We start from the raw sequence: 69260 nt of genomic DNA, 5'->3' as shown, positions 1-69260 counted from the left end.
AGACTGGGGAGGAGGGGGTTCTGGGGAGAGACGCTGACTGTGGACTCAGCTGTACTCATCATGGCAGAGTTGTGTGACCTTCGAGGATGTGTTCGTGTACTTCTCTCGGGAGGAGTGGGAGCTCCTTGAGGAGGCACAGAGATTCCTGTACCGTGATGTGATGCTGGAGAACTTTGCACTTGTGGCTACACTAGGTAAGTCTGTGTTTTAGTTATCTAATGCTACATGGCAAATTATCCCAAAGCTTAGTAACTTCAAACAATAAAAATTAATTATCTCTCCAGTTTCAGTGCATTGGGAATCTGGTTAGAGCGTTTTTTGTTGTTTATTATTTTGAGGTTTTTGTTGTTGTTGTTGTTGTTGTTGTTGTTTTTCAGACAGAGTCTCACTCTGTCACCCAGGCTACAGTGCAGTGTTGTGATCATGGTTCATTGCAGCCTCAAATTCTTGGGCTCAAGTGATCCCCCCAACTCAGCCTCCTGAGTAGCTGGGACTATAGGTGCATGCCACCACGCCTGGCTATTTTACTTTTTGTAGAGATAAGGTCTTGCTACGTTGCCCAGGCTGGTCTAGAGCTCCTGACCTCAAGCGATCCTTCCTCCTTGGCCTCCCAAAGTGCTGGGATTACAGGCTTGAGCCAGTGTGCCCAGCCTGATCACACCTTCTTATGCAGATGCTTTTGGCTGTCATGAAGTTTTAATCAAGCTCTCAGCCAGTGCTGTGGTCTTACCTGAGAAGAATCCACTTACAAGCTCACTCACGTTGCTTTTTGCAAGATTTAGTTTCTTGCGGCTTGTTGGACTGTGAGCATTGTTCCTTGCTGGCTGTTGGTCAAAGTCCTCCCTCAGCTGGCCTTTCTGTAGTGTACCTTATAACATGGAAGCTAACTTCTCTTTGAGCAAGTGACCAAAAGAATGTTCAAGATGGAAGCCCAGGATTGTAACCTAATCTTGAAAGTGTCATTTGATTTTTTTTTTTTTTTTTTTTTTTTTTTTTTTGAGACGGAGTCTCGCTCTGTCCCCCAGGCTGGAGTGCAGTGGCGCGATCTCGGCTCACTGCAAGCTCCGCCTCCCGGGTTCACGCCATTCTCCTGCCTCAGCTTCCCCAGTAGCTGGGACTACAGGCGCCCGCCAACACGCCCGGCTAAGTTTTTGTATTTTTAGTAGAGACGGGATTTCACCGTGTTAGCCAGGATGGTATCGATCTCCTGACCTCGTGATCTGCCCGCCTTGGCCTCCCAAAGTGCTGGGATTACAGGCGTGAGCCACCACGCCCGGCCTTGTGTCATTTGATTATTTTTGCCATATTCTATTCCTTGGAAATAAGTAAGTCCATCCAGCTTACAATCAAGTGAGGAGGCTTACACAGGGGCAAGAGTACCAAGAGGTAGGGATCACTGGGACCATGTCAGAGGCTGTGTTCCACAGGCCTTTACACCCACTCCGGTGTCCTTGGTGGAGTTTGAGTCTTCCTCTCTTCCCCATGGGCCACTCTTTCTGTCCATCCAGATCCATGACTCTTCTCCTTTCCTTCTTTGTTTCCCAGAGTAGGTGCTGCGGGTTCTAGGGCTGGCCGTGTTCAGTGTTTCTGCCTTCACTGGGTAATCTGAACATCTGTTGCCCTAGAGCTTTGCAGGAAAAGGTTAGGATTCAGGGGTTTTTCAGTCTGCTAAGCAGATTCTACACAGCTCAGGTGCTCACTGCCTGAGTCGGTGTCATGATCTTTACACCTCTTTGTCCTAGGTTCTGCCCTCATCCTCTGGCTGACATTTCCTGGGGCCTGACTGTGCCAAGAATTTCAGGAGCTGACACAATCACTTCTTGTGTTGATTACAGGGCTGTCCTGGTACATCCACCTTGGAGAGTATTTTTTCTAAACATTCTATTTTCTCTGTGGAGTGGGTCTACCTGTGCCACTCACCTGCCCTTTGTTTGCGTTACAGCTTTCATTTTCCCAGTCCCGTGCAGTTGCGTAGTTGGAGGGGGCCGATAGCCTTGGGTGCCTGACAGGGCAGACATCACTGCAGCCACAGTAAAGGAGACCTACAGAGGGCATGGCCCTGCTGAATGGGAGCTGGAAGAGGGTGTCTGTTATGGTTGGATTCAAATCGAATCTTCAGCTTGTTTTGTGTTTGTCAGTGCTTTGTTGCCAAGGCCCATAGTGATTCTTCACATCTACTTTTCTTTCCTCGTTCTTGGCACTTTTCCCATTTGTCATTACTCACCTGTCTTCCATCTTTTGGGTGTTTTCCCACTTTTCTGGCCTCCATGTTTCACTTGCTATCTTCAACACTAGCTTACTTTAATGTGTCATGAGTTGTGCACATTAAATAGTCCGTGAGAACGAGCTACTTATTTGGAGTCATATTTTCACGGGCACAGACATACCCATCTGCACAGAGCTCACCTGACAGCAGCCGCCAAGGCCCTGCTGAAACTCTCTTGCAGAGGAATCAGGTAGAGGCTTCACCTCTACTCCCTATCCTGTATGCCATTGTTTTTAGGTCTTTACCTCATAGTTAGGGTTCCTCCATTCTGTGAGGCCCTATACTGACAACCAGCCCTTCTTCACACTGATCCTGGCCCTGCTGTCCTGCCAACAAGCCAGTGGACTCGTATTGGTGTTAGACACACATTTGTGATGGGGTTGCTGCCTCCCACCAAAGTCAGCATGCACTTCACCAGCACTTTTTTGCTTTCAGGTTTTTGGTGTGAAGCAGAAAATGAGGCACCTTCTGAGCAGAGCGTTTCTGTAGAAGGAGTGTCACAGGTCAGGACTACTGAGCCAGGTCTCTTCCAGAAAGCACACCCGTGTGAGATGTGTGACCCACTCTTGAAAGACATTTTGCACCTGGCCGAACACCAGGGATCACACCTTACACAGAAACTGTGCACACGTGGGCTGTGTAGGAGAAGATTCTCATTCAGTGCAAACTTTTACCAGCACCAGAAGCAACATAATGGAGAGAATTGCTTCAGAGGGGATGATGGAGGGGCCTCATTTGTGAAGAGCTGTACAGTCCGCATGTTAGGGAGATCCTTTATGTGCAGGGAGGAAGGGATGGACTTACCAGATGGCTCTGGCCTTTTCCAGGACCAGACCACTTACAATAGGGTGAGTCCATGCAGAAGGACTGAATGCGTGGAGTCTTTCCCACACAGCTCCAGTCTCAGGCAACACCAAGGAGACTATGATGGACAGATGCTTTTCAGTTGCGGTGATGAAGGGAATGCCTTCCTGGACACCTTTACTCTTCTTGACAGCCAGATAACTCATGCTGAGGTGAGACCCTTTAGATGCCTACCATGTGGAAATGTGTTCAAGGAGAAATCAGCTCTTATTAATCACAGAAAAATCCACAGTGGAGAAACATCTCATGTGTGTAAGGAGTGTGGAAAAGCCTTCATTCACTTGCACCACCTAAAAATGCACCAGAAATTTCACACTGGAAAAAGACATTATACATGCAGCGAATGTGGGAAGGCCTTCAGCCGCAAGGACACACTTGTTCAGCACCAGAGAGTTCACACTGGAGAAAGATCTTATGACTGCAGTGAATGTGGAAAAGCCTACAGCAGAAGCTCCCACCTTGTTCAGCACCAGAGAATTCACACAGGAGAAAGGCCTTATAAGTGCAATGAATGTGGGAAAGCCTTTAGCCGTAAAGACACACTTGTTCAGCACCAGAGATTTCATACTGGAGAAAGGCCTTATGAGTGCAGTGAATGTGGAAAATTCTTTAGCCAAAGCTCCCACCTTATTGAGCATTGGAGAATTCATACCGGGGCAAGGCCTTATGAATGCATAGAATGTGGAAAATTCTTTAGCCATAACTCTAGCCTCATTAAACATCGGAGAGTCCACACAGGAGCAAGGTCCTACGTATGCAGCAAATGTGGGAAGGCCTTTGGCTGCAAAGACACACTTGTTCAGCACCAGATAATTCACACTGGAGCAAGACCTTATGAGTGCAGTGAATGTGGAAAGGCCTTCAGCCGTAAAGACACACTTGTGCAACACCAAAAAATCCACACTGGAGAAAGGCCTTATGAGTGTGGTGAATGTGGCAAATTCTTTAGCCATAGCTCCAACCTTATTGTACACCAGAGAATTCACACTGGAGCAAAGCCTTATGAGTGCAATGAATGTGGGAAATGCTTTAGCCACAACTCCAGCCTCATTCTGCACCAGAGAGTTCACACAGGAGCAAGGCCTTATGTGTGCAGTGAATGTGGGAAGGCTTACATTAGTAGCTCCCACCTTGTTCAACACAAGAAAGTTCACACTGGAGCAAGACCTTATGAGTGCAGTGAATGTGGGAAATTCTTTAGCCGCAACTCTGGCCTCATTCTGCACCAGAGGGTTCACACTGGAGAAAAGCCTTACGTATGCAATGAATGTGGGAAAGCCTACAGCAGAAGCTCCCATCTTGTTCGTCACCAGAAAGCTCACACTGGAGAAAGAGCTCATGAGTGCAACAGTTTTGGTGACCCTTTAGCTGCATCTCTTAAACTTGTTTAACACCAGAAAATTCACACAAGAGAAAGGCCTTATGAATGCAGAAAATATGTCATCTTGTTCATCCTCATAGGACTCACACCAGAGCAATGCTCTGTGAGTACCCTTTGTGAGAGAACCATCAGCTAGCAGATGAGCACTGTATATTCATTCCACCCTGGGGAGATTCCTGATAAGCACCACATACGTGGGAGGCTTTCATGAGGCATGTTGCACTTTGTAACTGTCTAGAGCTCTTGATGGAATTATATCACTGCCAGTGCCTGTGGCGGAAGCCATCTTATTGCTACCAGCTGTGTGTGTCAATCACTCCATTTTGCTCAGGGAAGGCAGACTTCTGTGCTTTCTTTCCTGTTCCCTACAGGTAATCATGAATATTTTCAAGGACTTCCCCCACCCCACTTCACCCCCTACCACTGAGAGTCCTCATCTTTTCCCTCATGATTAGGTTCTGAGCAAACATGAGCTAGCTCTCGCCAAAAGGACCTGAGCTAGGGTCTGCTGGGATTTCCTGACACGATTTTCCATCTTCATGGACAATGTTAACTGTAAACGTGATAGCTGTGACTTACTTGTCTTACTGCCAAATCGCCCAAATTTGGAACTGCTTGTCCCATGCTGCTCTGGTTTATACAGTGATAAAGGCCTATTGTGGCAGCCTTTACTCTTGGGGATTTTGTTACTGTGTAGAGTGGATTGAGAAAAGAATTGGGTTCTGTCATGAAGGGAGTAGCACCTTTTGTGGGCACCTCTTTTATGTGCCTCAGAGGGGACCAAAGGATGGCAGAAAACAGTTCTCAGTCTAGTTCGACCTAATTTACACCATTGCCCTAGGCTTGCTAGGAAAGACTGAAAAAATTTTTGTGCCTAACTTTGTGGCCTGGCTGCCAGGATTTCCTGTGAGCCCAGTGAGGAGGGCATAGTTAGTGTGAAAATCTCCTGTGCTTCTGGAAGCAACGTAAGTTGGGTCCCGTAACTGTCACGTACTCCCCAGCACTGTTGAGGGATTGCTGTCTTCTGTACCTGTACAGGATCAAGTCCCTGATATCCAGAATCCCACAGGCAAGTAACATTGACTGTAAGACCTGTATAGGGCAATGTGAAAATCATGATTGCTACAGAAACACTGAGATAATGGAGTGGGGATGACTGTGGCAAACAAAAGGAGATTCGAACATTCTAGAGGGGCATCCACAAATCTCGGTGCAGTTATGGTGGTGTGGGATGGGAGTGCATAGAAATTCTCAGGACCTTCAGACATCTGTATCTCCTGTGGCCAAGGCCACTGTCAGAGGAAATAATCTAAATGTTTGTGGATTCCTGTGTCTCCCTGGGCAGTTGACCTGCACAGACAGGAACCTCAGCAGTGACAGAAGAGAGATCCAGGGATGGGTCTTCTCTGACCCAGCCAGCATTCCTAGTGACTGAGGTCGATGTGGACATCATTGCTTACCAATTTTTACCAACATTGAGGCAGGGCTCACTCTCCTAAATTGTAGGGAGAGGAATATGGTAGAGCCAAAATAGTTGACAGATCTAACTTTCCTAGTGGAACAGTATATATAGGTTTTAATGAGGAACATTTATTTAACAGCTTTATGGAGGTATGATTAACATGCAATAAACTGGAAATATGTAAAGTGTAAAATGTGCTATGTTTCAGCATGTGTGTACACCTATGAAACCACCACAGTCAAGATATCCAACACAACAAAAGATTGTCCCTTTATAATCCTCAATCTTTCCTCATCTTGTTTTCCACAATTCACAAGCAACAGCAAGCATTTTCTATAATTTTATAAATGAAACCATATGGTGTGTACTTTTTAGGGGGTGGGGCTCTGGCTTTTTCAGTAAACATAACTATTTTAAGGTTAATCCATTATCTTGTTGCATGAGTCAATTGTTTGCTCATTTGTATTGCTGAGTAGTATTTCATTGTATACCACAATTTTTCTTTGTCAACTTAATTGTTATGGATGTTTGGGTAACTTTCAGTTTTTGGCTATTACAAATAAACCTCTTAACATTTGTGTGCAAATTATGGCTGAATGATATTCTATTCTATAAATATACCTCAGTTTCTTTATCCATTTACTTATTGAAGGATGGTTGCTTTCAAGTTTTAGCAGTTATGAATAAACCTAGTACATATTTGTATAGTTTTTCTGTGGAGATATTTTCAACTCATTTGGATACGTGCCAAGGAGTGCAATTTTCTCTGTCATGTAGTATGTTTAGTCTTGTAAGAAACTGCCAAGCTGTCTTCCAAAGCGGCTGTACCATTTATTTTATTTTATTTTATTTATATATATTTTTTGAGACAGAGTCTCGCTCTGTCGCCCAGGCTGGAGTGCAGTGGCATGATCTTGGTTCACTGCAACCTCCACCTATTTTAGTAGACACGGGTTTTTACCATGTTGGCCAGGCTGGTCTCAAACTCCTGACCTCAAGTGATCACTCTCCTCGGCCTCCCAAAGTGCTGGGATAACGGGGGTGAGCCACTGCAACGGGCCGTGGCTGTACCATTTTTGCATCCAACTAACAATGAATGAACATTCCTCTTGCATCTCATCCTAATCAGCATTTGGCATTTTCAGTATTTTGGATTTTAAAATGCCATTCAAATAGGTGTGTAGTGGTATGCCATTGTTGCTTTAATTTGCAATTCCCTAATGACACACAATGAGTATCTTTTTTAAAGGCAGGGTTGTTTTGTTTTGTTTTGTTTTGTTTTGAAATGGAGTCTTGCTCTGCCACCCAGGCTGGAGTACAGTGGCATGATCTCAGCTCACTGCAACCTCCACCTCCCAGGTTCAAGCAATTCTCCCACCTTAGCCTCCCAAGTAGCTGGGACTACAGGCACCCGCCACCATGCCTGGCTAATTTTTGTATTTGTAGTGGAAATGGGGTTTCACCATGTTGGCCAGGCTAGTTTCAAACCCCTGACCTCAGGTGATCTGTCTGCCTTGGCCTCCCAAGGTGCTGGGATTACAGGTGTGAGTCACCACGCCCAGCCTGGCTGGGGTTTTGTTTTTATATGAGTTTCACACACACCTGAGTAAGTGGCTGCAGACAGAGAAGTTAACAACTTTGGCTGTTAGCTTGAACCTGTGATTTATGAATACCAAAAAGACAAATACAGAATCTAAGGAAACACATAACAGTCCTGTATACACCCACCAGCTGGCAGCCCTATTCCCGGTGTGTCCCATGTACCTACCATTGACCTGAAACCCAGTTCATATGTGCTCACTGAACATTTTGTAGAGCAGTAAATACACATCATCACACAGATTCCCTACTCATTTATATTTTTATTTTTTGAGACGGAGCCTTGCACTGTCACCCAGGCTGGAGTGCAGTGGCGCAATCTCTGCTCACTGCAACTTCCGCCTCCTGGGTTCAAGCGATTCTCCTGCCTGAGCCTCCTGAGTAGCTGGGATTACAGGCACCCGCCACCACGCCCAGCTAATTTTTGTATTTTTAGTAGAGACAGGGTTTCACTATGTTGTCCAGGCTGGTCTTGAACTCCTGACCTCGTGATCTGCCCACCTCAGCCTCCCAAATTGCTGGGATTACAGGGGTGAGCCACCTCATCCGGCCTTCCTTTTATTTTTTGACAAGTGTTTCCATTTGTTATCTCTATTTATCCCTCCAAACAGTTAATAAGCGATGTTTTCAAGTATGAAAAAAGAAATACATATAGGAGACAGAAGCATAATGTGTCCAAGGTTCCAGCACAGCCAGTCTCAACTTCATTCTTTGACTTCTCAGACTCTTGCTAAAACTCTACTGTAACCTTGCTTTTTTCCCTCTTCACATGTCACAGATAGATTTCTGTAGGACTGGCCGGGCGCGGTGGCTCAAGCCTGTAATCCCAGCACTTTGGGAGGCCGAGGCGGGTGGATCACAAGGTCAGGAGATCGAGACCATCCTGGCTAACACGGTGAAACCCCGTCTCTACTAAAAAATACAAAAAAATTAGCCGGGCGTGTTGGCGGGCGCCTGTGGTCCCAGCTACTCGGGAGGCTGAGGCAGGAGAATGGCGTGAACCCAGGAGGTGGAGGTTGCGGTGAGCCGAGATCGCGCCACCGCACTCCAGCCTGGGGGACAGAGAAAGACTCCGTCTCAAAAAAAAAAAAAAAGATTTCTGTAGGACTATTTCTGCCACTATTTTTGAAATAACATAATCATTGTTAGTCCAAACTGCACCATCCTGTAAGCCCCCTGCCATTTCACAGACCTTGGTCAGAGTGAAGCATTCCACGGAGGGAGGGCCTTGAGAAACATCCTCCCCAGCTGCCTGACTTTCTTATCACATCCTGCTGGGAAAAGGTCCAAGGGAGAGCACTATCACATCCTGCCAGAAAAAAGGCCAAACTGCCTCAGGAACATCTTATGCACATCCTCTGGCCGGGTGCAGTGGTTCACGCCTGTAATCTCAGCAATTTGGGAGGCCGAGGCGGGCGGATCACCTGAGGTCAGGAGTTCCAGACTGGCCTGACCAACATGGTGGAACCCTGTCGCTACTAAAAATACAAAAAAATTAGCCGGGCGTGGTGGCACGCGCCTGTAAAGCCAGCTACTCGGGAGGGTGAAGCAGAAGAATCTCTTGAACTCCGGGAGGCGGAGGTTGCAGTGGGCCGAGATCACGCCATTGCACTCAAGCCTGGGCGACAAGAGCGAGACTCCTCAAAAAACAAACAAAAAACAAAAAAAACCCACCATCCTCCTGGGCAGCAAGCCATACCCTCCCGCCGCGCCCCCTCCTCCCTACCCCTGACCCCTCTCACCCAGGCCTATAATTGCCCCAGCCTGTAAGCAGTGGTGGGTTCTGGCACTAAGCTAGTTCTCCCCATCACAGGTCTTGTGCTGGACATAAAACCTGCATTGCTGTAGAGCTGCCAACTCTCTGCCTTTCTTTAATCCTCGCCTTCCCTTCAAAACCTAACAATTATTATTAATAGATTTCTGTAATTTTCACAAGTATTTTCACAGATAATTCCAACTCCCTGTAAAATGATAACTCACTTCTCAGGAAGGAGATAAGATCATGAAAGTTCACAGTTTTTATTGGGGATAATACGTTCCCTATGTACATACACTCCAACTATGGAATGGCACAAAATGTCCTGTCAGGAAATGGCATGTATCAGTCACTCTCATTTTCAGATAGGATTGAGACTTTTAAAATAAATGTAAAATATTTCAGACATGAAGTAATAAGTATTATTAGAATAAAAGCATTGCACTCTTGGTAGGAACACAATCACTGACTCTACAGACAGTAACGATGTTTTCTCTTGGATCCAGAGGCACAGCGTCACCCTTTCAATCTACGTCGATACCTCCTGTCATCTTTTGTGCAAATTCCCAGCCATGTAGTCTTTCTTTGTTCTCTTGGACCAACCATATTGAAGCTTAATAAATAGAAGTCAAAGCTTAACTGTATGTGTATTTGAAAAGCAACATATGACTGAGAGGCATCAGTAGAGACAGAGTGTCTTTATGGTATGGTGTGTCCCTTTGGAGGTGTAGCCGTTGTGAACTTGCTGTGCTTCACAATCCGATATCATAGGTCCCTCACATTTCTGTGAGTATCCTAGATCTTACTTCAAGAAAATCTGGTTATGTGGCCTTTAAGAGCAACCCAAGCCCCGTCCTGTCCGTGGAGTCCGGCCCTCCGTTTACCAGCTTCCCTGACGGTGCCACTGAGCCTCTATCCGCCATATAAGGACTGACCAACGCTCTAAGGCAAGTCCAGAAGCGGTGTCGAAACTTCATAACCCAGAAGACACTGCGGTTCTCGGCAGCGCGACTGACCCAATGGAGGTGCAGGAAGGAACGTTTGCGTGCGTGCGTGCGTGCGTGCGTGCGCCCGCATCGTAGGAGGGCGGGACTTCCGGCGTCCTCCTGCGGTGGTTGATTTGGTTTTCTCTGGTGTTTTAACTAGTTCCGGCCTTTGGCGCTGTATGACGTCACCGAAGTGACGGAGCGGAAAAGCGCGAGAAGCGGCTTGGTTCCTTCTGCGCAGAGGCGGTAGTGACACAGGCACAACTGACTGTGGCAGAAGCTCAGCTGACAAGGACTGGGGACAGCGGTGTCCTTGTCTTGCCTTTGTCGCCCCCGCCCCCTCTTCCCTGGCTAGACCTGCGGAGTGCCCGCCGAAGAACCTGAGGTGGGTGCCCCATCCCAGGAACCCCCCCAACCTCCGCCCGACCCCGCCTTCCAGTGCTGAAGCCCTCGAAGAGAGGGGCGTTCCTGTGTGGGGTCCCCGTATCAGCTGGTTTGATGCAGCCTCAGAGCTCCCTTCATGGACCTCAGGTTCAGAGCATGGAGGCGCTGCCGACTGGGCCGCGTCGGGGAGCCCGGAGTGTGGGTTGTTTCTGCGGGAAAGAGAGAGTTTTGTGAATTCTCTCTTGGAATGGCAACCTGAGCAGCCGGTATAACCATGGAAGGTTGTCAAGGGAAGACCAGTGGGAGGGGCAGGTCCAGAGTTAGAACGAGCAGGATGGGGAATTGACACAGAGAGACCCAGAAGAGGCCACTGCAGTGGATCCCAGAGGCTGGCTGCACCAGAGCCGTGGTAGAAGAGGGGCAATGTGATGGGATTCTGGATAGATCTGGAAGATAGAGCCAACAGGTTTTCCTGCCGTGTCAGGTATGTCTGTGAACAAAAATAGGGAGTGAAGGGCCGTTTTTTTTTCTATTTTGCCTGAACATCTGAAAGAATGAAGTTGGGGAAGTCAGCAGCATGAGAAGTAGGTTTCATGGAGAAGATCATGGGTTGGAGTTTGGCCAGTGTGATTCTCAGGCGTCTCAAGTTGAAAATGTCGCATGGGTAGGGGGCCAGAAAGGTCTGGAGTCTACAGGAGAGAGCTGGTGTAGATTCTTCAAAAGAATAGAGGGTGGCCGGGCGCGGTGGCTCACGCCGGTAATCCCAGCACTTTGGGAGGCCGAGGCGAGCGGATCACAAGGTCAGGCGTTCAAGACCAGCCTGACCAACATGGTGAAACCCCGTCTTTACTAAAAATACAAAAATTAGCCGGGGGTGGTGGCGCGCGCCCGTAATCCCAGCTACTCGGGAGGCTGAGGCAGGAGAATTGCTTGAACCCGGGAGGTGGAGATTGCAGTGAGCCAAGGTCGGGCCACTGCACTCCAGCCTGGGCGACAGCGAGATTCCGTGTCAAAAAAAGGTGCGGAGCGTGGGTCTCTTCCGCGGAAACTGACACTGCGTTTCCGTTGTCGGCCTCCCGCTGCAGGAGCCATATATTGAAGACCATGTCTGGAAGCTTCTACTTTGTAATTGTTGGTCACCATGATAATCCAGTTTTTGAAATGGAGTTTTTGCCAGCTGGGAAGGCAGAATCCAAAGACGACCATCGTCATCTGAACCAGTTCATAGCTCATGCTGCTCTCGACCTCGTAGATGAGAACATGTGGCTGTCGAACAACATGTACTTGAAAACTGTGGACAAGTTCAACGAGTGGTTTGTGTCAGCATTTGTCACTGCGGGGCATATGAGGTTTATTATGCTTCATGACATAAGACAAGAAGATGGAATAAAGAACTTCTTTACTGATGTTTATGATTTGTATATAAAGTTTTCAATGAATCCATTTTATGAACCCAATTCTCCTATTCGATCAAGTGCATTTGACAGAAAAGTTCAGTTTCTTGGGAAGAAACACCTTTTAAGCTGAATGGAGAAAATTCCAAAATAAATGATGTCACCACAATGGTGTATATTCAGGAATGTGTACATTGTAAATTCCTTGATTAAATAGCCTGGAACTCTTTTGTGTATTCTCAGCTTATCTAAACAATGAAATTCCTTTTATATTAAAAAATAGTACATTCTATCTCATGTCACATATCAGTAGATCAATTGGTATTTCCTTGTAAACAGTGTTATTTATAAAGAGCTCGTTATCAATAATAATGATTTTTTTTTTTTGAGACGGAGTTTTGCTCTTGTTGCCTAGGCTGGAGTGCAGTGGCACAATCTCGTCTCACTGCACCCTCTGCCTCCCAGGTTCAAGCAATTCTTCTGCCTCAGCCTCCCGAGTAGCTGGGATTACAGGCTCCCAACACCATGCCTGCCTAATTTTTTTTTGTATTTTTAGTAGAGATGGGGTTTCACCATGTTGGTCAGGCTGGTCTTGAACTCCTGACCTCGTGATCTGCCTGCCTTGGCCTCCCAAAGTGCTGGGATTACAGGCGTGAGCCACCACTCCTGGCCATGAAATATTTTTACTTAAAAATTGGGAATAAGCTTTCTTTTTCTTTCTTTTTTTGTTTTTGTTTTTGTTTTGTTTTTCTTTTGAGATGGAGTCTTGCTCCTGTTGTGCAGGGGCTGGAGTGCAGTGGCACGATCTTGGCTCACTGCAACCTCCACCTCCCGGGTTCAAGCAATTCTCCTTCTTTAGCCTCCTGAGTAGCTAGGATTACAGGCGTGCACCACCATGCCTGGCTAATTTTTGTATTTTTAGTAAAGACGGGATTTCACCATATTGGTCAGGTTGGTCTTGAACTCCTGACCTCGTGATCTGCTCGCCTAGGCCTCCCAAAGTGCTGGGATTACAGGTGTGAGCCACTGCGCCCGGCCATGAAATATTTTTTACTTAAAAATTGGGAATAAGCTTTTGTGTGTGTGTGTGTGTGTGTGTGTGTGTGTGTGTGTTTGAGATGGAGTCTTGCTCCTGTCATGCAGGCTAGAGTGCAGTGGCACGATCTTGGCTCACTGCAGTCTCTGCCTCCCGGGTTCAAGCAATTCTCCTTCAGCCTCCAGAGTAGCTGGGATTACGGGCATACGCCTGGCTAATTTCTGTATTTTTAGTAGAGACGGGGTTTCGCCATTTTGGCCAGGCTGGTCTTGAATTCCTGACCTCAGGTTATCTGCCTGCCTCGGCCTCCCAGAGTGCTGGGATTACAGGTATGAGCCACTGCGCCCGGCCGGGAATAAGCTTTCGACTTGCCTGATTCAGATAAGTTGATTTTTTTTTTTTTTAAGATGGAGTTTCGCTCTGTTGTCCAGGCTGAAGTGCAATGGTGCTTGGCTCACTGCAACCTCCGCCTCCTGACTTCAAGCGATTCTCCTGCCTCAGCCTCCCAAAGTGCTGGGATTACAGGTGTGAGCCACCATACCCGGCCCAGATAGGTTGATCTTATAACAATCCAAAAACAAATGTCATAGTCAAGATTTGGTAGATAGATTTAAAACTAAAATATTCTGCCGTTGGAAGTGAAATGTGATAGCACATACATGGACGGTATGCATTTAGAGATGTTATAAAAATGTATTGGCAGTATACATAGCACTACTCAAGAAGCCAAAGAAACACTTGCGCAGTGCTATGTGTCACATGTCTGCTTCTGCCAGAGGCTAGGAATAGTGATCCTGCTATAATGTGAGAACCTGAATCATGTTTGTAAAATAGGAGGCTGGGAGCAGTTCCAGGCCACAGTGAAGTGTGTTGCTTCTGTCACTTTATTTTCTTATATTTCCTTTCCCTCAGACAATCAACTGTTGATACCTGTACTTGTAAAAAGTTGTAAGGCAACTTTTAGGGTTGTTGTCAAAGAAAAGCTTGAATTACATTAACATTTGTACTCAGCCTTTTAGGTAATACCCCAGAGGGGGCTGGGAATTGTCTCTTTGTTCCTATGATAAGTAGATCTTACTGTAAAATAGTAAATGTCCATTGAAAAGCGAGTAATACAACCCGTGCTAACTGGGAGCACTTGAACAATTTTGTTCCATTCTGAATAACTTTTCAGCAAGTAATTCTAAGCTTTTGTCTTATATCCTTGTGTAAAATTGCTACCATCATTTTTACCCTATTTGATTTCTTAAATAAAGATGTTTGTTCAAGAAAAAAAAAAAAAAAAGAATAGAGAGTGTAGATTGGACCGGGTCCTGAGGATCCAATTTGGTGGGGAAGTCTAAAGGTGATTGCCTGCTAGCTATGTGGTGAGGGAGGAGAGAGCTGATACTTGGGGTTCAGACCATAGGTGGAGCCATAAGCCGGGACGCCTACTTTAGAAAGGCGCAGACCTGCCATAGGAAGGATTTTGTCCTCTGCCTAGAAAAAGGAAGACTTGGATGGGATAAGGAATGGGCTTGGGATGGAGACTAAGGTTTGAAATGGTTTATATTCTGCACCTACAGGTTTGGCTGACCCTCAGGGCCACTCTGTGGGAAAAGAAAAAAGTTATCCAGGCTAGTGGAGCAGCTGGGTTCTAAACTAGGGCACTGCTTTTTCCCCTTCTCCACATATCAAGGCAAGATTGGATGATCTACTGCCCCAGTCAAGGTCTCCCAGCAAGCTCCCCTCAGAGCCTTATATAACAGGCAGTCCTGGTTGCAGAGAGGACCAGTAGCTGACCTACCTGCTCAGCCCTTCCCTACAACTCATTAAGAATATATGAAACACTTATTGGTGTAAGCACTAACCAGTGTCCTTCTAAATGTGTACACATAGGCAGTTAGAAGTGAAGCTATTCATTGAGCTAAATTCCTGCAAACACTATGTAATTGATTTGACCCAAATTTGCCTATAATTATCAACATACCATGGAAAATTTTAGTATCCTCTAAAATTTTAAAAGCTAAAAATATACACCTCAGTTTTTGAAATTCCACTACATCATTTATACTGAAAACATATAGTAAACCATTAATCCAAGAACAGTAATAGCTGATATGTATGATGAGCTACGAGTGTTTGACACCGGTAAGAGTCCTATGAGGTGGGAGCCATTCTTACAACCTATTTACAGATGAGAGCACTGAAGCTCCAGCAGGTTTACTTCTTTTCTAGAGTCACAGTGCTGCTGAGAGCCAACACTGAAGTCTGAGGAGCTGAGTTTATACAATCAACTTGAGATCAGTTTGCTTTAGGGTAAGGAAGAAGAGATGGTGGTCCAACTCTGCCTATAAGATCTTCCTATGGTTGCCCATTTCTCATGATTTCCCTCTTCCCTCAGGGTCCCCTGGCGATGGCAGAAATGAACCCTGCACAGGTGAGTGGAGTGTTTTCTACGTTTCACCTACCAGTTATTTCATAGATGGTTTTGGCACCTCCGTATAAAGAAAAGTGGTGTCCAGAGACTCTTTTTCTGTTTTTCTCCCTCTCATGTCTGAAAAGTGAGTGGTTCCACCAGTTCTAGTATCTTAAATTAGGTCTGGGATTTTTGTTTGATTGTTTTAAGTTTACTGTGACACCTTACCTAGATGGCCCTGGATTATGTGGAATGGCTCCCATTTTTGACAATTGACGTGGTAACATCTGTCAGAGTGTCATGGGCACAAGATTAAGAATGTTTCAGTGTTTAGAGGAGAGACTGAACTGGATTTTTAGGGAACTGTTATATCGGATAGGAATAGGGAGCAGAGTGGGAGGCAGCTAGAGACACAAACATCAGGCCTGGAATGACAGCCTAGGTCCTGGGTCTCTAATCTAAGGGAGGTGGTAGATGGGGAAGATTTGAAGCAGAAGAGGGCAGTGATAGGACCCTAGCTTAAGGAACTTTCTTTGGCTTCTGAGTGGAGGACAGACTGTGGAGGTGAGGGTAATGGCAGGGAGATCTGAGAGGATGCTCCTGCAGAAGTCTAGGTGGATGGTGGTGGTAACTTGTCAAGAGTAGCGGTGGCTTCAGGATGTGTTTTGAACTGGAGCTGCCCACATTTTATGATGTAGAGAATGAGGCAGCTGGGGAGGTGGGATAGAAGGGGAATCAGGAATGGCCCCATGGTTTTTGTTTGGAAGCATAGATGCTCCATCAGCTAAGATGGGAGAAGTCAGCAATATTAGGAATTTTCAGAGTGAGTATGAGGAATCAGTGTTTGTTCAGGTCACAGATGTCTCCGAGACTCCTGGTGGAGGAGTTCAGGTTGGAGACGTCCACACTACGGTGGCTGTCGTATGGACCAGGATGAAGCCATGGATTCAGTTTAGGTAACAGCATCTCTAGGTTATGGTGGCAGTGCTGTTCGAAAACAGAGAATTGGAATGGGGCATGAGAACTGGGTATCTTACTGGGTACCTGTGCGGTGGTGGAGGAGTCACTAGACAAATGAGGGAATGGAGTGTTTGTGGGGATGAGTGTATGTGAGATGGTGGAGTATAAGAGTGAGGCTTCTGAAGGAGAGTGGACATGATGGGGTTGCTGAGGGGGGTAATAGGGTGAGGTTGGAGACTTGCTAAGCATCAGTTGGGATGAGGTAATGATGGGAATTCTATTAGTCCGTTTTCATATTGCTACAAAGAACTACCTGAGACCGGTAATTGACTCACAGTTCTTTTTTTTTTTTTTTTTTTTTTTTTTTGAGATGTGGCCCAGGCTGGAGTGCAGTGGCACAATCTCGGCTCACTGCAATCTCTCCCTCCCAGGTTCAAGCGATTCTTCTGCCTCAGCCTCCTGAGTAGCTGGGACGACAGACTCACCCCACCACGCCCAGCTAATTTTTGTATTTTTAGTAGAGATGAGGTTTCACCATGTTGGCCAGGATGGTCTTGATCTCTTGACCTCATGAGCCACCCTCCTCGGCCTCCCAAAGTGTTGGGATTGCAGGCATGAGCCACTGCGCCTGGCCCATAGTTCTTCAGTTCTTCAGGCTTAACAGGAAGCGTAACTGAGAGGCCTCAGGAAACTTACAATCCTGTGTCCATGAGGCAGGACACAGCTGAGAGTCTGTGAAGTCCTCACATGGTTTGGGCAGCTGACAGTGAAGTGAGAAACAGGGCCATGTAGGGAACCTTCAACCCAGGGCTTAGGGCTGCCCCCGGTGCTAGGGGACTTTGGTGTTCTGGGGCAGTACTGGGAATGAATTGGATGCTGAGCGTATTTGCCGTGCACCACCTGCTTTCCATGTGCAGAGTGGCCTGTTAGGAGGTGAAAGAAATGCCTGTGGTGTGGGCTGAGAGGTGTCTGTGGAATTGACAGGAGTGGAGGTGTGAGAGACGGGATTGGAGGGCTGTCCAAAGAGTGATGTGCAGGCAGGAGGAGTGTGAATGGAGGGCCCCAGGCCCTAGCCCTGGTAGCTCAAGGGAGGAGGATGAGTCTGAGTTTGGTTGTCTTGGGAGGCAAGATCTGGGTGACTCCATGCAAACTGGCTGGCAGGAGAGGATGGATTCCCCCATGGGAGGCCCACATTCCTTTTCTACCTTATCTTCCATCCGTTTCCTCTGTGTGCTGGACACGGTGGCCAGTGTCAATATGGAGAGAAAAGTCACTCGTGCCACCTGGATGTGGCTTCTCTTCCACATTGGGAGGGTGTGGAGATTGAGGAAGGAAAGGAGGTGTAGGGGAGAGGGATGAGTTCCTGGAGAGAGAAATGTAGCAGTGATTGTACCCATTGGGTTTTTTTTTTTTTTTAGATGGAGTCTCGCTGTGTTGTTCCCCAGGCTGGAGTGCAGTGGCATGATCTTGGCTCACTGCAACCCGTACATCCTGGGTTCAAGCAGTTCTGCCTCAACCAAGTAGCTAGGACTACAGGCATGTGCCACCATGCCCAGCTAATTTTTGTATTTTCAGTAGAGATGGGATTTCACTGTGTTGGCCAGGCTGGTCTCGAACTCTTGACCTCAGGTGATCTGCCCGCCTCAGCCTCCCAAAGTGTTGGGATTATAGGCATGAACCACTGTGCCTGGCCCCCATGGAGTTTTCATTTACGGATGTGAGTGAGTGATGCCAGGGACAGGCCAATGACACTCAAAGAAGATATTTATTCCTTATGTTTCCCCAAGGAGGGTGCACACCACATACAGGGCCACACGGTGAAGGTTACATAGGGCCACATGGTGAAGTGCCAGATTTGATCAGGAGGAAAATTGGAGTGAGGAGAGTTTAGTTTAGTCCACAGATGCTGTTGGGATTTCCAAGGGAAACAAGGCAGGGCTGGGTGTCAGGATAGTTTAGCTAGTTTTAGTAATTCCAGGACACCTGGGCTATTGGGACTGTCCCTAGTTGTGCAGTACCTGTCCCTGGGTTGATTTACAGCATGGGAAATACTGGCTTGGTTTGAGAAAGTTAGGGATGGAGGTGGTTCAGAATTTGTGCCCAGGGTGGTAGGGGAGATGGAAACACATTTGGCTGTTAGTTTGGCCCTGTGTTTAATGGGTGGTAAATATAAGTAGAAAATAAATAGAGAACTTAAGTAAATACAGCTTGAAAAGCTGCTCATGTATTCATCTTTCCCAATTTGGCAGGGCCGTGTGGTCTTTGAGGACGTGGCCATATATTTCTCCCAGGAGGAGTGGGGGCACCTTGATGAGGATCAGAGATTGCTGTACCGCGATGTGATGCTGGAGAATTTGGCCCTTTTGTCCTCACTAGGTAAGGCCCTCACACTTGCCCAGTGTCCTGGGTTGGGCTGTGTTGTCTCCTTTTACCTGAAGGCAGCTCTGCGTTTCCCACAGTGAGACCATGGGTGCTGCTGCTTTTCCTTGTTTCCTGACATACGTTCCATGAGAGTCAGCACTGGGCTGTGTGCTCTGTGCTCCCTTTTTCCTAGCAGCCCCATCTCCTGCTGTTCTGAGGCTTGCAAGAAAGGGCTCAGGATCCAGAAATGTTGAAGTTGACGTAGAGACCCACCGGTCCTGTGTTCTAGTCAAATGCATGGGACCTCTGTGCTCTGTTGTTCCCTTGCTCTTGCCAATATTTCTTGGTGCCTTCTTGTTCCTGGAATTTCTGGCACTGACCTGATCACTAATTTGGTGAACCACTGGCTTGATTGTGTAGGATGTAGAAATCTTCTGTGAAGTTCTGGTGATTATAGAATGTGGAATATCATCAGGTGATCTCTCTGGGAATGTGCTGTCTTGTCTCTTTCTGTGTCTTTCCCCAGGACTGGTCTCTTTCAGGTCTCACAGACTGTCACCTTAAGCAATGGGGAGGGCCCTGGTATCCAAGGGGGTGGATATTACTCCCTGAAGGGCTGTAGAGACTCAGAGGGACATGATCCTGGTTCCTGGGAGTAGGGAAAAGGTGTAATATCACAGCTGGGGTCATATTACTAGGAACCTGTCTGGTGACCCCTGTTGTTTAGTTGAAGACTGGTTGCCACAACTCACTCTTCTTTTCCTTCACCCATTGTCATTTTTACTCTGACTTCTAATCCCTGGCTTCCAGCTGTTACCTATTCTCTTCGACTGCTCCCTTTGCAGTGCCATCCACTGCGTGACCTGTACTTAAGGTGAGGTCTGCATGTATTTGTCAGTAGTGCCTGAACACCATCTCCTCTGTCACAATCAGATCTCTCTGGGTTTAGACACAGCCTTCTACACACTGCTCACTAGTCACCAGCAGCCATGGCCTGTGGAAAGCCATTTGCAGAGAAGTGACTTGGAGACCCTCCTTCTCCTCTCTGCACTGTACCCCTCTCTTGTGTTCTTACCCATCATCAGGGCTCTCCCATTATGGGTATTTGCCAGGTCCAACTCTGCACAGCAGGCCTTCTTCTCATTGGCCTTAGTGTTTGTATTACTTCATTCTCACTCTGCTATTAGGAAATACCCAAGACTGGGTAATTTCTTTTTTTTTTTTTTTTTTTGGAGATGGAGTCTGGCTCTGTCGCCCAGGCTGGAGTGCAGTGGCTCGATGTCTGCTCACTGCAAGCTCTGCCTCCCAGGTTCACGCCATTCTTCTGCCTCAGCCTCCCGAATAGCTGGGACTACAGGCGCCTGTCACCGCGCCCGGCTAATTTTTTTGTATTTTTAGTAGAGACAGGGTTTCACTGTGTTAGCCAGGATGGTCTCGATCTCCTGACCTCGTGATCCGCCCGCCTCGGCCTCCCAAAGTGCTGGGATTACAGGCGTGAGCCACCGCGCCCGGCAAGACTGGGTAATTTCTAAAGGAAAGAGGTTAATTGACTCACAGGTCCCCATTGCTGGGGAGGCCTCAGGAAACTTACAATCATGGCGGAAGGCAAAGGAGAACTAGGCATCTTCTTCACAGGGCAGCAAGACAAATGAGTCCAAGCAGGGAAAATGCCAGACACATAAAACCAGCAAATTTCTTGAGAATTTACTCAGTTTCATGAGAACAGCATGGGGAAAACTGTTCCCATGATTCAATTATGTCCACCTGGTCCCACCCTTGACAGGTGGGGATTATGGGGATTACAATTCAAGATGAGATTTGGGTGGGGACACAGAGCCTAACTATATTATTCCACCCCAGCCCCTCCCAAATTTTATGTTCCTTTCACATTTCAACACCAATCATGCCTTCCTAACAGTCCCCCAAACTCTTAATTCATTCTAGCATTAACCCAAAAGTCCAAGTCCAAAGTCTCATCTGAGACGAGGCAAGTCCCTTCTGCCTATGAGCCTGTAAAATCAAAAGCAAGTTAGTTACTTCCAAGATATAATGGGATACAGGTATTGGATAAATGTACCTATTCCTAATGGAAGAAGTTGGCCAAAACAAAGCCTACAGGCCCCATGCAAGTCCAAAACCCAGCGAGGCAGGCATTAAATCTTAATGCTCTGAAATGATATCCTCTGACTCCATCTCTCACATCCAGGGCACACTGATGTAATAGGTGGGCTCCCACTGTCTTGGGCAACTCTACCCCTGTGGCTTTGCAGGGTACAGACCCCCTCTCAGCTGCTTTCATGGGCTGGCATTGAGTGTCTCTGGCTTTTTCAGGCACACGGTGCAAGCTGTTGGTGGATCTACCATTCTGCAGACTGGAGGACATGGCCTTCTTCTCATAGCTCCACTAGGTAGTGCCTCAGTAGGGAGTCTGTGTGGGGGCTCTGACCCCACATTTCCCTTCCTGCAGTACCCTAGCAGAGGTTCTCCATGAGTTCCACCCCTGCAGCAAACCTCTGCCTGGACATCAGGCATTTCCATACATCCTCTGAAATCTAGGTGGAGGTTCCTTCCCAAATATCAGTTCATGACTTCTGTGTACCCACAGGCCCAACACCATGTGCAAGCCACCAAGGCTTGGAGCTTACACCCTCTGAAGTGATGGCTGGAGCTGTACCTTGCCCCTTTTAGCCATGGCTGGAGCTGAAGCAGCTGGGATACAGGGCGCCATGTCCTGAGGCTGCATAGAGCAGGGGGACCCAGGGCCAGCAGCTGGGATGCAGGGCTCCATGTCCTGAGGCTGCACTGAACAGCCTGGGCCGGGCCCACGAAACCATTTTTCCCTCCTAGGCCTCTGGGCCTATGATGGGAGGGGCTGCCGGGAAGGTCTCTGACAGGCACTGGAGACATTTTCCTATCATCTTCATGGTTAACATTCCGCTCCTCATTACTTATGCAAATTTCTGCAGCAGCCTTGAATTTCTCCCCAGAAAATGGGTTTTTCTTTTCTAATGCATAGCCAGGCTGCAAATTTTCCAAACTTTTCTGCTTTGCTTCCTCTTGAACACTTTAGCACTTAGACATTTCTTCTGCCAGATACCCTAAATCATCTCTCTCAAGTTCAAAGTTCCACAGATATGTAGGGCAGGGGCAAGAAGCTGCCATTCTCTTTGCTAAAGCATAGCAAGAGTCACCTTTACTCCAGTTCCCAACAAGTTGCTCATCTCTGTCTAAGACCACCACAGCCTGGACTTCATGGCCCATATTGCTAAATCAGCATTTTGATCAAAGCCATTCATCAAGTGTCTAGGAAGTTCCAAACTTTCCCACATTTCCTGTCTTCTGCTGAGCCCTCCAAACTGTTCCAACCTCTGCCTGTTACCCAGTTCCAAAGTCACTTCCACATTTTCGGGTATCCTTACAGCAGTATTTCACAACCTCAGTACCAGTTTACTACATGTGTCTGTTCTCACACTGCTATTAAATACCCTTGCTGGGCGCGGTGGCTCACTCCTGTAATCCCAGCATTTTGGGAGGCTGAGGCGGGTGGGTCACCTGAGGTCAGGAGTTCGAGACCAGCCTGGCCAATATGGTGAAACCCTATCTCTACTAAAAATATAAAAATTAGCCGGGTATGGTGGCAGGTGCCTGTAATCCTAGCTACTCAGGAGGCTGAAGCAAGAGAATCACTTGAACCCAGGAGGTGGAGGTTGCAGTGAGCTGAGATTGTGCCACTGCACTCCAGCCTGGGTGACAGAGCAAAACTCTGTCTCAAAAGAAAGAAATACCCGATACTTGGCCAGGCTTGGTGGCTCACTCCGATAATCCCAGCACCTTGGGGGGCTGAGGTGGACGGGTCACTTGAGATCAGGAGTTTGAGACCAGACTGGCCAACATGGCGAAAACCCGTCTCTACTAAAAATAACAACAACAACAAAAAATTAGCCGGGCATGGTGGCTCATACCTGTTATCCCAGCTACTTGGGAGGCTGAGGCAGGAGAATTGCTTGAACCCAGGAAGCGGAGGTTGCAGTAAGCTGAGATCACGCCATTGCACTCCAGGCTCGGGGAAAGAATGAGAGTTTGTCTAAAAAAAAAAAAAAAAAAAAGACATACCCAAGATTGGATAATTTATAAAGGAAGGAGGTTGAATTGACTCACAGTTCCGCATGGTTGGGAGGTCTCAGGAGATTTACCATCATGGTAGAAGACAAAGGAGAAGCAGGCATCTTCACAGGATGGCAGGATGGAGTGAGTGCAAGCAGGGGAAATGCAAGATGCTTATAAAACCATTAGATTGGCCCACACCTGTAATCCCAGCACTTTGGGAGGCCGAGGAGGGCAGATCACCTGAGGTCAGGCGTTTGAGACCAGCCTGGCAAACATGGTGAAACCCCATCTCTACTAAAAATACAATAATTAGCCAGCGTGGTGGCACGTGCCTGTAATCCCAGCTACTCAGGAAGCTGAGGCAGGATAATCACTTGAACCCAGGATGCAGATGTTGCAGTTAACAGAGATCGTGTCACTGCACTCCAGCCTGGGCGGCAGAGCAAGACTCAGTCTCAAAATAAATAAATAAAACCCATGAGATCTCAGGAGAACTCACAATCATGAGAACAGCATGGGGCAACCATCCCCATGATTCGGTTACCTTCACCTGGTCCCACCCTTGACACGTGGGGATTATGGAGATTACAATTCAAGATGAGATCTGGGTGGGGACGCAGAGCCTAACCATATTGTTCCCAGACCAAACCGAGGGTGGGGCTGCTTATTCTCGCAGCCCAGTAATGAGATGCCGATGAACTGGGAAAAAAGAGAGTTTTTATTTCTGTAACCGGTTACAGGGAGAAGGCCTGGAAATTATTGCCAGACCAACTCAAAATTACAAAGTTTTCCAGAGCTTATATACCTTCTAAGCTATTTGTCTACATGTGAGTGTGCATTCATCTAAAGATAGAAGTGATTAACTTCTCTGTAATCAAGATCTGAGTCCTGAAGACCTCCCTCTGGAGCCTTAGTAAATTTACTTCATCTAAATGGGTCCAGGTGCTGGGGTGATTGCCCTTATCTTGTCTCCTTCTAAATCATGGAGGTTTGGGGAGTTTCTTTAGAACCCCAATAAACTTATTTGTGGAGGCCTGGGGAGTTTCTTCAGACCCCCAATAAAAGTATTTAATCCTAAACAGGTCCTGTTGAGAATTCCTTCATTATCTTTTCATCCTTTAAGGCCCAGGAAAGGCCTGGCAAAACTCTTGGTGGGCTTTTGTTACATTCCAGCCTGTGCATGAGGGCACTGGCTCTATCACCTTTTAATCAACGTAACCACTCAGTCAGTGCTGAAACCGTTGTCATGGAGGCCTGCCTGCTCAGCCGTTAGTGAGACCTGGCCTGCCACAGACCAGGGTTCATGCCCGTCACCAATTCCACGATCATTTTCATGGAGTGTCTGACTGACATTTGTGATGGGGTTGCCTCCGCTCATCACAGTCAACATGCACCTCACCAGCATTTTTATTCTTACAGGTTGTTGCCATGGAGCTGAGGATGAGGAGGCACCTTTAGGGCCAGGTGTTTCTATAGGAGTGTCACAGGTCATGGCTCCAAAGCCATGTCTATCTACCTGGAAGACCCAGCCCTGTGAGACATGTAGCTCACTTCTGAAGGACTTTCTGCGTCTGGCTGAGCATGACGGAACACACCCCGAGCAGGGACTGTACACGTGTCCAGCACATCTTCACCAGCACCAAAAGGAGCAGATTAGAGGGAAACTTTCTAGAGGGGATGGAGGAAGACCGACATTTGTGAAGAACCACAGAGTTCACACAGCAGGAAAGACCTTCTTGTGCAGTGAATGTGGGAAAGCCTTTAGCCACAAACATAAACTTGCTGACCATCAGAAAATCCACACTGGAGAAAGACCTTACAAGTGCAGCAAATGTGGGATATTGTTTATGGAAAGGTCCACACTCAATAGACATCAGAGAACTCACACTGGAGAAAGGCCTTATGAGTGCAATGAATGTGGGAAGGCCTTTCTTTGTAAGTCTCACCTTGTTCGTCACCAGACAATCCACTCTGGAGAAAGGCCTTATGAGTGCAGTGAATGTGGGAAATTGTTTATGTGGAGTTCCACACTCATTACACATCAGAGGGTTCACACTGGAAAGAGGCCTTATGGTTGCAGTGAATGTGGGAAGTTCTTTAAGTGCAACTCAAACCTCTTTAGGCATTATAGAATTCATACAGGAAAAAGGTCTTATGGTTGCAGTGAATGTGGGAAATTCTTTATGGAAAGGTCTACACTCAGTAGACATCAGAGAGTTCACACTGGAGAAAGGCCTTATGAGTGCAGTGTATGTGGGAAATTCTTTAGCTTGAAATCCGTCCTCATTCAACACCAAAGAGTTCACACTGGAGAACGGCCTTATGAATGCCGTGAGTGTGGGAAGGCCTTCCTTACAAAGTCCCACCTCATTTGTCATCAGACAGTTCACACTGCAGCAAAGCAGTGCAGTGAATGTGGGAAATTCTTTAGGTATAACTCCACACTTCTCAGACATCAGAAAGTCCACACTGGATAAGGCCCTTATGAATGCAGTGGATGTGGGAAAGCCTTCAGTCACCAACATATTGTGGCTGGACAGCAGGCAGTACACACTGGAGAAAGACTTGAGTGCTGTGAATGTGGGTAATTATGTAGGTACAGCTCTCCAGTCGCTATGTATCAGAGAATTCACACTGCAGAAACGTGTGTTCAGCAAACTTGGAACATTATTTTGGTTTGACTCTCATCTCATTAGACATTGGAGAGTTTACACTGAAGAAGAGTCTTTTCAATAAAGTAGAAAGTGGTAAAGATTCAACATGCAAGATTGTACTTACTGGGCTTCAGAATATCCACACTAGTGAAAGCCTTCTGAGTACGGCAAATGTGTGACATTATTTTGCTACTCCTTCACACTTCTTGGACACCATGTAGTTCACACTGGAAAAAGGCCACATATGTGCCTTGAATGTAGCCAAGATGATGAACAACACCCAGAAATCTCTGATTTAGCACTGAGAACTAGTATTACATGGTTTTTAAAAAACAGTGGTAAAGTACATGCCACATAAAATTTCCCATCTTAACTATTGTAATGTCTTGTTTAATACTTGAAGTACATTGACATTGTTGAGCAAAGAATATCCTGAACTCTTTATCCTGTAAAATGAAACTCTATAACCATTAAATAACAACTCATTTCCACATTTCTTCCATCCCTGGCGACCACCATTCTATTCTTAAGTCATGAATCTGACTATTCTTGGTACTTCAGAGAAGAAGAATCTTAGAGTGCTTTTCATTATTTTTTTTCACTTAGGATAATATCCTCAAAGTTCATCCATTTTTTAGCATGTGCCAGAAATTTTAAGGCTGAGCAATATTTCATTGTTTGCATTTACCACATTTCCTTTATTTCTGACATCTATTCATGGACACTTGGGTTACTTCTACCTCTGGCTATTGTGAATATTGCTACTACAAGCATAAGGGCACAAATATCTCTTCAAGACCCTGCTTTCAATTCTTATTGGGTACCCAAAAAAGTGGAACTGCTGGATCACATGGTACTTCTAACTTTAATTCTTTGATGAACTGAGAAACTTTTCCATAAAACTTGCACCGTTTTACATTCCTAACATTCCACAAAAGTTGTGATTTGTCCTCATTCTAATCCATAGAAGGCAACATTTCTAACAAGTTTCTAGGTGATTTTGTTGTTGCTGATGTAGGGACTACATTTTGAGAACTGTCCTATCCCATTTTTATAACAATGCAGATATTCTGTAAATACCCCTTGTTTCTATGTTCTATCCTATGAGTCTTTTCATTTTATTAATTTTTCCCAATGTTTGCAACCAGGAAATAGCTTGTCATCTTTGATATAAAACAGAAATCTTTGCAAAATACCAATTGCATTCTGTAGCCCTTGGATCATTTTCTCCCCTAATCTATGTAGATATTTAGTGGCATATAATCTTGTAAGAGAATACATCATGGTAAGAATACATTTTAAAGGACCTTAAGTAAGGTCACAAAATACAGCAATTTACCTGTGGACCTGCCCTCCACCCAGACCGTCCAGTCCCAACGACTGTGCTGTTACTGCTGCTTTCCAGGTGTGTACCTATCATGGGGTGTGCATGCCACTGACCATTCCACTTAATGGGTTCTAGGCAACAGATAGAATAGCTTAGGTGCCAAAGCCACAGAACCTGTCAGGGGTTGTGTCATTTTGAAAATTATGCCAAATTCTAAATGATCTTACATGGCAGCAGTCCCCAACCTTTTTGGCACCAGGAACTGGTTTCATGAGAGACAATTTTTCCGTGGATGGCGGTGCAGGGGGCTGGATGGTTTCGGAATGAAACTCTTCCACCTCAGATCATCAGGCATTAGTTAGATTCACATAAGGAGCGCACCTAGCTCCCTTGCATGCAGCAGTTCACAGTAGGGTTTGCGCTCCTATAATGTCTAATGCCGCCGCTGATCAGGAGGTGGAGATCAGGCAGGAATGCTCGCTCCTGCTGTGAGGCACTGTGTGGCCTAGTTCCTGACGGGCCACAGACTGGTAAGGTCTGTGGCTTCAGGGTTGGGGATCGTCGTTAAATGGGATTTGGGGAATTTTATTTGGGTTCTCTCTTTGACTATTCTATTGTCAAAGTTATCCCATCCAATTTTTCTAGAGTAAGCCAGGTTCTGTGTCATGTAATAGAGCCACATAAATAGCAAGGGTGCTATTGTGAACTGTGCATGCGAGGGATCAAGTTGTGTTCCTTATGTGAATCTGAGCTAAAATAAGAAAAAAATAAAAAATAAAAATTTAGCTTGTGAGGTTAGAAGCAAGACAGTCATGTTAGATTTCTGTCGTTATTCATAGTTCTGCAAAGATGGTTTCGGGTTGTGCATCAACCGAAACGTGCTCTTCCATCCAGCAGCATTTAAAACCAAAGATGCTGTCCCTTAATTAGTTAACTCTCACAATCCATTTTAGTAATGGTTCCTCAGGAAACTGACTATTTCAATCTATAAAGTAAAACAATTTGTTCACATTATACTCTCTGGTTTGAATAGTTACTTGGTTTTGCTCTTCCCCACATTGACTACCTTCTTGGTAGCCATAGGTCTCAGAGGCATTTTCTGTTGTCCCTAAATGATTCTGCCCTTGGTGGGAGGTGGCTTTTAGGCTGGCTGGTGGCTTTCGTTCAGATGGACTGAAATCTAAGCTTGATCTAGCTCAAGTTTGGACCCAGCACTCACTAATTTTTTTTCTTTAGCTCTTATAGATAACAAAGGATTGAATAATTTGCTTTTTGCTTATTAGCTTGCATTTTCTTATGCATGCAGTGAACCAGAGATTGAATATTTTGCTTTTTGCATATTAGTTTGCATTTTCTTATGCATCCAGTGTACCAACTCCCTGGGAGTTGGATCCATCTCTAAATTTCCATGGTAACTCTTACCTTTAGTAACTGAGCACAGACAGCCACAGCTCCATACCATGTATGGCCATTTGGCCACTAAGGAATCAAAGGTTTTTCATCCTCCACCCATTTTTAAATTGAGGATTATTCAAAAGTTAAACAAAAAACTTTATTATCTCTTATTAGTATATGTAAATTGTGTTCAAAATAGAAAATGAACTACTTTTTTTTTTTTTTTTTTTTTTGAGACAGATTCTCACTCTGTTGTCCAGGCCAGAGTGCAATGGTGCGATCTTGGCTCACTGTAACCCATCGCCTCCCGGGTTCAAGCAATTATCCTGCTTCTACCTCCCAAGTAACTGGAATTAAGGCACCTACCACCACGCCCAGCTAATTTTTGTGTGTGTGTGTGTGTATATATATATTTTTTTTTTTTTTTTTTTTTTTTTTTTAGTAGAGACGGGGTTTCACCAACTTGGCCAGGCTGGTCTCGAACTCCTGACCTCAGGTGATCCACCTGCCTTGGCCTCCCAAAGTGCTGGGATTACAGGCGTTAGCCACCACGCCCGGCCCAGAATTACTTTTTCTTTAGCAAAAAAACACATCTTCATTTTTTAAATATAAGCTTCTTCATGAAAAACACATAGTAAACATCATGGCACTGGGCTGCACAGTACTTTGATAGAGCACGTTGATGTAAAGACATTTTTGTAAGTGTTTAGAGCATGCCTTTTATATCTAAACATGCAAAGAAATGAGTAGCCTCCCATTTACTGTAAACAACTGCCACCAGCTGCCTCTGACACTGCAGCTCTTGCTTGTGACAGCCATTACGCACACCAAGGTCAAGTTCTTTCACAGGACAAAGTAATCTCTGGTACCCCCCAAAACCAATGATATCAGGTAATGCACTACAAAAGAAGGCAGAATTTTAGACCTGAGATAAATCTGTCCTCTTAAAACTCTTGAGAGAGAGAGAGAGAGAGAGAGAGAGATTTCCTCATCTGGTTAGTGTAGATAGCAGGTTGGCTTCCCGAGCTGGTCAGTGCAGTAGTGGGCTAAAGTTCTGTCTTATATTTGGCTTGGCCATTGTTGATTTCTATAGTCAATTTCTTACATGTAAACAAGGAAGATATCTATAATATTGAGATTTCTTGTTTTCTTAACTGGTCTTAGGTTGAAAATTGATTTGATTTTCATTCTCCTCCCCCCTCCCCCCTCCCCCACCATCCCAATCTTCTGCCTCTGCCGGATCTTCAGCTGGGTAGCATTTTGATTTTGTTTGTTTTTTAACCTGGAGGATGTCCCCAAATATCAAAACCTAAACTTCTGATTCTTAGAAGTCCTCCCTTCGATGAGTTGCTAGTTTTATTTCTGAACATGAACTTACCAAAACATCCCCCAGAAATCCCCTGGTCTCAGACATAGCTCTCTATGCTTCCCATTCCATGGCAGCAACTCAGCCTAACTCATCCAAAGCAAAAAAGCAATCCCTTTTTGCTTAAGTGACACAAGGATCCCCAGATGAACAAGTAGCTGTAGCACCCTTCAATTAAATGTAAATAATATTTACTTCTGGTGGAACCTCTCCTTCCTTGGAACAAAGGGCCCCCAACCAGCAGAATTTACAATTAAGAAGAAGTGGCCAGACACAGTGGCTCAAGACTGTAATCCCAGCATTTTGGGAGGCCGAGGCAGGCAGATCATAAGGTCAGGAGTTCAAGACCAGTCTGGCCAACATGGTGAAACCCTATCTCTACCAAAGATACAAAAAATTAGCTGGGTGTGGTGGTGCGTGCCTGTAATCCCAGCTACTCGGGAGGCTGAGGCAGGAGAATTGCTTTAACCCGGGAAGTGGAGGTTGCAGTGGGCTGAGATCATGCCATTGCACGCCAGCGTGGGCGACAGGGCGAAAAAAAAAATATTAGCCGGGCGTGGTAGCGGGCACCTATAATCTCAGCTATTCAGGAGGTTGAGGCAGAAGAATCGCTTGAACTCGGGAGGCAGAGGTTGCAGTGAGCTGAGATTGCACCAATGCACTCCAGCCTGGGTGACAGAGCAAGATTCTGTCTAAAAAAAAAAGAAAAGAAAAGAAAGGAAAGAAGAAGAAGGGTAGCAGAAATTCTGTGAATGAGTTATTAGGTTCAAAATGAGGATGCTCAATATATTCCATAGGTTCAGAAAAAAATTACGATGAAAAGAATTGTCAAATTTTGTAACTGATACTTGACCTGGTTAAATTTGAATTATTTCTAATTCCCTATGTATATGTGCAGTGAGATAAAAAATATTGTATGTGACATACTCATCATAAAATTATTTGTTGCTTATCTGAAATACATTCTAAATCGGGGTCCCCAACCCCTGGGGCCACAGATGAGTACTATGGCCTGTTAGGAATGGGGCCATATAGCAGAAGGTGAGTGGCAGACTAGTGAGCATTGCTGCCTGATCCCCGCCTGCTGTCAGATCGACAGCAGCATTAGATTCTCATAGGGGTGCAAATCCTACTGTGAACTGCAGATGAGAGGGATCTAGGTTGTACGCTCCTTATGAGAATCTAATGCCTCTGAAACCATCTGCCCCCACACCCCTCTCCCTTATCCATGGAAAAATTGTCTTCCACAAAACCGGTCCCTGATACCAAAAAGTTTGGGGATCACAGTTCTAATGACATAACTCTTTCCCTGATAATTTGCTTCTATTTAACAATTCCTTGTTTTATAGAATTTGCTTACAGAATTCCTGCAGTTACAGTCTTGATGCCATTTATGTTGTGACAAACCTTCGTCATTTGTCATATTCAACTTATTTCATTCCTTTATCTATTAGACATTCATTAATGAGAAACACACTCAACAGTAGCATTCTGAGCCTAAAGACTCATGATGATAAACAGTGTAGAAAGCATTACAAACTCTATTATAATTATTCTACCATCTCCATCTGATTTTAACAAAAAAGTTATTTTGTCTCTTTCTTTGGAACTAGTTGAGAAAATCATGCACCTTCCAAAGTTAATATATATTTGACTGTCCACCATTATCATTAGTCAATGGGCAATTACACAGAGTCGAAGACCTTCAAAGGGAATTGTAAATACTCCTCAGTAAGTTCATCATAAATTATAAACTTGCATTTTGACATTTTTTGCCTTCAATATACTCAAAACATAGACAATAGCAACTTCTACAAGAGTTGAAAAACATTGTGGGTACAGTGGCTCATGCCTGTAATCACAGCACTTTGGGAGGCCTAGGCGGGCAGATCACTTGAGATCAGGAGTTCGAGACCAGTATGGCCAACATGGCAAAACCCCATCTCTAATAGAAATACAAAAAATTAGCCAGGCATGGTGCCATGCGCTTGTAATCCCAGCTACTCGGGAGGCTGAGGCACGAGAATCACTTGAACCTGGGAGCCAGAGGTTGCAGTGAGCCGAGATTGCGCCACTGCACTCCAGCTGGGTGACAGAGTGAAACTGTATCTTAAAAAAAAAAAAAGAAAAGAAAGAAAAAAGAAAACACTGGAGAAAACGTTGGATTTTACAATGTAATGTCTGAGTCAGTTAGTCTACCATTTCATATACAAACTCATAACTAATTATAAACAGAGATGGAACCATTGAAAGCTTGCAAACTTTAAAATTATATTCATATAATTAAAATATAAGTAATAATTTATATTCAATTAAGAATAAATTGGGCCAGGCGCAGTGGCTCATGCCTGTAATCCCAGCACTTTGGGAGGCCGAGGCAGGTGGATCTTGAGGTCAAGAGATTGGGACCATCCTGGCCAACATGGTGAAATCCCATCTCTACGAAAAATACAAAAAAATTGGCTGGGCATGGTGGTGTGCACCTGTAGTCCCAGCTACTTGGGAGGCTGAGGCAGGAGAATCACTTGAACCCGAGAGGCGGAGGTTGCAGTGAGCCAAGATCACACCACTGCACTCCAGCCTGGCGACAGAGCAAGACTCCGTCTCAAAAAAAAAAAAAAAAAAAGAAAAGAATCAATTGATTTTGATATCTCAAGGAAAAAAAAGTGATGCTCCTCTTTGTCTGCAGGGCAGAGGTGTAGTTGTCAGGCAGTCTCCTCAAATAAAGCCAAAACTGCTATTATATGAGCTTTTAGGAAGGCTGGCCTTCAGGGATTGAGGACTTTCAGAAGCAGCAGAGTTGAAAGATTGATGGACTTTCAGGTGCGTTAGTGTAACTGCAACCATTTACCAACTGGCTTTCATAAACAGGATTACTGACAGGAGGCACTTGCGGATTAGTTGTTGCCAGCAGCCTGGGGCTGCCACTGATTGACCGTCTTTAGTACTGGGCCTTACCCACATTGGAAAAATTTTAGAAGCTTGGCCTAACAATGATTTGCTTTGTTTCTGGTTAATTACTGGGGTGAAGCTTTTGCCGACTAGCTGACTTTTAAAGCATATGTAAGCATCCCGAGTTATCTCTAATTTTTCTTTTTTTTTTTTTGAGACGGATTCTCGCTCTGTCGCCCAGGCTGGAGCGCAGTGCCGCGATCTCGGCTCACTGCAAGCTCCGCCTCCCGGGTTCACACCATTCTCCTGCCTCAGCCTCTCCGAGTAGCTGGGACTACAGGCGCCCGCCACCACGCCCGGCTAATTTTTTGTATTTTTAGTAGAGACGGGGTTTCACCGTGGTCTCGATCTCCTGACCTCGTGATCCGCCCGCCTCGGCCTCCCAAAGTGCTGGGATTACAAGCGTGAGCCACCGCGCCCGGCCAAGTTATCTCTAATTAATGGTGGTTTCTTGTTTATGATTATGGATTTGGGGCAGAGATAAATTTTTTCCTTACTTGAACATAAACCAGCAACTTAATTCTCATTCCCCATTTTTGGTTTCCCAACAGCCAGAATTTGTAAGAAATCATATGCTATGGTTTGGTTGTTTGTCTCTTCCAAAGCTCATGTTGAAATTTAATTCCCAATGTTTGAAGTGGGGCCTAATGGGAGGTGTTTTGGTCATGAGGGCAGGTCCTACATGAATGCTCCCACTTGAGGATGTGTAAATTCTCAATTAGTTCCCAAGAAAGCTGGTTGTTAAAAAGAGCCTGACACACTCCGCACCCACTGTCCTCCTCTCTTGCAATATGATTTCTTCGCATTGTAGGTCTCTTTCATTTTCCACCATGAATAGAACCCGCCGAAGACTCTCACCAGATGCAGATGCCCAATTTTAAACTTTCCACACATCAACATTTTGAGCCAAATAAACATTTTTTTCTTTATAAATTACCAGCTTCAGGTATTCATTTATAGCAACGCTAACTGGACTAAGACATCCTAAGTATTATCTAGATATTTGTTTGTGAGGATATGATTTTCAACTCGTGTTGCCAATGAGTAATTTAACGGCCAGTTACAGTCTGAGTAAAATGTGTCTTCCACTGGTGATTCTTTGTGATATATTACAACCAGCTGATATGTAGGATATGTAGGCCATTCTGATAAGTAAATACAGAATTCAGGAAAAATCGTTAAATATAGGTCATATTCTTAAACTGTGCCCAGGTCTTAATTCATAATTAGCAATGACACAGAGAGGTCACTGCCACCAAAAGAAAAGATTAATGTTACAGTTGCCCTGGAAATAAGAGGCACTGAACACCACACAGGCCACAAGAAACCTTATTACATACAGAGACTGGAAAGCAGAAAGAGAAAAGAGAGTAACTGGAAGTATGTCTTTATAACTAAAGTGGCAGAGAATGATGAGGTAGAGATACCATCAATGGGCAGGAAGGAAAAACATACCTTAGTGTTTGTGGCTGGGGGGTTTTTTATGAGTTTCATGCACTTGAGTAAGTGGCTTGCAAGAAAAAAAGTAAACAACTTTGGTTCTATTAGTTTGACCCTGTGATTAATGAATATCAAACAGACAAATACAGAATCTAAGAAAACACAGAACAGTCCTCTATACACATAGCAGCTGGGAAACCTATTCCCAGTGTGTCCCATGCACCTATCATTGATCTGAAACCCAATACATATGTGCTCATTGAACATTTACTAGAGAAGTAAATACACATCATCACACAGCTTCTCTGTTCATTTTTTTTTTTTTTTTTTTTTGAGACGGAGTCTCGCTCTGTCGCCCAGGCTGGAGTGCAGTGGCGCAATCTCGGCTCACTGCAAGCTCCGCCTCCCGGGTTCACGCCATTCTCCTGCCTCAGCCTCTCCGAGTAGCTGGGACTACAGGCGCCCACCACCACGCCCGGCTAATTTTTTGTATTTTTAGTAGAGACGGGGTTTCACTGTGGTCTCGATCTTCTGACCTCGTGATCCGCCCGCCTCGGCCTCCTAAAGTGCTGGGATTACAAGCGTGAGCCACCGCGCCCGGCCTGTTCATTTTTATCTTGTGGCAAGTCTTTCAGTTTATCATCTGTACTTACCCCTCTAAGCAGTTAATGAGCAGTGTTTTCAAGTGTGTAAAAAAATTACATTTTGGAAACAAAAGCATAGTGTGTCCAAGTGTCCAGCAGAGCCACAGGTTCAACTTCATTCTCTGACTTCTCAGAATTTGCTGTCTCTCACTCAAACATTGAGATCTTATCTTTTTCTCACATCACAGATCGATTTCTCTAGGGCTTCTGTTTTTTTTTTTTTCTTTTGGCGTAACCTACATAATTACTAATAGATTTCAGTAATTTTTTTTTACTTCACAAGTGTTTTTGACATTTTGACTCCCTGTGCAAATACAGTTGTAAACACAGGTGAAATTTTAAATCACTTCTGAGGAAGAAGATAACACCATGGAATTCCACACCTTTTTTGAAGATGTGCATATGCTTCAACTATGAAAATGGCAGACAATGTCCTGTCCAGAAATGGCATGTATCAGCTGCTCTTGAGAAATAAAAATAAAATTCTAAGCACCCCCTAACTGACTGAATGGATGCCTTGTTGACCATGAGAACCCTAGAATAACTTTGGAAGCTGAATTCACCACTATAGAGGAATGGGAAATCAGACACACCTCATTATATCCCCTACCTCACTACAATCATTAGGTTTTCTTCCCGAAAGGCTAAATAGAAATCACCCTTTTCAGAAGACTACTAGCTTGTCGTCCAAGGTACAGAACAGAGAGAAGATGAGATTATTCATTCCTTCATCCTTCTCTGAGACATCTGCTTTCTCTATTCCCTTTTCCCCTCACGTGTTTACTCTATCTTATGTAAAATGTAGATTTACTGGACACTAACTAAAGTTTCACATGTCTGTAATCATTTGTCTCACTGCCAACCCCTCTTCCTTTTTAAGGAAAATGTATGATAAATACTAAACCTCCTAAGAACCTCTTTGGAAAAATCAGCCACAGATGCTTCTGTGACTTACATTTTTTCTGGATGTGCCCTTAGGCTGGTCCAGTAAACCTCCATGATTTGTGACTTATGCCTCAATCACTCATTTTGGTCGTCACTCTCATTTTCAGATAGGATTGTGATTCTTAAAATAAATGAAAAGTATCTCAGATATGAAGTAATAAGTATTATTAGAATAAAAGCGTTGCATCCTTCGTAGGAACACAATTGCTGACTCTGCAGTCAGGTAAGATGTCTTCTCTTTGATCCAGAGGCATAGCTTCACCCTTTCAACCTACTTCAGTGTCTCCTGCCATCCTTCCTACAAATTCCAGTCCATAGCCCTAACTGTGTAGTCTTTCTTTCTTCTTCTGGACCGAACATATTGAAGCTTACTAAACAGACGCCAAAGCGTAACTGTATGTGTATTTGAAAAAGCAATAATATGGCTGGCAGGCATGAGTAGCGGCAGACTGCCTTTATGGTATGGGGTGTCTCTTTGGACGTGTAGTTATTGGGAATTAGCTGTGCTTAATAGAGTCTTAAATAATAAGTTGGTAACATTTCTGTAAATATCCTACACTACAATCCAAAAAAATACCGTATGTTGCCTTTAAGAGCAAGCCAAGCCCCCTCCTGTCTTTGGAGTCGGGGACTCCGTTTCCCAGCTCCCCTGACAGTGCCACTGGGCCTTTATCTGCCATATAAGGACTGATTAACGCTCTAAGACAAGTCCGGAAGCGGCGTCGAAACTTCATAACCCAGAAGACACTACAGCTCTCGGCGGCACGACTTACCCAATAAAGGCTTAGAAGGTGACATTTGCGTGCGTGCGTGCGCACCGTTGGAAGGCGGGACTTCCGCCGTCCTCCTGGTAGTGGTCGTTTTGGTTCTCTCTGGTGTTTCACCAGCTCCGGCGCTGTCTGACGTCACCGAAGTGACGGAGCGGAAAAGCGCGAGAAGCGGCTTGGTTCCCACCGCGGAGAGGTGGGAGTGAGTCAGCTGACAAGCGCTAGGGACAGTGGTGTCCTTGTCTTGCCTTCGTCGCCCCCGCCCCGCTCTTCCCTGGCTGGGCTGGCGGAGGCCTTGCTGATGAACCTGACTGAGGTGGGTGCCCCGTCCCAGGCTCCCCCGCCCGACCAGTCCTCCCAGTGCTGAAGCCCCCTGAAGGGGCCCTGCAGGTCAGGCCCCTTGTCCCGAAGAGAGGGGCGTTCCTGTGTGGGGTCCCCGTATCAGCCAATTTGATGCAGCCTCAGAGCTCCTGTCAGGGACCTCAGGTTCAGGGCATGGAGGCGCTGCCGAGTGGGCTGTGTTGGAGCGTCAGGGGTGTGTGTTGTTTCTGCGGGAAAGAGAGGGTTTTGTGAATTCTCGCTTGGAATGGCAACCTGAGCAGCCAGTAACCATGGACGGTTGTCAAGGGAGGCACAGTTGGAGGGGGCAGGTCCAGAGTTCGAAATTTCAAGTTAGGAAAACGAGGTGAGGAATGGACACAGGGAGGCTGGCGAAAAGGCCCTGAGGCCACTGCAGTAGACCCAGGAGAATTATGGTTGGGGCTGGACCAGTGACAGTAGAGGGAGATGTGATGAGATTCTTCATAGGCCTGAAAGATAGGACCGGTAGGTTTTCCTGGTGCTTCAGTTATGTCTGAACAAAGGCAGTGAAGAACCGTTTCAAGTGTTTGTTTTGTTTTTTGTTTTCTGTTTGAACGTTTGAAAGAATGGAGTTGGGGAAGTCAGCATAAAGAGCAGATTTCCGGGAGAAGGTCACAGGTTGGATTTTGGACATGGTGATTCTCAAATGTCTCAAGATGGATACGTCACACAGGCAGGTGGACATAAAGGTGTGTCTGAGGAAGGGGATTGGGTTGGCGATACCGGACGGATGGAGGGCGTGGACTGGGCCAGAGAATGGTCTGAAGATCAGAAAGAGTAGGGAGGTCTCTGGGGTTTTTTTTGTTTGTTTGCATAAATTTAAGGAGTCAAGTGCAGTTTTGTTATATGGATATATTTGCATAGTGGTGAAGTCTGGGCTTTTAATGTATCCATCGCCTGAATAATGTACATTGTATCCATTAAGTAATTTCTCATCACTCATCTTCGTCTCATCCTTCTACCTGTTTGGAGTCTCCATTTTCTGTCATTCCACACTCTGTGTCCATGTGTACACGTTATTCAGCTTCTACTTATAAGTGAGAACATTTGGTATTTGACTTTCTGTTTCTGAGTTGTTTCATTTAATAATGGCCTCCAGTTCCATCCACATTGCTGTAAAAGACATAGTTTCATTCTTTTTTTTTTTTTTTTTGGGTTTTTTTTTGTGTGTGTGGCCTAGTGGTATTACCTTGTGTATATATATGCCACATTTTCTTTACCCAGTCATACATTGATGGACAGTTAGGTTAATTCCCTATCTTTGCTGTTGTGAATAGTGCTGTGATAAAAATACATGTATGTTTTTTATATAATGATTTCTTTTCCTTTGGGTAGATGCCCAGTAGTGGGATTGGTGGATTTAATGGTAGTTCTATTTTCAGTTATTTGAAAAATCTTCATGCTGTTTTCCATTGAGGTTGTACTTATTTACATTCTCACCAACAGTGTATAAGCTTTTTCTCTTCTCCATATCCTGGGCAACATCGGTTATTTTTTGACATTTAAATGATAGCCATTCTGACTGGTGTAAGGAGATACTGTGGTTTTAATTTGAATTTGTCTGATGATTAATGATGTTGAGCATTTTTTTATATGCCTGCTTGCCATTTATATGTCTTCTTTTTGAAAAATGTCTGTCATGTGCTTTTTTTTTTTTTTCGAGATGGAGTCTCGCTCTGTCGCCCAAGCTGGAGTGCAGTGGCGTGATCTTGGCTCACTGCAACCTCCACCTCCCAGGTTCGTTCAAGCAATTCTCCTGCCTCAGCCTCCCTAGTAGCTGGGATTACAGGCGCCCACCACCACACCTAGCTAATTTTTTGTGTTTTTAGTAGAGATGGGGTTTCACCATGTTGGCCAGGCTGGTCTTGAACTCCTGACCTCAGGTGATCCACCCGCCTCGGCCTCCCAAAGTGCTGGGATTACAGGCATGAGCCACCGCACCCAGCCCTGTGCTTACTGTTAATGAGATTTTTTGTTGTTGTTGTTTTGTTATGTTTTATTTGTTTGTTGTTGAGTTCTTTGTAAATTCTGGATATTAGTACCCTGTCAGATGCATAGTTTGCAAATATTTCATCCCATTTTTCAGGTTGTACATTTACTTGGTTGATTAGTCTTTTTGCTCTGCAGAAGCTATTTAGTTTAATTAGGTCCTATCTGTCTACTTTTGTTTATGTTGTTTGTGCTTTTGAAGTCTTATTCATGAATTTTTTGCCTAGACCAGTGTCCAGAAGGGGTTTCCCTGAGTTTTCCTTTAGTATTTTTAGTTCAGGTCTTATATTTAAATCTTTGATTCATCTTGAGTTGATTTTTGTATATGGCAAGAGAAATTGGTCCAGATTCATTCTTCTTCATATGGCAATCCAGTTTTCCCAGCACCTTTTGTTGAAAAGTGTGTCCTTTCCATAGTGTGCATATTTGTTGCCTTTCTCAAAGATCAGTTGGCTGTAGATATGTGGCTTTATTTCTAGGAACTGTGTTCTGTTCCATTGATCTGTGTGTCTATTTCTGCAGTCAAATGCTTTACCACTGAGCTATACATCTTATGTGTCTATTTCTATACCATTACCATGCTATTTTGGTTACTACCAACTTGTAGTATAATTTGAAGTCAGATGGACTTAATTTGAGGGAAATCTTGAGGTTGTCATTTCAGGTGGGCTCTGTGTTGAGAGAGCAGAGGGCTGAGACTTAGGGACCAGACCATTGGTGGCTCCACAGACATCATACTCTGTCCAGAAAGGTGGAGACCTGGCATAACAGGGATTCTGGATTGCATCTGTAAAAAGGGAGGCCTAGACTGGGTAAGCACGTAGCCTGGGATGGAGGCTGAGGTGTGAGGTGGTTTCGATCCTACACCTGCAGGCTTGGTTGACCCTCAGGGCCACTCTCTGCTGAACAAGAGAAATGTTATTGAGGCTGGTGGAGTAGCTGGGTTCCAGATCAGAGCACTGCTTTTTCCCCTTCTCTACATGTCAGGGCAAGAGGGGGTGATCTACTGCTCCAGCCAAGGTCTCCTGGCAAGCTCACTTTAGAAGATTATGTAGCAGGTAGACCTGGTTGCAGAAAGGACCAGTACCTGACCTGCCTACTCTTCCCTTCTCTGTAACTCATTAACTTAATAATGTATGAAACACTTATTGATTTAAACCCCAATTAGACAATATCTTTGTAAGTGTGTGCAAACAGATAGGCAGTTAATAGTGAAGTCATTATGTTAAATTTCTAAAAGTGAGCTGGGTGCGGTGGCTCACACCTGTAATCCCAGCACTTTGGGAGGCCGAGGCGGGCAGATCACCTGAGGTCGGGAGTTCGAGACCAGCCTGACCAGCATGGAGAAACCCTGTCTCTACTAAAAATACAAAATTAGCCGGGCGTGGTAGCACACGCCTGTAATCCCAGCTTCTTGGGAGTCTGAGGCAGGAGAATCGCTTGAACGCGGGAGGCAGAGGTTGCAGTGAGCCAAGATCACGCCATTGCACTCCAGCCTGGGCAAGAAGAGCAAAACTCTGTCTCAAAATAAAATAAAATAGAATAAATAAAATTTCTAAAAGTAGTTCATAATTGGTTTGATGTTAATTTATCTCGTTTGCTTTCCTTGGAAAAAGTTAGTATCGCATCCTCTGAAATCTTAAGCTAAAAACATACATGAAAATTTCAAAACCCCACTCTTTCATTTGCATTGAACTCATGTACAAAACCATTAATCTTGGACCATAGCAGCTGATATATATAGTATATGCTACTGATGTTTGATACTAATATGAGCCCTGTGAGGGGGCAGCTATTCTTGCAATCTGTTTACAGATGGGGACACTGAAGCTGAGGTGGTTTCAGTTCTTTTCCATGGTCACAGAGCTGCAGCACTGAGGCCTGAGGAACTTTATTCAATGAATTGAGATCAGTTTGCTCCCAGGCAGGGCAGACGAGGTGGTGGTCCATCTGAGCCTGAAGGATCCTTCCATGGCTGTCAATTTCTCATGGCCTTTCTCTTCCCTCAGGGTCCCCGGTGATGGCAGAAATGGACCCTACACAGGTGAGTAGAGTGTTTCCTACCATTCACCCACCCTGGTTATCTCCCAGATGGTTTTGGCAGGTGACAAAACCTCTTTTCCTGTCTTTCTCTTATGTCTGAAGAGTGGGTGGTTTCACCAGTTTCAGTATTACAAGTTGGCTGCTGGGTTACATAGACTGGTCCCTGTTGTTGAGAAGTGATCTGATAAGATATGTTAGGGCCTCTTGGGCACAGGATTCAGAATGTTTCAATGTTTGGAGGAGAGACTGAGCTGGGTTTTTAGGTAACTGCAAATGTCTGTTACATCTGGTAGGAATAGGGAGCAGAGTGGGAGGTGGCTAGAGACACGCAAACATCAGGCCTGGAATGACAGCCTAGGTCCTGGGTCTCTAATCTAAGGGAAGTGGGAGATGGGGAAGATTTGAAGCAAAAGAGGTAGTGATAGGACCCTAGTTTAAGAGACTTTCTTTGGCTTCTGAGTGGAGGACAGACTGTGGAGGTGAGGGTAATGGCAGGGAGATCTGAGAGGATGCTCCTGCAGCAGTCTAGGTGGATGTTGGTGGTGGCTTGTCAAGAGCAGTCATAGCTTCAGTTTTAACTAGAGCTGCCCACATTTTATGATATAGAGAGTGAGGCAGCTGGGGAGGTGGGATAGAAGGGGAATCAGGAGTGGCTCCATGGTTTTTGTTTGGAAGCATAGATGCTCCATCAGCTAAGATGGGAGAAGTCAGCAATATTAGGAATTTTCAGAGTGAGTATGAGGAGTCAGTGTTTGTTCAAGCCACAGATGTCTCAGAGACTCCTGGTGGAGGAGTTCAGGTTGGAGACGTCCACACTACGGTGGCTGTCGTATGGACCAGGATGAAGCCATGGATTCAGTTTAGGTGACAGCATCTCTAGGTTATGGTGGCAGTGCTGTTCGAAGACAGAGAATTGGAATGGGGCATGAGAACTGGGTCTCTTACTGGGTGCCTATGTGGTGGTGGAGGAGTCACTAGACAAATGAGGGAATGGAGTGTTTGTGGGGATGAGTGTATGTGAGATGGTGGAGTACAGGAGTGAGAAAGACTTCTGAAGGAGAGTGGACATTATGGGGTTGCTGAGGGGGGATAATAGGGTGAGACTGGAGAGTTGCTAAGTATCAGTTGGGAGGAGGTGAGGATGGGAGTTGTATTAATCCGTTTCCATACTGCTGTAAAGAACTACCTGAGACTGGGTAATTTATGAAGAAAAGAGGTTTAACCTACTCACAGTTCTTCAGGCTTAACAGGAAGCATAACTGGGAGGCCTCAGGAAACTTACAATCCTGGCGGAAGGTGAAAGGGAAGCAAGGCACATCTTCCCATGATGGAGCAGGAGAGAGGGAGAGAATGAAGGGGGAAGAGCCACACACTTTTAAACAACCAGATCTCGTGAGAACTTACTATTATGAGAAAGGCAAGGGGAAAATATGCCCTCATGATCCAGTCACATCCCACCAGGTCCCTCCCCTGACACGCGGGGATTACAATTTGACATGAGATTTGGGTGGGGACACAGAGCCAAACCATATCAGGAGTGGAAATGTGGAGGTCAGTACAGCTGGGCTTGGAATGAGGTTTTAGTGGAGAGCAATTTTCCTGACTGTTGATGGGACAGAGTGTACCATGAGGCAGGACACAGCTGAGAGTCTGTGAAGTCCTCACATGGTTTGGGCAGCTGACAGTGAAGTGAGAAACAGGGCCATGTAGGGAACCTTCAACCCAGGGCTTAGGGCTGCCCCCGGTGCTAGGGGACTTTGGTGTTCTAGGACAGGACTAGGAGTGAATTGGATGCTGAGCATATTTGCCGTGCACCACCTGCTTTCCGTGTGCAGAGTGGCCTGTTAGGAGGTGAAGGAAATGCCTGTGGTGTGGGCTGAGAGGTGTCTGTGGAATTGACAGGAGTGGAGGTATGAGACATGGGATTGGAGGGCTGTCCAAAGAATGATGTGCAGGCAGGAGGAGTGTGAATGGAGGGCCCCATGCCCTAGCCCTGGTAGCTCAAGGGAGGAGGATGAGTCTGAGTTTGGTTGTCTTGGGAGGCAAGATCTGGGTGACTCCATGCAAACTGGCTGGCAGGAGAGGATGGATCCCCCTGTGGGAGGCCCACATCCTAGAGGGTGCTTTTCCACCTTGTCCTTCACCTGTTTTCTCTGTGTGCTGGACACGGTAGCCAATGGAAATGGGGAGAGAAAAGTCACTCATGCTACCTGGATGTGGTTTCTCTTCCACATTGGGAGGGTGTGGAAGAGATTGAGCAAGGAATGGAGGTGTAGGGGACAGCGATGAGATCCTGGAGAGAGAAATGTAGCAGTCATTTTACCCATTGGGTTTTAATTTATGGATGTGAGTGATTGATGCTGGGGACAGGCCAATGACTGAAAGAAGATACTTATTCCTTGCATTTCCCCAAGGAGGGTACATACCACATAACACAGGGCCACATGGTGAGGCACCAGATTTGGTCAGGAGGAAAATTGGAGTGAGGGGAAAGTTTAGTCCACAGATGCTATTGGGGTTTGCAAGGGAAAGCAAGGCAGGGCTGGGTGTCAGGATAGTTTGGCTAGTTTAAATAATTCCAGGACACCTGGGCTATTGGGACTGTCCCTAGTTTTGCAGTACCTGGCCCTGGGTTGATTTAGAGCACGGGAAAATATTGGCTTGGTTTGAGAATGTGGGCCCAGGGTGGTAGGGGAGATGGAAACACATTTGGCTGTTAGTTTGGCCCTGTGTTTAATGGGTGGTAAATATAAGTAGAAAATAGAGAACTTAAGTAAATACAGCTTGAAAAGAAGCTGCTTATGTATTCATCTTTCCCAATTTGGCAGGGCCGTGTGGTCTTTGAGGACGTGGCCATATATTTCTCCCAGGAGGAGTGGGGGCACCTTGATGAGGCTCAGAGATTGCTGTACCGTGATGTGATGCTGGAGAATTTGGCCCTTTTGTCCTCACTAGGTAAGGCCCTCACACTTGCCCAGTATCCCGGGTTGGGCTGTGTTACCCCTTTTTACCCAAAGGCAGCTCTGCGTTTCCCACAGTGAGACTGTGGGTGCTGCTTCTTTTCCTTGTTTCTTGGCGTATATGCTGTGGGAGGCAGGGCTGGGCTGTGTGTTTTGTACCCCCTGTTTCCTAGCATCCCCGTCCCTGCTGCTCTGAGGCTTACAAGAAAGGGCTCAGAAGCCAAAAATGTTGAATTTGGCATAGAGACCCCACCAGCCTTGTCTGTCTCTGGTCAGGTTACTCTGTCCAAACACATGAGACCTGTGTTCTGTTGTCCCCTTTCTCTTGCTGATATTTCTTGGTGCCTTCCTGTGCTCGGAATTTCAGGCACTGCTCTGATCACTAATTTTGGGGACTGCTCAGTTGACTGTGCAGGACGCAGGACTCTTCTGTGAAGTTCTTCTGATTATAGAATGTGGGATGCCGTGGGCTTGATCTCTCTGGGCATGTGCTCTTTACTCTTTTTCTCTTTCTTTCCCCTAGAGAGGGCCCTAGGCACCTGAGAGGGTGGATGTTACTTCAACAATGGCATTAGAGGCTCAGGGACATGGCCCTGGTGCCTGGGAGTTGGGAAAAGGGTTGATGTCACAGCTGGGGTCAAATCACCCTGGGAACCTGTCCTGTGTTCACCATTGTTTGTTGCCAGGGCCACTGGCCACAGATTTCTACCTTTTCTTCCCCGTTATCATTTCTAGTATGATTCCTGGCCCCTGCACCTCCAGTGCCCCACAGTCTGTACTTCTGGGGCCACCACCCTTCACCCATTCTTTTCCACTGCTCCCTTTGAATGCCTGCCAACGCATGGCCTGTATTTAACATGGTGTGAGGTCTGCATGTATCCCTGAACACGAGCTCCTCGGTCACAGTCTGATCTCTCTGGGTTTGGAGAGAACCTTCTACACACTGCTTGCCAGTCTCCAGCAACCATGGCCTGTTGGTGGCTGTTTTCAGAGGAGTGAGTTGGAGACCCTGCCTTCTCTCTCTGTACCATACCCCTCCCTTGTATGCTTACCATCATCAGGGCTGTCCCATTATGGGGCCTTGCCAGGCCCAGCCCTGCATAGTGGACCCTCCTCTCACTGGCCTTAATGTCCATGATGTCCCCAATCCCATGGCCTTATTTGTGTCTGTGCCTGACACACATTTGTGATGGAGCTGCTTCCTCCCACCAGAGTCAACATGCACTTCTCCAGCATTTTGTTCTGACAGGTTCTTGGCATGGAGCTGAGGATGAGGAGGCACCTTCACAGCAAGGTTTTTCTGTAGGAGTGTCAGAGGTTACAACTTCAAAGCCCTGTCTGTCCAGCCAGAAGGTCCACCCTAGTGAGACATGTGGCCCACCCTTCAAAGACATTCTGTGCCTGGTTGAGCACAATGGAATTCATCCTGAACAAGACATATATATTTGTGAGACAGAGCTTTTTCAGCACCCAAAACAGCAAATTGGAGAAAATCTTTCCAGAGGGGATGATTGGATACCTTCATGTGGGATGGACCACAGAGTTCACATGGCAGAGGAGATCTTCACATGCATGGAGGGCTGGAAGGACTTACCAGCCACCTCATGCCTTCTCCAGCACCAGGGCTCTCAAAGTGAGTGGAAGCCATACAGGGACACAGAGGACAGAGAAGCCTTTCAGACTGGACAAAATGATTACAAATGTAGTGAATGTGGGAAAACCTTCACCTGCAGCTATTCATTTGTTGAGCACCAGAAAATCCACACAGGAGAAAGGTCTTATGAATGTAACAAATGTGGGAAATTCTTTAAGTACAGTGCCAATTTCATGAAACATCTGACAGTTCACACTAGTGAAAGGACTTACGAGTGCAGAGAATGTGGAAAATCCTTTATGTACAACTACCGACTCATGAGACATAAGCGAGTTCACACTGGAGAAAGGCCTTATGAATGCAACACATGTGGGAAATTCTTTCGGTACAGCTCCACATTTGTTAGACATCAGAGAGTTCACACCGGAGAGAGGCCGTATGAGTGCAGGGAATGTGGGAAATTCTTTATGGACAGCTCCACACTCATTAAACATCAGAGAGTTCACACCGGAGAAAGACCTTATAAGTGCAATGATTGTGGGAAATTTTTTAGGTATATCTCCACACTCATTAGACATCAGAGAATTCACACTGGAGAAAGGCCTTATGAGTGCAGTGTATGTGGGGAATTGTTTAGGTACAACTCCAGCCTCGTTAAACATTGGAGAAATCATACTGGAGAAAGGCCTTATAAATGCAGTGAATGTGGGAAATCATTTAGGTACCACTGCAGACTCATCAGACACCAGAGAGTCCACACGGGAGAAAGGCCTTATGAGTGCAGCGAATGCGGGAAATTCTTTCGTTACAACTCCAACCTCATTAAACATTGGAGAAATCACACCGGAGAAAGGCCTTATGAGTGCAGAGAGTGTGGGAAAGCCTTTAGCCACAAGCATATACTTGTTGAGCACCAGAAAATCCACAGTGGAGAAAGACCTTATGAGTGCAGCAAATGCCAGAAGGCCTTTATTAGAAAGTCTCACCTGGTTCATCACCAGAAAATCCACAGCGAAGAGAGGCTTGTGTGCTCCATGAATGTGGGGAATTCTTTAGCTAAAACTCCAACCTCATTAAACATCAGAGATTTCACAATGGAGAAAGTTTACCATTGACTATTGTAATTGGGTAGTAATGTTATATAAATTCCACATTTTTATGCAACTAATCTCCAGAATATTTTTCCTCTTACAAAAAAAGTAAAATGCTGTACCCATTAACAACAACTCATTCCCCTTCCCTACTTCCCCAGAAATGTCTCAACTATGTTTCTATACTCTGTATCTATGAATTTGATATCTATTGGTACCTCATATAAGTGGATTCATACAGTATTTATCTGTTGAGACTGGCTTATTTCACTTAGGATAAGGTCTTCACGGTTCACCCACATTGTATAATGTGTCAGAATATCCTTCCTTTTTAGGTGAAATAATATTCTATGATATTTATATACCACATTTATTTATCCATTCATCTGTTAGTGGATGCTTGGGCTACTTCCACCTTTTGCCTATTGAAATAATGCTGCTATGAAGATGAGTGTACAAGTGTCTATTCAAGATTCTACTTTGAATTCTTGTAGGGTATATACTCAGAAATGGTGGTGCTGGATCATATAGGATTTCTTTTTTTTTTTTTTTTGCGAGACAGAGTCTTGCTCTGTCACCCAGGCTGGAGTGCAGTGGTGTGATCTCGGCTCATTGCAAGCTCCGCCTCCTGGGTTCATGCCATTCTCCTGCCTCACCCTCCCGAATAGCTGGGACTACAGGTGCCTGCCACCACGCCTGGCTAATTTTTTTGTATTTTTAGTAGAGACGGGGTTTCACTGTGTTAGCCAGGATGGTCCTGATCTCCTGACCTTGTGATCCGCCTGCATTGGCCTCTCAAAGTGCTGGGATTACGGGCGTGAGCCACTGCGCCTGGCCAGGATTTCTATTTTTAATATTTTTGGGAAATTTTTTTCCATAGTACCTGTGCCATTTTACGTTCCCACCAGCAGTGCACAAGGATTGCAATCTATATACATCCTCACCAACATTGTTCATTTTCTATTTCTGTTTTTGGGGTTTTTTGTAGTGCCTTTTGTTTTGGATAGCAGCTATCCTGTTGGATGTGAGGTGGAATCTATAGTGTCTTTCATTTTTATTTTGTGAATGATTAATGATGTTGAAGATCTTTTCATGTGCTTGTTAAGCATTCATGTATCTGGAAAAATATTCAAGTCTTTTTTTCCATTTTTAATGGGACAATTTTCTTTTTGTTGTTGAGTTGTAGAAGTTCTTTATACATTCTGGATATTAACTCCTTACCAGATATATGCTTTTTACATATTACCTCCCAGTCCATAGGTTGCTTTTTGCTCTGTTGATTGTGTCCTTTGATGAAATTTTAAATTTTGATATACTGTTGACTCTCTCTGTCTGTGGGTTCTGTATTCACGGATCAAAGCAACCATAGATCAAAAGTATTTGGAGCATCCATGGATTGCACTGATCATTAATCAAAAATATTTGGAAAACAAAAAGGGTAGTTGCATCTGTACTAAACATGAACATTTTTTCTTGTCATTATTCCCTAAACCATATAGTATAATAAATATTTACATAGCGTTTACATTGTATTAGAAGTTATAAATAACCTAGTGATAATCTATATAGGAAGATGTGTGTAGGTTATATGCAAACACTATCCTTTTTATGTGAGGGACCTCTTGAGCATCAGATGATTTTGGTATCTACAAGGGGTCCTGGAATCAGTCCCCCATGGACACCAAGGGATGACTGTAGTCCATTTTATCTATTTTTACTTCTGTTACCTGGGCTTTTGATGTTATATATAAAAAAAATTAGTATCAAATCCAATGCCAAGCATTTTCCCTATGTTATATTCTAAGAATTTTATATTTGTAGGTCTTACATTTAGGTCTTTTTTTTTTTTTTTCTTTTGGAGACAGAGTCTTGCTCTGTCACCCAGGCTGGAGTGCAGTAGTGGAATCTCAGCTCACTGTAACCTCCACCTCCTGGGTTCGAGCCATCACCCCACCTCAGCCTCCCAAGTAGCTTGGATTACAAGTGTATGCCACCACACACCTGGCTAATTTTTATATTTTTAGTAGAGATGGGGTTTTGCCATGTTGGCCAGGCTGGTCTTAAACTTCTGGCCTTAAGTGATCCCCCTCCCTCGGCCTCCCAAATTGCTGAGATTACAGGCAGGAGTTGTAATGCACTGTGCCTGGCTACATTTAGATATTTAATCTACTTGGGGTTCATTTTTGCATATGGTTTAAGGCAAAAGTCCACTTTATGTGGCTATCCAGTTTTCCAAGCACCATTTGTTGAGAAGAGCATCTTTTCTCTGTTGAGTAGTCTTAGCACACTTGTCAAAATCATTTGTCCATATATGCCATGGTTTATTTGTGGATTCTCTTATTTTATTGGTCATATGTCAGTACCACACATTTTAGGTGTGTGTGAGACTCAGTTTTGAGGACAAGACTAGTGGGCTTTCACACTCCAGACTGCTGTATTCCAGCCCAAATTATTCAAATTAACCAATCCATGGGGAACATGGAAAACATAGCTAATGCAATTCCCTTGCCTTACCTAAGTTGTCCCCTGCAGCCTCGGGTTGCTGTTACTCTGTCTCAGATGCAACCCTCTGTGGGACCCTACCCAAATTCTCTCATTCTTAGCTATAGGTAATAAATAGTTCTGATTTTGTGTATCCAAGCGACATTGGCTTGTTTCTTGCTGTCAAAAGAACCCAGAAAGGTATTATGAATCTAGTGAATGTTGGAAAGTCTTTAGCCATTAGTGTAACCTCATTTCGTGCCAGCAAGTTCACCCTAGAGAAAAGTAGAAGTGAAGGCAATGTCATCTTTCCTTGTTAACATAATTAACTCGGTAGAGCAATGCTTCGGAGATTAGCTTTTTAGGGAGAGAGCCAGCAGTTGAGCCTCCTGCATCTAAACATCCACACTAGGGATATTGTCTATACTGCCAGATATATGGGAAGATTTTGTGAACTGTGTTGCACTTTGCAACTTGATTGGGGCCTTTGCCAGAGTTATGCCCCTGCCAGCACCTATTTAAAAAAGTCATCTCTTTTCTACCAACTGGCAAAGAGCCATGGTGTGTAGCATTTTAGTCACATTAAAATGCAGTTATGGCAGCATGCTGTGTTCTCTAGGTGAAGAATTCACTAGTCACTTGAACACTTTGGAGTCCTCACCCCCTCTCCTATGACTGATTAGGGCATAGACATCAGCCTTGGACAGAAGACATGGACTGGCTTTGGCAGGCAGATTGCAGAAATTTCCTTTCTCCAGGGGAAAGTATTGGTTATCTCATTGATAGTGGTAGGAGGCAGATAAATTGCTAGGCAGACTAAGTACAGGTCCCTGGTGAAACCCAAACTTCAAGCCAATGACAGTTTAAAGCCTGAAAATTGAGCTGCCAGTTCCAAGTAGAGTCCATGACTGGAGTGAGAATTTCCTCAATGCCTTTTAGCCAATCAAATGGTGCTTTTTCCAGGCCCACCCATGGACCAATCAGTACGCAGTCCCCATTCTGAGCCCATAAAAACCCTGGGCCCAGCTACACATTGGGCTGCCCACTTTCAGGTCCCCTCTTGTTGAGAGCTTTTCTGCCACTCAATAAAGTTCCCTGCCTTGCTCACTCTCTGGTGTCCACATAATGTCATTCTTCTTGGTCATGGGACAAGAACTCGGAAACTGCCAAATGGCAGGTGTGAAAGGAGCTGTAACACTGTAGCCCTCCTGCCTTCCACCAGCCCCAGGCAGCCACCCCATGTGACAGGAAGCAGCGGCAGCAGGGCCAGGCCAGCCCATGAGCCGTGGGCTGGAGCAGGGTGGCAGGACCAAACAAGCTGTGACACACCCCCATTCACTGAAGTGTGTGGATGGTGGGAATGGACGAGCTGTAACACAAATGAGCTGTAATGCTTCCTTGGGGCTCAGACCTTGGGATTCCCTGAGCAAAAGCTGTAACACCCCTTGGGGCTCTGTGGTTGCTGGCGTCTGAGTTTTTGGGCTCTGCCATGTCCCCCTTGTCCAGATACCAGCTTCCAAGGCAGAAGCCGGTTGCAGCACGCCTGGACCAGCTGTAGGCCAAGCACAGAGCCATGGTGGGCACAGGATCCGGCTGGTAGCATGAGCCAAGCACAGCCTGTTGGACTGAGTTAGTGGAGTGAGCCCAGCAGGCCAAGTGATGTCTGGGCAGAAGTGCTTCGGCCATGGAGGTTTCTGGCTGGTGAAATGGCACTGAAAGTATCCTGTGTCATCATGACACTTGGGATGGAATTTTCCAACCTGCCAGTCACCCACACTGTGAACTCCTTCTCACCCCTAATGCACACACATACCCTGGTTGGTTTTGTGATAATAAAGGTCACATTGTTTAACCTACATTAACTCTTGGAAATCTAGTCACCGTATGCAGTGGGTTTTGAACGGAATTGGTCTCTGCTAGAATGAAAGCATGAATGGTTTTTTGTGGGACCTTTACTTTGTGAGCTCCAGAGGGAGTAGTAGGAAGCAAAAGATCAGCTTGTATGCAGATTTGGACCAATTTGCATTGCCATGAGAAGCCTCCTGGGAAAGTCTGAAGGACTTCTGCACAAAATCTCAAGCCCGGAGTACAAAGATTATTTGTATTCAGAAGAGTACAATTTGAGGAGAAAACAGTTGCCTTGATGTTTAAGGCACTGGGCAACAGTATGCACTGGGTATCCCTACCCATATTTCCCATATTTTCCCTGCATTGATGAGGGATAGCTGTTTCTTGTGAACTGCTGGAAGCTATGGGTCCTGAAGTAAAACACTATCTAGGTATATGTTCCTGGCTGTTGACCTTTAGGGCCAGATGGAAGCCATATTCTTTTTTTTTTTTTTTTTTTGAGACGTAGTCTTGCTCTGTTGCCCAGGCTGGAGTGCAGTGGGATGATCTCAGCTCACTGCAACCTCGCTTCCTGGGTTCAAGCAATTCTGCCTCATCCTTCTGAGTAGCTGGGACTATAGGTGCACGCCACCATGTCCCGCCGGCAAATTTTTGTATTTTTATTAGAGATGGGGTTTCATCATATTATATTGGCCAGGCTAGTCTCGAACTCCTGACCTCGTGACCTGCCCACCTCGGCCTCCCAAAGTGCCAGGATTAGAGGCGTGAGCCACTGCACCTGGCCGGAAGCCATATTCTATAATAAATAGTGGTTGGATTAACAGGACATGGGAGAGACTGCAGTAGAGTGGATGAGTCTTCTCTAAAGGAGCACTCACAAATGTCCCAGTAACTATGGCTGTGTGGGGTGGGGTATTACAGGAATTCCAAAGACCTAAGGACTTGTGTACCTCCTGTAGCCAAGGTCAATGTCAGAGCAACTAAATCAATGATTTTATGAATTCCTGTAGCCTCCCTGGACTATAAATTTCAAACCATAGTTGCATCATCTACATAGGGATGGGCCTTGAGCCTTCCCTAAAGATAAAAAGCCTACATAGCCTGTGCTGCCCCATCACCTGTGTGTTGGAACATCTTCCTTGTTTCAAGCTAAATGAGTGCTTTTTTGTTCTGTTGAAGTGTGTCATGTCGTGCTTGGTGAATTAATAAATCTGTCCTCTGCAACTGACAGGGTTCTTCCACTGTGAAACAAGAGGGTTGTGTATAGGTTGTGTTTAACTAACAGAGTTAATTAAACCTTTTTACTTAAAAAATTACTCAGTCTTGGGCCGGGCGCAGTGGCTCACGCCTGTAATCCCAGCACTTTGGGAGTCCGAGGCAGGTGGATCATGATGTCAGGAGATCGAGACCATCCTGGCTAACACAGTGAAACACTGTCTCTACTAAAAATACAAAAATTAGCTGGGCATGGTGGCAGGCACCTGTAATCCCAGCTACTCGGGAGGCTGAGGCAGGAGAATCATTTGAGCCCAGGAGGTGGAGATTGTGGTGAGCCGAGATGGCGCCATTGCGCTACAGCCTGGGCAACAAGAGCGAAACTCCATCTTTTTTTTTTTTTTTTTTTTTCGAGACGGAGTCTCGCTCTGTCGCCCAGGCTGGAGTGCAGTGGTGCTATCTCGGCTCACTGCAAGCTCCGCCTCCTGGATTCACGCCATTCTCCTGCCTCAGCCTCCCAAGTAGCTGGGACTACAGGTGCCCACCACCACGCCCAGCTAAGTTTTTGTATTTTTAGTAGAGAAGGGGTTTCACTGTGTTAACCAGGATGGTCTCAGTCTCCTGACCTCGTGATCTGCCCGCCTCGGCCTCCCAAAGTGCTGGGATTACAGGCATGAACCACCATGCCCGGCCACTCCATCTTAAAAAAATTTTAAAAATAGTTTATTTCTCTATTTTTGAATTTACTTTTGTTTGTGGGGGTTTTGAAGATGTATCGATGGTTTTGGTTGAGTAGGGCACTTTAGCTTTACTTCTTTTTTTTTTTTTTTTTTTTTTTTGAGACGGAGTCTCGCTCTGTCACCCAGGCTGGAGTGCAGTGGCGCAATCTCGGCTCACTGCAAGCTCCGCCTCCCGGGTTCACGCCATTCTCCTGCCTCAGCCTCTCCGAGTAGCTGGGACTACAGGCGCCCGCCACCACGCCCGGCTAATTTTTTGTATTTTTAGTAGAGACGGGGTTTCACCGTGGTCTCGATCTCCTGACCTCGTGATCCGCCCGCCTCGGCCTCCCAAAGTGCTGGGATTACAAGCGTGAGCCACCGCGCCCGGCCTAGCTTTACTTCTGAGTGCACCCAGCAGTAAAGTTTTTTTTATGATTTCCTTGGCTTTCAACAGTTCAAGTGGTTTTCTCAAGTGTGTTAGGGTACACACTGTTAGTTATTAGTGGAGGTTTTGGTAAAGTTGTGCTGGGAACAGAATGCCAGATGAGCTTATCTTCAAGCTTCAGCAGTACTGATGGTGAGCTACGTATGTTTATCCTCGTGCTTTGTGGTGCTGAATGTTGGTACCTGTGTTGGCAGTTCTAGGCAGGCTGATTCTTGGGCCTCTGGTTGGCTTTCTTAGATGCTGGTTGTGATAGCAGTGTACCAAGCATGTGAGTGCACTCTTGAGCCCCTGGGCTGCTGGTGTGGCATCCGTGATGGTGGTGGCAGTGGTGAGAAACTCTTCTGGGTCGCACTTGCTGTGCTCATTAGCAGTAGTTGCAGTGGGCTCTGTGGGCCAGCCACTAGACCAGCAGATGGCGCTTGCAGGCAGTAGATGGCTCAAGTGGGCGCAGTAGGGTATTTAGGCCTAACCTCAGCGCCCTAGGAGGAGTGCTCAGGTGTTTCACATGGTGGACTAGGTTGTGCAATCTCTGGGAGATTTTGAAAGTTTATTTTGCAATTGAGAATGGGATGTTTAGAATTTTTGTCTCCCACAGATTAAAGGTAGAGCATGGGGAAAAAACAAGCAAAACTGGGAGTTTAAAGAAAAGGAGAGAGAAGAAAAAGAAATGAAACTACAATAATACAGAAAGAACAGAGGAGAAAACTTTATTTATATTTAATACCTATGATGTGACATGCCCGGAATTAGGAGCATTCAAAAGCACCATCTCATATTATCCTCCAACTAAGCTACACATGTCAGGAAAAATTAAAATTAACAAAGGTCAACAGGGAGTAAGAAATAGAAAATGGAAAGGAAACAATTTTGGAGTGAGACCTACAAAATGATCTCAGAATTTACCCTCTGATAAGTCTTTCTTTGATCCCAGAGTGCACAAAATGTTACATGAAAAAACAATATAATTACAACTAAATTTCAAGCTTTCTATTTCATAAAGATTATGAGTCAAAATTGAGTGAGTTCAGGGACTCAGAGAAGACATTTAAAATATCTAAATGTGCCCAGTTTTACGGTTTTAGGCATGTGAGTTTTAGATTTTTTTGCTTTTTTCTTGAGACAGGGTCTCTTTCACCCAGGATGGAGTGCAGTGGCATGATCTTCACTCACAGCAGCCTCCACCTCTCAGGTTCAAGCAATCCTCCCACTGAAGCCTCCCCAGTAGCTGGGACTACAAGTGCGCACTACCATGCTTGGCTAATTTTTAACTTTTTGGTAGAGACGGGGATCTCACTATACTGCCCAGGCAGGTCTCAAACTCCTAGACTCAAATGATCCTCCCACCTCCACCTTTCAAAGTACTGGGATTACAGGCATGAGCCACTGTGCCCAGCCAGAGTTTCAGATTCTTCTTAAAGGAATAAAGTCAGAGATCTTAGAAATGAACTAAAGCACGAGCATACAACAAACGAGAGAAAAATCAGATGGTTATCAAGAATATGAATGGATATTCAAACTTGTTGGTGTTAGAGAAATGCAAATTAGATATTATTGCATGTTACTTTGAGTTCTATAAATTACTATACTATGGAAAGAAATATGGGGTGATGTAGCTGCAATCATGTATATTTCATGGAAGAGTCAAAGACTGTAGCAGTTTCATAAAGCAATCTGCTCAGGTACTGTAAAAAAATGATTTTCTAGATTATCATGTGACACAGAAAGCCTGTTTCTGGTATATCTCTCAGTCAAGTCCATAAATTCTTATGTGAGAGAAGTTTTCTCACAATACTGTTCAAGGCAGCAGGGACATGGAGACAATATGTTGTAGCATTAAGTGTAAGAGGAGGACCAAAGACATCTATGAGTGAAGTAGAAGACTGAATGTCCACACTAAAGTACAACAGGGCAGTTACTAGCATTTAAGTAGACTTCGACACAGGAGTATATATACATATTAAATACACATTTTGAGTACCAAGAAAGGGAGAGAGAAGTCTGTAGTACAGTACAATTAAACTACACAAAAAATAACAGTGCTCCTCTTTGTAAAATACTTGTAAATACAAAAACACACAACAGACCTTTAGAATCGTTGTTTACAAGTGGTGGGGTGATGAAGTGTGAGGAACAGGAATGAGTGGAAACACATCAGAACATTGAACAAGATGAGGTTCTTTTGGGGACATAAGGAGGGAATGCCCTCTCACTGTGCAGAGCCTCCTGGGCCATTGTCACCATACAGCTGCTTGTTACATGAAAGTGGAATTTCAAAAGGTAGTGAAACATCTAATAAAATATATTAAAAGGGCTGGGCATGGTGGCTCACGCCTCATGCCAAATCCCAGCACTTTAGCAGGCCAAGGAGGGTGGATCATGAGGTCAAGAGTTCAAGACCAGCCTGGCCAACGTGGTGAAACCCTGTCTGTACTAAAAATACGAAAATTAGCCAGGTGTGATGGTGCACACCTGTAGTCCCAGCTACTCAGGAGGCTGAGGCAGGAGAATTGCTTGAACCCAGGAGGCAGAGGTTGCAGTGAGCTGAGATCGTGTGACTGCACTCCAGCCTGGGCAACAGAGCAAGACTCTCTCTCTCTCTCTCTCTCCATATATATATATATTCAAAGATATGTGGCCTGTCACCAAGTATTAGATGGATGTTTGGGCCAGGCGAGGTGGCTCATGCCTGTAATCCCAGCACTTTGGGAGGCTGAGGCGGGTGGATCACCTGAGGCCAGGAGTTCAAGACCAGCCTGGCCAACATGGGGAAACCCCGTCTCTACTAAAAGTACAAAAATCAGCCAGGCATGGTGGCCATGCCTGTAATCCCAGCTATTCAGGAGGCTGAGGCAGGAGAATCGCCTGAACCTGGGAGGCAGAGGTTGCGGTGAGCCGAGATCACGCCATTGCACTCCAGCCTGGGCAACAGAGAGAGACTCTATCTCAAAAAAAGAAAAAAAAAGTTTGTTTAGTTTCTCTTGGTAAATATCTAGAAATAGAATTGTAAGATGGTAGGGATGTATTGTTGGTAAATGATTAACATGTTTTTAATTTTCAATTTTTTCAGAGACGGGGATCTCACTATATTGCCCAAACTGGTTTTGAACTTATGAACTCAAGTAATCCTCCCGTCTTAGCTTCCATGTAGCTGGCACTCCCGAACAGCTTTAACTCTTCCAGACCTTCAGTTGGGTGGTTTTTCTTTTCTTTTCCTTTCCTTTCCTTCTTTCTCTCTCCTTCCTTCCTTATTTTTGTAATTTGATAAACCAAATTTCAAGACGTTGGCCAAAAAACAGTCTTCTCCTTTACTGAATATCTCAGTGCTCCATTTTATTTTTCCCTCACCAATTCTGCAGGAGAGATCACAAGACTATGTCCATACCTTTATTTGTGGGGGTACAATTTTCAGCTAACATAGCGGCTAAATGGTTTAATTTACAATTATAGTGGTAGAAAAATAGCTCTAACCTCTGAGGTTTTGTAATTTATTGTAAAAAGCTGAATACAGGACATTTAAAGTGACCTGACAAGGTGAATACAGGACTGAGGACTAATTCATTAAATATGTCTTACATGTCTTATAGGATTACCGACAGCTAGCAACCCTATTCCTGATGTGTCCCATGCACTTAGTATTGTACCTGGCATCTAACGAGTGTTCATCAAACATGTTAGAGTAATAAATACGACAGCACAGTTTCCCTATTATAGTTTTACTTTTCTGGTAACTCTTTTAATGTATAGTCTTTACCTCTCCCTTCAAACTGTTAATGCACAATGTTTTCAAGTTTGAAAAAGAATCAGATTTTGGACACCAAACTTGAGTGTGTCCAAGGTTCCAGGACAACCTTAGCTTTTTTCCTCCTATCACAAATATGTTTCTCTATAACTATTTTTGCCACTTTCTTTGGATATCTACATAATCATCATTAATAGTTTCAGTAATAGCCTTTCACAGGAGTTATTCAGAGACAATTTCAACTCCCTGTGCAGACACTGTTGATACAATTTCAGGTGAAATGATAAATCACTTTTCAGTAATGAGATGAGATCATGCATTCCTAAACCTTTATCTCAGGGGTAGGTGCTTTCTTTGCACAAGGGCTTTGACTGGTGGAAGGCCACACTATTCTGGCAGATAATGGTAGATAAGTCGCTTTTCCTTTTCAGTTAGGTTTCAGTTTCTTAAAATAAGTGGAAAATATCTCAGATATAAGGTAATAAGTATCGTGAATAAAGTGTTGCTGGGTGGGCTGAAAGACAATAACTGATTATTCAGAAAGGAAAGATATTCCTCCTCAAACTCCCCATCATGCGATGTCTGGGTCTTTTCAATGTGCCCAGCAGAGCACATAAAACAGTCTCCAGAGCTTCGTTCTGTGTGTATTTGGCAAGCACAAAAGAGCTGACCGCTATGTGTGGAAGACCAGTTCTTTATGGTTGGCCATGTTCCTTCGGATGTTCGTCCTTTGGGAACTTGCTGTGCTTTACAGAATCTGAAAGGACAGGTCTCTGAAACATTTCTTTGACTTGTTCTAGACTGCCTTCCGGGAAAATCTGGATGCTTGCCGTTTAAAAGCCAGTGAAGCCCCTCCACGTCCTTGGAGCCCCGCAACTGCATTTCTCAACACCTCTGGAGGATCCTCCTGGGTTTCATCCTGAACGCGAGTTAAACTTAGTTAAACTTAAGTTCAGAGGCGGGGCAGGCAGCGGCCTGGGAACTACATTACCCAAAAGACACAGCGACAGACACAAGCAGCGAGTGTAGCCAATGAAGGCCTAGCGGAGAGGCGTCTACGTGGGTTCGCAATAGTGTGGGCGGGACTTCCTGCAACGTCCCATGGGGTTGTCAATATGGCTGCGTTGGGATCTGTTCACCTTCAGGCCGAGTCGAGACTGAGGTGAAAGAGCGGAAAAACGCGAGAAAAGGTTTCCCCGTTGTACAGAGGCTAGAGTGAGGCTCGGCTGAATCGGTTGCATGCGTTGGTGCCTCTGTCAGCGTCCAGGTCACTGCCGCTCCCGCCCCGCTCTTCCCTGGCTGTGCTGGCGGAGGCTGCGCCGATGAACCTGACTGAGGTGGGTGCCGCGTCCCAGGGCGCCCCGTCCGACCCCTCCTCCGAGTGCCGAAGCCCCGAGGAGGGGCCCTGCAGGTCAGGCCCCTGTGTCCCAAAGAGAGGGGCGTTCTTGTGTGGGGTACCGGTGTCCGCGGTGCTATGAGGCGGGGAAGCTCCTGTCAGGGACCTGCACGTGCGAGGCTTAGAGGCGCTGCGGAGCGGACGGCACTGGCGAGCCCGAGCGTTTTTGTCTCCACGGAGCTGAAGGTGAGGCGGAGTCTCGCCTGGGAGGCCAGCGGAGCCGCTGAAAGCCGTAGAGGGCTGTGCAGAAAGGGTTATGCCCAGAAGTAGACGTTTAAAGTTGGGAAAAACAGGATGTTAAACCAGGACAAGGGGACCGCTGAGGAGACCCCTTGAGTTATGGTAGGGATGGGCCAGAGGGGTTGCAGTAGAGGGGAAGTGTGATGAGATTCTGGATGGATCTCAGAGATATAGAGTCGACAGGATTTCCTGTTGCATCAAATATGTAGCAGTGAGGGTAGTGAAGAGTCCATTCCATGGATTTTGTTTTGGCCTGAAAATCTGAAAGAATGGAGTTGGAGAAGTCAGCTTAGGGAGCAGGTTTCAGAGAGGATTACGAGTTGCATTTTGGAGGGCAGATCATGGGTGGGTCCATAAGCCTGACGCTCCCTTTAGAAAGGCGCAGACCTGTCATAGGAAGGATTCTGGCTTATATCTGCAAAAGCGGAGTTCTGAATGGGTTAAGGAACTGGCCTACGCTGGAGACTGAGGTGTGAGGTGGTTTAGATTTCTGCACATGCGGACCCAGCAGCCCCCCAGGCCCACTCTGTGGAACAATAGGAAGGTCATCCAGACTACTGGGGAAATTGGGTCCAGATGGGGGTAGGGCTTTCTCACATCTAGTCAAGGGCCTCCAGCAAGCTTCCAGCAACTGAATTTGTAGCAGGCAGGCCTGGCTGCTGATGGGACCAGTAACTGACCTGCTTGCTTATCCCCTCCCTACAACTTATTTATTTATGAATGTATAAAACATTTTTTTTTTTTTTTGAGACAGAGTCTCGCTCCATCGCCCAGTTTGGAGTGCAGTGGCGCGATCTCGGCTCACTGCAAGCTCCACCTCCCAGATTCAAGCAATTCTCCTGCCTCAGCCTCCCGAGTAGCTGGGACTACAGGTGCCCGCCACCACTCCCGGCTAATTGTTTATATTTTTAGTAGAGACGGGGTTTCACCGTGTTAGCCAGTGTGGTCTCTATCTCCCGACCTCATGATCTGCCCACCTCAGCCTCCCAAAGTGCTGGGATTACAGGCATGAGCCACCGAGCCCGGCCGAATGTATAAAACATTTATTTAACCACTAATGAATCAGTATCCTTCTAAATATGTACACATAGGTCGACAGTTAGAAATGAACGTAACCAATAGTAAAATTTGTTCACTTAATAATTGTCGAATGTTCATTTTTCTCTTTTCTTTTTTTTTGAGACGGAGTCTTGCTCTGTCGCCAGGCTGGAGTGCAGTGGCGCGGTCTCGGCTCACTGCAACCTCTGCCTCCCGGGTTCAAGCGATTCTCCTACCTCAGCCTCCCAAGTAGCTGGGATTACAGGCATGCACCACCATGCCCATCTAATTTTTTTATTTTCGATAGAGACAGGGTTTCACCATGGTTGACCAGGATGGTCTTGATCTCTGGACCTCGTGATCCGCCCACCTCGGCCTCCCAAAGTGCTGGGATTAGAGGTGTGAGCCACCGTGCCCAGCTGAATGTTAATTTTTCTATTTGCTTGCAATGGAAAGTTTTATGTATCATATTTCCTTAACACTGTAAGAAGTGGGAAAAATACACACCCAAAATTTCAAAACCCTTCCATGTCATTTGTGCTGAAAACATGTACAAAATATTTAATCCAGTAGAAAGAAATTGCTGATACATAGTGTATACTACTTATGTTTGATGCCAATATAAGCCCTATTAGTTGGCAGTCCTTTTAATCTCTATTTTACACATAAGGGCAACTAGACTTAAGGAAGTTCAGTCCTCATCAAGATACTGAACCCTGAGGACTTACTATATAGCCTCAGATAACTTTGCTGTAGTTGCAGGGCCAGAGGTGGTTGTACAGTCAGCCTGTAGGATGCTGCAATGCTGTCTTAATCCTCATGGCCTGCCTCTTCCCACAGGGTTCATAGCAGTGGCAGCAATGCTTATGGATGCTGGGCAGGTGAGTGGAGAGTGTTTCCAGCTTTCACCCATCTCAGATGGTTTCAGCATGATGATATAGGGAATGGTGTTATCCTGAGACTGTTCACCTTTTCCTGTCTCCCTTGGGTCCAAGGAGAGCCTGTAGTTCCACCAGACCTGGGTTCCAAACTCAGTCCCTGGTTGTACAGAGTGGTTCTAGTTCTCACAACTGATGGTTTGAGATTTGGCAGGGCATCTTAAACACAGGATCCAGAATGTTCAAATGCTTGGTGGTGAGACTTAGATGGGATGCTTAGAGAACTGTAGCTTAATGTTCTAGCTGGCAAGGATAAGGAGCACAGCAGCAGGGCAGGAGGTCGGGGCATGCAGCGATCAGGCATGAAATGGCAGCCTGAGGTTGTCTAGGTTTTTGTTTTGTTTTGTTTTTGAGACAGAATCTCGCTCTGTCACCAGGCTGGAGTGCAGTGGCGCAATCTCGGCTCACTACAACCTCTGCCTCCCGGGTTCAAACTATTCTCCTGCCTCAGCCTCCCGAGTAGCTGGGATTACAGGCACCGCCACCACGCCCGGCTAATTTTTGTATTTTTAGTAGAGATGGGGTTTCACTATGTTGGCCAGGATGGTCTCAATCTCTTGACCTTGTGATCCGCCTGCCTCGGCCCTCCCAAAGTGCTGGGATTACAGGCTTGAGCCACCACACCTGGCCTTGTTTTTTTTTTAGACAGAGTCTCGCTCTGTCACCCAGGCGGGAGAGCATTGATGTGATCTCGGATCATTGCAACCTCTGTCTCCCAGGTTCAAGCAATTCTCCTGCCTCAGCCTTCCAAGTAGCTGGGATTACAGGCATGAGCCAACATACCCAGCTAATTTTTGTATTTTTAGTAGAGACAGGATTTCACCATGTTGGCCAGGCTAGTCTCGAACTCCTGGCCTCAAGCGATCTGCCTGCCTCAGCCTCCCAAAGTGCTGGGATTACAGGTGTGAGCCACCGTGCCCGGTGGTTCTAGGTCTTTAATCTGAGGGGGGTAGTAGCTAGGGAAGGTTTGAGAAAGAAAAAAGAGGTGATTTGACCTAGATTCTTTTTTTTTTTTTTTTTTTTGAGATGGAGTCTTGCTCTGTTGCCCAGGCTGGAGTGCAGTGATGCGAACTCGGCTCACTGCAAGCTCCGCCTCCTGGGTTCACGCCATTCTCCTGCCTCAGCCTCCCGAGTAGCTGGGATTACAGGCACCTGCCATCACGCCCGGCTAACTTTTTTTGTATTTTTTAGTAGAGACAGGGTTTCACCATGTTAGCAAGGGTGGTCTCGATCTCATGACCTCATGATCTGCCTGCCTCGGCCTCCCAAAGTGCTGGAATTACAGGCCTGAGCCACTGTACCCAGCCAGATTTGACCTAGATTCTAAGAGGCTTCCTCTGCCTTCAGAATGGAGGACAGAGTGAGGGTTAGGGAAGAACCAAGGATACCTGGGTGATAATTGCTGCCACAGTCCAGTGGAGGTTGGTGGTGGCTGGACACAAGTGGCGGCTGTGGAGGTGGGAGGGGTGGGTGGCTTCTGTAGGTTTTGATCTAGAGCTGCTCACATTTTTTGATGTACAGAGTGAGGAAGCTCAGAAGGTAGGATGCAAGAGGGAGTCAGGAATGGCCCCATTGTTTTGGCCTTGTTGAGAAGGTTGGATGTTCCAGCAACTAAGATGTGGTAAATTTTGTAGTAGGGGGAGTTTAATAGAGCATATGAAGAACCAGGTTTGGGCTAAGTCAAAAATATTCCAGAGACTCGAGTAGAGGTGCCAGGCTGGCAGTTGAACACACAGGAATGGTGTTCAGGATGGAGACATCTACTACATGATAGCCAGTGTGTACACCATGGTAAATCTGTGGGTCAGACTTAGGAATAGACATCTTTACATTCTAGAGGCAATGCTGTTAGGGAGAAGGAAGGGGAAGGAAGAGGTTGAGAACTGGATCTTTCTATTGGGCACCTGGATGGGGTTGCTGGGCATCACAAAGACAGATGAGGGAGTGGATGGACTGAGGATACGTGTGTGTGTATTTGTGTGTTTATGTTGGGGATGGCCTTTGGAAAATAAGAAAGGCTTTTGAGGGGGAGAGTGCACATAAGTTGGATGGTGAGGCATCTCCACAAAAGAGGTGAGATGGTAGTGAGGTCTGCGAGGGGCTTAGTACCCTGTTATGGACTCAACAGGGTTTTGTGGCAAGTCTTGGTTGTACCTGGGTAGTTTCATGCGAACTCTGAGACTATTTTGGCAGAAGATGGGATCAGCTAGAAACATTGCTAGTCCTGGGGTGGGGATGACATTGGGGAGGTCAGTGTATCTGGGCTTTGGATTAGAGTTGGGGGATAGAGAAAGTCGTGACTGCTTATGGGACAGCATATACATGTAGAAGGGGGAGACAGCTAAGATCTGGAACCCAAAGGAGGTGTGCAAGAATATGTGGGTTTGGAAGGCTGAGGTCAAAGCAACAAACAGGATTGGGTTGGGAGACCTTCAAAGCAATGTTTCCTAAACATTGCATTCTGGTCATTCTAGGGGCAAATAGGATTCTGGTTGCATTTGTCATGCACTGCAGGATTTCATGTGCAGACTGGCATGGTAGCACGCCATGGAAATACTCCCAGTTGGGCTGTGGTGGTTGTTAGTGTTGCAGGAGTGGAGGTGTTGGATACATGAGGGAGGTGCCATCCAAAGCCTGAGTGGAGGAGCATGAATAGATGGTTCCACCTCTGGCACTGGGCACTTAAGGGAGGAGGGTGAGTCCAAGTTTGGTTATCTGAGAGGCAAGATCTGGGTGACTCTAGGGAAATTAAGTGACAAAAGAAATGTAGGCCCCCATGTGCCAGGTGGTTTTTTTTGTTTTGTTTTGTTTTTTGAGACGGAGTCTAGCTCTGTTGCCCAGGATGGAGTGCAGTGGCACGATCTCGGCTCACTGCAACCTCTGCCTCCCAGGTTCAAGCAATACTCTGCCTCAGCCTCCCGAGTAGCTGGGATTACAGGTGCCCGCCACCATGCCCGGCTAATTTTTGTATTTTTAGTAGAGATGGGGTTTTACCATCTTGGCCAGGCTGGTCTTGAACTCCTGACCTTGTGATCCCCCTGCCTCGGCCTCCCAAAGTGCTGGAATTACAGGCATGAGCCACCATGCCCGGCCATGTGCCAGGTTTAGATGGTGCTTTTCAGTCTCTCCCCGCACCCATCTTTGTTCTATACTGGAGTCAGTGACCAGTGGCAATGAGGGGAGGGCAGGTACAGGTGCCACAAAGACCTAGTGTCTCTTCCTCCTTCAGAAGTGGGTGGAGGCTAGCAGGGGGTGGATGTGTGTGGGTGTGGTGAGGAGCACTGAAGGTCCTGGAGAAGGAAGTGTATCAGTGATTGTACCCACAGGATTTCAATCTATGAACAAGAGTGAGTGATTACAGAAAAGCCAATGACATTAAAATAATTTTTTTTTGATTGGTGAGAAATCATACCTGGATGAAATGATTTTTATTCCTTTCATTTCCTGAGTGCAGGGGGCATGCCACACTGCATAAAGCCACAGAAGAAATAGCGGATTTGGTCAGGTGGCAGATGCACAGTTGAAGGGAGAGCATACATCAGTGGCTTTATTGGGGCTTTGGCTGGAAAGGCATGCAGCAGAGAGTGAAGAGCTTAAGACTGGGTAGTTTGCATGATTTTGGCAGCCTTGGGGTATAGGGACTATCCCTGCTTTTGTGGTACAAGCCTTGTGTTGATTTAGGGCAGGAGAAAGAATCATGTGTGATTGTTAGATAGGAGGCAGTTCAGACTATGGGATCTGGATTATAAGAGAAATGTTAAAACACTGGTTGTTATTTTGGTCCTCTAATTCTTAGATTTCAAGTAGATAAATACAGATCTAAGGAAACAGCATAAGAAGTTGCTCGTGGGCCGGGCGTGGTGGCTCATGCCTGTAATCTCAGCACTTTGGGAGGCCAAGGCAGGCAGTTCACGAGGTCAGGAGTTCTAGACCAGCCTGAACAACATGGTGAAACCCCGTCTCTACTAAAAATACAAAAATTAGTCAGGCATGGTGGCACGTGCCTGTAATCCCAGCTACTCAGGAGGCTGAGGCAGGAGAATCACTTGAACCCGGGAGGCGGAGCTTGCAGTGAGCCGAGATCACACCACTGCACTCCAGCATGGCGACAGAGTGAGACTCCATCTCAAAAAAAAAAAAAAAAATGTTGCTCACAGACTAAACTGTCATAATTTTGGCAGGATTATATGGTTTTTGAGGACGTGGCCATACATTTCTCCCAGGAGGAGTGGGGAATTCTTAATGACGTTCAGAGACACCTGCACAGCGATGTGATGCTGGAGAACTTTGCACTTTTGTCATCAGTAGGTAAGGCTCTGACACCTACGTCAGTGTCTTGTGCTGGGCAATGTTTTTTCACTTTTTTCCTTGGCAGCTCTGTCTCACACCAGGTCATGGATGCTGCATCCTCTCCTGGTTTCCTGGCATATGTGTTGTGGCAGCCACAGCTGGGCTGTGTGATCTGTATCAATTTTCCTTAAGAAGCTTAGCTCTTGTCACTCTGAAGCCTTATAAGATAAGGCTCAAAAGTCAGAAGTCCTCAGATTTCTCAAGAATATCCTAATGACCTTGCCTCTCTCTGGTTAGTTTACTGTGTCCAAATGCATGACACTTTTCTCTGTGCAAGGCTTTCTCCATTCTTCTTGCTGACATAGGGATACCCTGTGTCAGGAATTTCAGGGACCTACCTTGTCACTGCTTGTGAGGACTGTGGGCTTATTTCTGCAGGACTTTCCACTAGAAGTTCTGGTAACAAGAATGCAGCATGTCCTGGGTTTATTGCTCTGTACATGCTGTCGACACCCTCCCTTTCCCTGCCTTTCCCCTAGCTTGGCTAACGCCACACCTAGATAGTTGCTCACCTTGAGCAAGGTAGAGGTCCCTGGGTGCCTGACAGAGTGGACATTACTCCATTGAAGGCAAGAGATGCTCAAAAGGACTTGGCCCTGGTGGGTGGGAGCTCGGAAGGGATGTGATGACAGGGCTGGGTTCACATCACACTGGGAATCAATCCAGTTTGATGCCCCTGCCAGTGGCCACACCACATGTCTCTCTTTTCTTCCCTATTGTGATTTCTCTTTTGACTTTCATCTCCTGGCTCCCACCTCTGACCCTACCTCTCTGGCCTCCACCTCTCACCTGTTCCTTTTTTTTTTGAGATGGAGTTTTGCTCTTGTTGCCCAGGCTGGAGTGCAGTGGTGCACGCGATCTTGACTCAGTGCAACCTCCGCCTCCCGGGCTCAAGCGATTCTCCTGCCTCAGCATCCCAAATAGCTGAGATTACAGGCATGCGCCACCACACCTGGCTAATTTTGTATTTTTAGTAGAGACGGTGTTTCTCCATGTTGGTCAGGCTGGTCTCGAACCCCCAACCTCAGCTGCTCCGCCTGCCTTGGCCTCCCAAAGTTCTGGGATTATAGGTGTGAGCCACCACACCCAGCTACCTGTTCTCTTTTACTGTTCCCTTTGTAGTGCCCTCAACATATGACCTGTACTTAAGGTGTTGGGAGGTCTGGATGTATATACTTCAGCAGTCCCTGAACACCAGCTCTACTGTCACATCAGATCTCTCTAGGTCTGGACACAGTCTTCTACACATTGTTCACCAGCAGCTATGGCCTGTTGAAAGCCATTTACTGAGGAGTAACTTGGGGACTCCACTTCTATGCTCTGCACTGTACCACTCCCTATGTTGTTCCCCATCATCAGGACTCTTTCGTTATGGGTTTCTGTCAGGCCCGGTTCTGCCCAGTAGGCTTTCCTCTCACTGGCTTTAGTGTCCTATGCCTGTCACCAATCCCGTGCTTATTTGTGAGTTGGTCTGACAGACATTTGTTATGGGGCTGCCTTTTCCCTCCAAAGTCAACATGCACTTCATGAGCATTTCTGTTTTAGGTTGTTGGCATGGAGCCAAGGATGAGGAGGCACCTTCCAAGCAATGTGTTTCTGTAGGAGTGTCACAGGTCACAACTCTAAAGCCAGCTTTGTCCACCCAGAAGGCCCAGTCCTGTGAGACATGTAGCTCACTTCTGAAGGACATTCTACACCTGGCTGAGCATGATGGAACACACCCCAAGTGTATAGCCGAGCTTTACCTGCACCAAAAGGAGCATCTTAGAGAGAAGCTCACCAGAAGTGATGAAGGGAGGCCTTCGTTTGTGAATGACAGTGTTCACCTGGCAAAGAGGAACCTCACATGCATGCAGGGTGGCAAGGATTTTACTGGTGATTCAGATCTTCAACAACAGGCTCTTCACAGTGGGTGGAAGCCACACAGGAACACTCATGGTGTGGAGGCCTTTCAAAGTGGACAGAAGGATTACAGCTGCAGCCAATGTGGGAAAGACTTTTGCCACCAACATACACTGTTTGAGCACCAGAAAATCCACATAGAGGAAAGGCCTTATGAGTGCAGTGAATGTGGCAAATTGTTTAGGTACAACTCCGACCTTATTAAACATCAGCGAAATCATACTGGAGAAAGGCCTTATAAGTGTAGTGAATGTGGAAAAGCCTTCAGCCTCAAATATAATGTTGTTCAACACCAGAAAATTCACACTGGAGAAAGGCCTTACGAGTGCAGTGAATGTGGGAAAGCTTTCCTTAGAAAGTCTCACCTACTTCAGCACCAGAGGATTCACACCAGGCCAAGGCCTTATGTGTGTAGTGAATGTGGGAAGGCCTTCCTTACACAGGCTCACCTTGTTGGTCACCAGAAAATTCATACTGGAGAACGGCCTTATGGATGCAATGAATGTGGGAAATACTTTATGTACAGTTCAGCACTCATTAGACATCAGAAAGTTCACACTGGAGAAAGGCCTTTTTATTGCTGTGAATGTGGGAAATTCTTTATGGACAGCTGCACACTCATTATTCACCAGAGAGTTCATACTGGAGAAAAACCTTATGAATGCAACGAATGTGGGAAATTCTTTAGATACCGTTCCACACTCATTAGACATCAGAAAGTTCACACTGGAGAAAAGCCTTATGAGTGTAGTGCATGTGGGAAGTTCTTTATGGACACTTCCACACTCATTATTCATCAGAGAGTTCACACTGGAGAAAAGCCTTATGAATGCAGCAAATGTGGGAAATTCTTTAGGTATTGCTTCACACTGAATAGACATCAGAGAGTTCACTCTGGAGAGAGGCCTTATGAATGCAGTGAATGTGGCAAATTCTTTGTGGACAGCTGTACACTGAAGAGTCATCAGAGAGTTCACACTGGAGAAAGACCTTTTGAATGCAGCATTTGTGGAAAATCCTTTAGATGTCGCTCCACACTTGATACACATCAGAGAATTCACACTGGTGAAAGGCCTTATGAGTGTAGTGAATGTGGGAAATTCTTTAGGCACAACTCAAATCATATTAGACATCGGAGAAATCACTTTGGAGAAAGGTCTTTTGAGTGCACTGAGTGTGGGAGAGTTTTTAGCCAAAATTCCCACCTCATTCGGCACCAAAAAGTTCACACTAGGGAAAGAACTTACAAATGCAGCAAATGTGGGAAATTTTTTATGGACAGCTCCACACTCATTAGTCATCAGAGAGTTCATACTGGAGAAAAGCCTTATGAGTGCAGTGAATGTGGGAAAGTCTTTAGATACAACTCCAGCCTCATTAAACATCGGAGAATTCACACTGGAGAGAGACCTTATCAGTGCAGTGAATGTGGGAGAGTCTTTAACCAAAATTCTCATCTCATTCAGCACCAGAAAGTTCATACCAGATAAAGAATGTATATATAAAGCAGATGGGGAAAGACTTCACACAGAAATCTACTCTGATTTAGCATTGGGACCTACGTTTTAAAAAAAGTATTCTTGTAGAATACAGATAACATAAAATCTAACATCTTAACCATGTTAAAGTGTATATAGTTCAGTACTGTTAAGTCATTCACATTGTGCAACGACTATCTAGAAGTCTTTTCAACTTATGAAACCAAGTCTATACCTTTTAAAACCTTATTCCTCACTCCAGCCTCTTGACAAGCACCACTCTGTATGAATTTTACTAGTCCAGGTACCTTATATGAGAAAACTTAAGTTTTGGTCTTCTTGTGGTTTATTTTGTGGCTTATTTTGCTTAACGTTATATTTTTAAGGTTTCATGTTCTAATCCATTAGAATTTCCATCCTTTTTAAAGGCTGAATAAAATTCTGTTACAGTCATGTGTTGCTTAACAATGGGGAAGTGTCCTGAGAAAAGTGCTATTAGGTGATTTTCTTTCTTTTTTTGGCGGTGGGGGGGTTGTGTGAATGCCTAGGCTGTATGGTATATCCTATAGCACCTTGCTACAAACTTGTATAGCATATTACTGTACTGAATACTGTAGGCTGTTGGAACACATGGTAAGTAATTGTTTTTAAGTATATCTAAACAGAAAAGGTACAGTAAAAATACAGTATAAAAGAAAAAATGATAGACTCACAGAGAACTTACCATGAATGGAGCTTACAGTACTGCAAGTTGCTCTAGGTGAGTCAATGAGTGGTAAGTGAATGTGAAGGCCTAGGTTGTTACTGTGCTGTAGACTTTATAGACATTGTATGCTTAGACAACACATTTTTATTTTTATTATTTTTGAGAAAGAATCTTGCTCTGTTGCCCAGACTGGAGTGCAGTGATGTAATCTTGGCTTCCTGCAACCTCCACCTCCTGGTTCAAGCAATTCTGCCTCAGCTTCCCAAGTATCTCGGATTACAGGC

At 45.6% G+C, this 69260-nt stretch overlaps 5 protein-coding genes across 10 annotated transcripts in view; all 5 read left to right on the top strand.

Annotated features, from left to right (window-relative positions):
* ZNF304 (zinc finger protein 304) overlaps positions 1 to 6559 on the top strand; it is an 8976-nt gene extending 2417 nt beyond the window's left edge. For both annotated transcript variants that reach the window (XM_055239815.2, XM_063614919.1), the window contains 2 exons: positions 68 to 194; positions 2702 to 6559. In XM_055239815.2, coding sequence (XP_055095790.2) covers positions 68 to 194; positions 2702 to 4521 — 1947 coding nt within the window. In that variant the 3' untranslated portion in view covers positions 4522 to 6559. The remainder of the gene's footprint in view (positions 1 to 67; positions 195 to 2701) is intronic.
* A 4003-nt stretch (positions 6560 to 10562) lies between these two features.
* On the top strand, positions 10563 to 12328 carry TRAPPC2B (trafficking protein particle complex subunit 2B). The gene is made up of 2 exons (XM_055239962.2): positions 10563 to 10699; positions 11784 to 12328. The coding sequence occupies exon 2, from the start codon at positions 11803 to 11805 to the stop codon at positions 12223 to 12225; it is 423 nt and encodes a 140-aa protein (XP_055095937.1). The 5' UTR covers positions 10563 to 10699; positions 11784 to 11802; the 3' UTR covers positions 12226 to 12328.
* ZNF547 (zinc finger protein 547) lies at positions 10573 to 26803 on the top strand. Of its 2 annotated transcripts, XM_055239949.2 has the most exons (5): positions 10573 to 10699; positions 15346 to 15426; positions 15512 to 15547; positions 18736 to 18862; positions 24374 to 26803. In XM_055239949.2, the coding sequence occupies exons 3-5, from the start codon at positions 15524 to 15526 to the stop codon at positions 25429 to 25431; spliced, it is 1209 nt and encodes a 402-aa protein (XP_055095924.2). In that variant the 5' UTR covers positions 10573 to 10699; positions 15346 to 15426; positions 15512 to 15523; the 3' UTR covers positions 25432 to 26803. The 2 variants fall into 2 exon arrangements, with proteins under 2 accessions (XP_055095924.2, XP_055095925.2); XM_055239950.2 differs by lacking the exon at positions 15346 to 15426 and having other exon boundaries at positions 10587 to 10699.
* A 9713-nt stretch (positions 26804 to 36516) lies between these two features.
* On the top strand, positions 36517 to 50072 carry ZNF548 (zinc finger protein 548). 3 transcript variants are annotated; one of them, XM_055239858.2, is made up of 5 exons: positions 36517 to 36760; positions 37370 to 37493; positions 40803 to 40837; positions 43665 to 43791; positions 45046 to 50072. In XM_055239858.2, exons 1-5 carry the CDS (start codon positions 36746 to 36748, stop codon positions 46503 to 46505), a joined length of 1761 nt encoding a protein of 586 aa, XP_055095833.2. In that variant the 5' UTR covers positions 36517 to 36745; the 3' UTR covers positions 46506 to 50072. The 3 variants fall into 3 exon arrangements, with proteins under 3 accessions (XP_055095833.2, XP_055095839.2, XP_055095836.1); XM_055239861.2 differs by lacking the exon at positions 36517 to 36760 and having other exon boundaries at positions 37368 to 37477; XM_055239864.2 differs by lacking the exons at positions 37370 to 37493; positions 40803 to 40837.
* Positions 43662 to 68723, top strand: ZNF17 (zinc finger protein 17). Of its 2 annotated transcripts, none has more exons than XM_055239814.1 (4): positions 43662 to 43791; positions 57729 to 58265; positions 64722 to 64848; positions 66436 to 68723. In XM_055239814.1, exons 2-4 carry the CDS (start codon positions 58251 to 58253, stop codon positions 68280 to 68282), a joined length of 1989 nt encoding a protein of 662 aa, XP_055095789.1. In that variant the 5' UTR covers positions 43662 to 43791; positions 57729 to 58250; the 3' UTR covers positions 68283 to 68723. The 2 variants fall into 2 exon arrangements, with proteins under 2 accessions (XP_055095789.1, XP_063471352.1); XM_063615282.1 differs by lacking the exons at positions 43662 to 43791; positions 57729 to 58265 and adding exons at positions 58522 to 59436; positions 60443 to 60483.
* Positions 68724 to 69260: the final 537 nt, after the last annotated feature.

This window comes from Symphalangus syndactylus, chromosome 13 (assembly GCF_028878055.3).
Source record: "Symphalangus syndactylus isolate Jambi chromosome 13, NHGRI_mSymSyn1-v2.1_pri, whole genome shotgun sequence".
Classification (NCBI taxonomy): domain Eukaryota; kingdom Metazoa; phylum Chordata; class Mammalia; order Primates; family Hylobatidae; genus Symphalangus; species Symphalangus syndactylus.
Note: the sequence above shows the minus strand (reverse complement) of the source record. Positions and strands in the feature narration are given on the sequence as shown.

Coding starts and splice junctions, on each gene's coding strand:
- TRAPPC2B (XM_055239962.2), top strand. CDS start 11,803: ATGTCTGGAAGCTTCTACTTTGTAATTGTTGGTCACCATGATAATCCA.
- ZNF548 (XM_055239858.2), top strand. Junction 40,838..43,664: donor CAGAAATGGACCCTACACAG/GTGAGTAGAGTG, acceptor CCAATTTGGCAG/GGCCGTGTGGTCTTTGAGGA. Junction 43,792..45,045: donor GGCCCTTTTGTCCTCACTAG/GTAAGGCCCTCA, acceptor TTGTTCTGACAG/GTTCTTGGCATGGAGCTGAG.
- ZNF17 (XM_063615282.1), top strand. CDS start 60,463: ATGCTTATGGATGCTGGGCAG. Junction 60,484..64,721: donor TGCTTATGGATGCTGGGCAG/GTGAGTGGAGAG, acceptor TAATTTTGGCAG/GATTATATGGTTTTTGAGGA. Junction 64,849..66,435: donor TGCACTTTTGTCATCAGTAG/GTAAGGCTCTGA, acceptor TTTCTGTTTTAG/GTTGTTGGCATGGAGCCAAG.
- ZNF547 (XM_055239949.2), top strand. CDS start 15,524: ATGGCAGAAATGAACCCTGCACAG. Junction 15,548..18,735: donor CAGAAATGAACCCTGCACAG/GTGAGTGGAGTG, acceptor CCAATTTGGCAG/GGCCGTGTGGTCTTTGAGGA. Junction 18,863..24,373: donor GGCCCTTTTGTCCTCACTAG/GTAAGGCCCTCA, acceptor TTATTCTTACAG/GTTGTTGCCATGGAGCTGAG.